This window comes from Trachemys scripta, chromosome 10, assembly GCF_013100865.1.
Source record: "Trachemys scripta elegans isolate TJP31775 chromosome 10, CAS_Tse_1.0, whole genome shotgun sequence".
NCBI lineage: Eukaryota > Metazoa > Chordata > Testudines > Emydidae > Trachemys > Trachemys scripta.
In genome coordinates, this window is record NC_048307.1 from 54,683,836 (window position 1) to 54,748,802 (window position 64,967).

A 64,967-nucleotide genomic window follows, 5' to 3' on the forward strand; every position below is an offset into this window, starting at 1 on the left:
GGCTCAGACCTCCCTCACCCCAACACACTAAGGATTTAGCATTCCCAATCTGGGACTTCTCTGAGAATCCCAGCAAAAAACGGGAAGCAAAAACTAGATACAGATATTTTTAAAATATGCTGCTTGTTAAATATGCTTCATGCACCAGGCACTAGTGAAGGATAATAAACACGCTTCTCTGAAGGCTACATTTTAGACTTCAATTATAGCTGCATGAGGTACTTAACAAGGTTGAATTTTCAACTTCAGCTCTGCATTACCTGACAAATGAGTCCTTGATTCTCAGTCTTAATGTTGCATTAATATTTATTGTAAAATGTATACACATACTGATCCATAGTCACTTGCTATCTCTCTAGAAGTTTGTGTATGAATAGGATTATGAAAATGAACATTTCTACTGCCTTCTAAAGCAACACAGCTTGGGAACCAAGTTGGCAATTGCTGTGGGGAGACTTCCCTCCTGGTTTGTCAGTCTCTCTCTCTCCCCTCCCTCCCACCACCCACCCCGCATTTTTAATGGTGAAGTATTCATGTGCAAATTTTTTAAAAAGCTATTTTTAATGTATTCTGGGACTTTCTCAAACATTGTAAATGGGTTTATTATACTCAAAACCAAATCCTGCTGTATTGCAATGAGATTCCAAAGGCTACATCTACAAACAGCTATTAGGAAAAAAAATCACATCACATAGTAAGTGCTCTAAAGCTACCATTATGATTGTTTGATGTAGAGAAAATGCAGCTCACCATTGGAACACAAAGGCAGTTTCAAAGGAAGAACTTCTGTTAAATTGGCAAATTTCTTTTAAAATCCAAAGACTTTGCCAATCAGTACTTCAAATCAAACAAATAAACAAACTTGATGATGCATTTCAGTGGTAAGCTGTAAGTACTAGTCTTAACTAATTTCCCAGCAGCTGGATCAGTCTGAAGTAGCAACAAAATGCTGAGATAGCAGCATCAATAACGGCAGGCAGATGTCAATTCTTATGGTTTCAAACTTTTATATAGTCTTAATTTGAAAAGAATTATGACATCTCTCAGTGATGGAATTAAAAGATAATGCCAAACTATTGGAAAGTCATAATCTCTATTTAAAAACAAAGATTTATAGCTAAGACTTCAACTTTCATTTTGAACCAGCATTCCCACCCACTTGCTTTACACTGTCCCATGCTATACTGACAGGAGACTTGGCTTTGTGTTATCTTGTAATGTGAATTTTACTTTCTATGGTGTAGTTTCTGAGCTCTGTCAAGAGGCAAAGAAAGAGGCATTGCAATCATTATATAACTTGGGCTGACCTGCTCAGTAAGTTTCTGGAATACAAAGCGTGTGGTAGTAAAATGTCAGCAACTTTATTTTGCTGCCAAGATGGTTGAAGCGGAGATGATCTTATTTGAGCTGATGGCCCATGGTGAAGGATACAAGATGTTGTAGATCTGTGTTTACAATAGGTAAAATTTTCAAAAGTGACTTAAGAATGTAGGAGTTTGAGTGTTGTTAAAAATCAATGGGCTTTTGGCTCCTGGGCCCTTCTGAAAAATTTACCCAGTATGGTAAGCAAGGGTTTGTAGCTGATATTCTATTGGAAGTATAGTAGTAATATTGCATGATGGCTAGGTGTAAAGATGTTGGCTACACTGAGTTAGCACCCACAGCCAAAGTTTAGTCAATTTGAAACCCCAATCAGGAAGCACCAGAGTTTTTAAAATGTTCCTTTTTAAATCTGGAATTTACTGGCTTCCAAACACTTCCAAAATTTTTAAAGTAACACTATAGGTAACTTGTATTCACAGCCTTAAACCCCTTCTTGATAGATTTTCTGGTCTGTGACTTGCCTTTGTTTTCAGCGAGCAAGGGAAAGAGATGGTATTTTCTGTGGCATTGTCTATTGCAGACTACATTCTAGACAGTAAATTAATAAATCACTGTCCCTTGTTTGCTGCGGTTGAACAAATGTCAGCAAACCTATCTGTGCCGACTGAGCATCACAGACTTTATAAGATTAGTGATGCGTTGACAAAATTTGAAATTTTTTGCTTTCGACGTTTTAAACTTTGTAAAGGTTTAGTTTTCATTAAGACTAGGTGAGTAAGACAGATTTGGAATTAATAGAGCCTTTTTTCGATAATTATCCAAAAAACTACCGCCACAAAGTATAAAAGCTCTCATTTGCCAAATGTTTTGGCCAGTTAATCTCCAATTTGCTGGAAAATTCTCTAGTGTGAAATAGCATAAGAGATTTAAATACAATTTCTAGGAAGCAAAAGGGGCAGGGAGAGAAGTGATTTAAACCGGGTCAATTTACGCTTTATGAAGTCACAACAGCAGATTCTTGTTCAAAAATATAACTTCTTCAATTTCAGATTAACATCTCTACATTCCTTGCGGATGGAACCTCAGCATTTATATTCTGCTGTTAGAAAATGGCTTAACTGCAGTCTGTCAAACACAAATTATTATTTGTAAAATCTTTGAAGATTAAAAGTATACGACTTCCTAATCTCCTTTAGAGAGGTGGCCAATAAGCAGGTGGCAGCTAGTATGTTTTATAAAGTTCCAGTGAGAACTCTAGTACTGAATTATCCACGTAGATGCAAGTCATTCTCTAGAGGTTTTTAGTTCTATCAATAGATCCTAGGAGCTTTCTGAAGAACTATGCTTCCATCTGTTATATCATAGTTTTTAAAAGATACTGAACCCATTTTCCTCAGAGGAGCACTCAAATTTAAGGATGAATTTCTCTCAGCATGAATAACAGGATAGGAATTTTGCCCCTTTTTAAAACTTAAGAATTCTAGATTGTGCTAAAAGGTTTCCATTGACATGAATCCTCAGTACAACATAAGCAAACAGCAATACACTTGCTAAAGCTGAGCAAAATTTTCAGTCAACACATTTTGCAAATTTGAGTTGAATTCAACAAAGTGCTTTGGCTAGGAAACAAACAAACAAAAATCTGGAAGCCAATGTAGTGTTTGGTTTTTTTAAATGAAACTTTTTTTTTTTTTTTTTTTTTTTTTACTAAAAACTGTTCTGAAATTTCCTTCACGTTTATTTAAAAAAGAACAACCTTAACTCAAAATCAAAAGAAAAAAAATTGGATTGAATTGCATGAAATATTTTGTTCTACCCAGAATTTTTTTTCAGAACTACCAGTGAGCTGAAAAATTAATTAGCACAGCTCTAGAAATTGCACCTAGAAAATAGTGTGTAGTATTTTGTAGTATATACTCTGTCAAGTTGCTTCCTTGTCTCTCATGGTTGAGAGACTGTATTATGGCCAAAAAGGGAATAGCTTCCACTCCAATGAAATAAAACTCTACTTCAAAATCTCACAATTCCATTAGAGTACTAATGGTTTTTTTGTACCAGTATTATGAGGCATCCTGATTATTCAGTACTGAAACTATTAGTGTGCACTAAGACAGCATTAATGTTGTCAGACAGCCTTACCATTACATACTGTATGGTTGGCCTTTATTTTCCATAAAATTTTGGATAAGTATCCAGAGTAAGCATTCATAGAAGAAATTTTGATGTTTCAGCCAATGCTGTTCTGCGGGTAATTGGGGGAAGGGAATGACTGAGGAGCTTCTACTGTATTCTGAAGCCCAAGAAGTGGGGTTAAACTGGTCTGAACGTTAGATGTTTTGAAGTGTGGTCATTTCACATTGAGATCCATTTTGTTAAAGGACAGAACATCTGGTACATCTGAGCCTTCATGCTTTTCAGGGCAGGGACCATGTGTCTGTACAATGCTTAGTAAAATGGGGGTACTCATTGGAGCGTCTGGGCACTACTGCAATATAATCATTAAATAACGTTCACCTCTCCAAAAACCATATGTGGAAAACATCTGACAGTTGAAAGTTTATGCATTGCTCAGATGCTGTAATGTTGCCTGAAGTACCGAGTCCCCAATATTTAATCCTAACTCTCTAGATTCTGAATTAGTTACAAAGGCAACACCTTCATCGGGAGTACAAGTCTTAAATGACCACCACTGCTCCTCACAGAAGTAACTGTACTATTTCTCTTCTGCCCCTTTACTTTCCTCAAACCATTGAAATTACTCTTTTCACCTACCTCTGAAGAATGTACTAAGCTCCTTCCTTTTCAAATGAAGCAATGTTCTTCCCTATTTTCTTAACTTTACAAGTTGTCATTGTCATGGAGTAATGTGAGAAATACTTGTATTTCTGAACATGTCACCTAGCACTTGTTGGAAACGATGTGAGTCTTGTATTTTTAATTGGCTAAAATAACAGGTTAAATGTGGAAAATTCAATAAATACTTTTTTGAAAAATACATGTCTAAAAGTTCTCCTGATTTAAGATCCTGATTGAATAACAACAAACAGTGTTAGCCTGGTGTTTTCACATCTGTCTGCAAAGCAAAAGTCCCTACAAAAGCCGCTATCTAAAGCAGTGATTCCGAGACTGAGGCTCCCGAGCTGCAAGTAGCTCTTCAGTGTGTCTTGTGCAGCTCTGCAGCACGTGATAGCAAAATATTGTGTAATTTAAACAATCAGGATACTTTTACTACAGTAACCAATTGTATTTGATAAAATACTTGGTCAGTCATTTTGGTGAGTGTGTGTGTATGTATATATATGTGTGTGTGTGTATGTGTATGTGTAATATATATATATATATATATAATATATAAATACACACACCCTACATATTTTCCCATCATACTATTTAAATATGAATGTACAGTAAATGAAAACTAATTCACACTACTGTGGCTCTTTTGGGAAATGTTAGTTGCTAATTTGGCTCCTGAACCACTGAGGTCTGAGTATCCCTGATCTAAAGCCAATGTATAGAGGGTGGAGATCAACATTCACTGGGGCTGCTTTTTAATGTTTTGAAGACATCTTGTTAGTATCACTGTAATCAGATTATAATCTGAGGATTTTCAGCCTGGCCTTTTTGGGAGAAGTGTGGGGTTTTTTTCAAAAGGTATTTGGAGGAAAGGGATAGAAATATGATGGAATGGGTTGTTTACGGTTATATCAAAAGAGGCTTGAAGAGGGAAATAAAATTAAGAATTTGGGTAGTTTCAGGTCTTGGGCAAAGCAAAAGTGGTGTAAGGATACGGGAGCAAAGCTGTGCAGGGCCTTAAAGGCCAGACAAGGAGCTTGACTTTGCCTTGTCTGCTACTGCCTCCAACTCTACAACAAAGTATGCATTTTTGGCAGCATTTTAGACTAACTGAACAGCGGGTAAGCCTAGAGCAAAAGCTTGCCAGTGTCAAAAATATTTAACCTTAAGTTGATTCCTTTTTATCACTTAAATTTTTACTAGCTAAAATGAAATGAGCACGTTTTAAATCTGCAACAGTCTTTTTCAGGCTAGAATATCCTGTTAGTGCACTTTAGTGTGAGTGTGAGAACTGGTTATCATGAATACATTGTGAGGGACAAATATAAATGTCTGATTGCACAGTGATGATAAAGTGCACTGGTGCTCACTGACAGGACCATGCACTACAGAGATTATTAGCAGGGACAGGGGAAGTGCAGAACTCTGAGCCTTCTTACACGAAAGCCCCTGTATCGACCATATTGAAAGAAAATGTGCATACATGTACTTATTCAAGTGGCTTCTCCATCTTTCAGCTGCACTTCCAAATCTTCCCTTTTTTCCCCCCTATAGTATTCAGTTTTGCAAAGCTTATAGAACAGTAACCCTTCAGCTTGAGTGGGGCTGAGCCACCTTCAGTTTTAGTGATACTGTGCCAGTGAGAATATAGTGTAAAATATCGTATCATAAAGTCTCCTATGGCCCTGGGCCTACCATGGGCCACCTTCTCTATTACTTGTTTTTAGAGGCCAGGTCTGTCTGATAAGCTCTTGCGCTTATGGGGCTATGTTCCTCCCTTCTTCTCCTCCCCCCGCTACATTTCAAGGCTCACTTGTACCCTGTTCAAGTTGGAAAGCGGGCAGCTGGCGGAAGGAGGGCAAAAGCCCGGTACCAACATTTACAGTTCGCCGCCGCACAGTCAGTTCTTTGCCTGCGATCTTCAACCGGGTTCTACTTGCCCCGCTCCTTCCTTCCCTGGGCTGCGCCCCGGCCCGCCCCTCCCCCAGTCCAGCAGGCCCCACAGGAGGAGCGCTGCGCCCCCACCGCCCTGCAGGGGCGGGCACGAGATAACGGGGGCGCTGGATGTCACAGGCGGCGCAGCCCGGCCGGTTGTGCCTCTTCTCCGTCCCCGCGGGTCCCCTGGGAAAGGAACCGGCCCTGCCCGCAGACTCAGGCTGGCCCTACGCTCGGTAACCCCTGGGCCGGGCTCGGGATCACGCACGTCCCTCTGCGCTGGGGCTTAGGCCGAGCTCCGCCCCGCCTGCTAGGACCCTCCCTGCGCCCCAAGGAGACGGCCCCGTGACCCATCCTCAGCAAGCCGCGGCCTCCGGAAAAGGCTGCTAGGGCCGTTGACCCGCGGCTTTCTCAAGCTTCCGGTTCCGGTTCACTTTCTCTGTTTCCGGGTTAGAGTGTGAGATCTTTCAGCTGTTGCGGACGGTTAGAGCGGGAGAGGCCGGGAGCCGCTGCCGCCCTGGGAGGGATTCACCCCCAGCAGGTGCGTCCCGCCGCCGGGCAGGAAGCGGCGGGTCTGTGAGATGGGGCTTGGCAGAGCCCCGCTCCTCCGCGGGCGGCGGGGGCCTGCGGTGCCGAGTCTCGTCCCCTGGGCGCGAGCAGCCCTGTCCCGGGTCCGGGCGGGGCCCTGGGCTTGTGGCCAAGCCGGAGAGTCCAGGGGAGAGCAAGGGGAATGAGAAGAGCTTTACAGATGTGGTCTCGGGACAGGTTGCCCAGGCTTGGGAAGAGACGTCTCAGGGGGAGGCGAGGGGGCTCGTAGACTTCAGGTATGTTAGGATGGGTCAGTTCTTCTCCATGTCGGCTGAAAGTGGGACAAGAAGTAACGGGCTCGATCTGGAGCAAGGGAGACTTATGTTAAATATTAGGGGAAAGCTTTCTCACGGTAAGAGTATTTAAGGTAGGGAGGGGCAAACTTTTTGGCCTGAGGGCCGCATCGGGTTTTGTAAATTATATGGAGGGCCGGTTAGGGGAAGGGGTTGTGGCCCGGCCGCCACCTCCTATCTGCCCCCCCCCCCCCCCCCCGAAACTCCTGCCCCATCCACACACCCCTGTCCCCTGACCGCCCCTGCCACCCAATCTAACCCCTCCTCTCATTCCTGATGGCCCTCGCCCCATCCAACTGCCCCTGGAACCTCTGCCCCGACTGCCCCCTGCCACCCCATCCAACCCCTCCTCCTTCCTGACTGCCCCCCCAGGACCCCTGCGCCCATTCAACCTCATGTTCCCTGCCTTGACCCCGACCACCATCCCAAACTTCCCTGCCCTTTATTCAGCACCCCCCCGCTCCCTGCCCCCTTACTGCGCTTCCTTGAGCACTAGTGGCTCCAGGCGCTACAGCCGCACCGGCCAGCTGGAGTCGCACCACGCTGCCACCACCACACAGCACAGAGCACCGGGTCAGGCCGGGCTCTGCAGATGCGCTGCCCCAGGAGCTCACAGTCCCGCCACCCAGAGCATTGCACCGGCTGCGGAGCGAGCGAGCTAGCTGAGGCTGCAGAGGAGGGGGGACAGCAGGGGAGGGGCCGGGGGCTAGCCTCCTGGGCCAGGAGCTCGGGGGCTGGGCAGGATGGTCCCGCGGGCCGTAGTCTGCACACCTCTGATTTAAGGTCTGGAGCAGGCTTCCAAGGGAGGTTCTGGAATCCCCGTCATCAGGGAACAGGTTGGATAAACACTTGTCAGGATGGGCTAGGTTTACTTGGTCCTGCCTCAACATAGGGGCTGCATTATCTGACCTCTCAAAGCCCCTTCTAGCCCCACGGTTTGATGACCTAAGTGCTGTGATTCTTGTGAAGAGGAAGGAATGTGCCTCCAACACCGCAACAATCCCTTGACATTAGTCCCTTTTGCCAGATTTTCTCTTCCCTTTTGTCCTGTGCAGTGTCCTGTGTGCTGGGCACTGAGCTTTGCCTAATGAGAGAAACAAAATATACAGGATATGTTAAGGTTGTAGCAAGTGCTTGTTGTTACCTTTGTAACCTACGTTAATGCTGTTAAAAGACTAGCTCTTTATATTGTTTATAAGGCTAAAAAATGGGATGAACGTAACCCAACAGCTACCTATTTGCTATTAGGAAGAATTTTGACTGTCCTGGTTGGTATTGGGGTGCTAAATTTTCCTCTGAAGAATCTGGTCTAGGCCAGTACTCTTTTCATGGGTAATGGGTATAAGATTTCAGTCTGTCTGATGCTGTTCACCGATTCTGTAAGACAATTTGTTTGTTTGTTTTTGAGTAAAGTTGTCTGTATTAAAAATATCCATCATTAATTCCAACAGTAAGCAAATAAAGTATTTCTTAAAATAAAAAAGCAGCATCTTGATATCTTTTGTAGGTAACTCGTACGTTTTTCTCAGAGCTGGGCTGGTGATCATGGTTGAGGCAAGGTGCTCAAAAACTTTTGTTATGTTAAATCAGCCATATCGGTTCTGTTGAAAATTTGAAGGTGGTGGTGAGAATTGTATATTTGAGCAAACAGGTATTGGAAAAAATCTGCAGAAAGGAACTGGTGAAATATAATTAAATACACCTCTACCTCGATATAACGCTGTCCTTGGGAGCCAAAAAATCTTACTGCGTTATAGGTGAAACTGCATTATATCGAACTTGCTTTGATCCACCGGAATGCGCAGCCCCCGCCCCTCCCCAGAGCACTGCTTTACCACATTATATTCAAATTCGTGTTATATCGGGTCGCGTTATATTGGGGTAGAGGCATACTTACCCAAAGTAAGAATTAATAATATTGAAAAACATTGTGAAAAGATATAGAGTAGCATTAAATTCCTTATTTGTCTGTTCAGTCATATTGTTTTTTCTTCCATCATGTAATGCAAAATTTGACAACTTACAGCTAATATTTTTTAAATAGCAAAGAATTAAGCTATATCCAATTTGACATCAAAGGCATTCTGCTTGGTATTAATTGTCTGGTCATTTTTTCCTCTATGTTGCTGCTTTTGATTATTTTTTTTCTGTTCAGAATTCCTCTACATAGTTCAGTAATTGTCGTATTGGATTTTCTAGGCCTTCAATGAAAGTGTGAGTCGTATTGGCTGTTTCATAGCTGTGGATGATCAGTAACACGTCTCTGGTCTTTATAAACCATGGCGTATCAACTGTATAGAAACACCACATTGGGCAACAGCCTTCAGGAGAGCTTGGATGAGCTCATACAGGTGGGAGACAAGTAGCTTAATGTGAAGTGTGATTGAGCAGTGAGCTAATAGTTGAACTAAATTTCCAAACTACTCAGCTAGACAGTGTTAAGTACTAAAAGCACTGAGCTTCAAATGCAGGTATGTTACTCATTTTTCTGTAGCTGATTGCTTGAAAAATCAAACTGTCATATGAAGTTAAAAATAAAAATTAAAACTGCCATTTAGCATTTCATTGAAATATGAACGCAAGTTTCTCACTTGAGTACTTGGGTTGAAGAAAAGCATCTTATGCAGATGAAGTGACCAACTTTTGTGTATCCTAGTAAATGAACGTGTGACCTACAACCTGAAACTACCTATTTGATGTTGCTATTCCAGTCATCCATAATGGATACTTAGCACAGGTGGTTTTCCCAGTATCTTTGACGTAACAAAAACCTCTAAAATAGCCAACTTGTTCCTTTTCCCTAACTAAAGAAACCTTTGTTAATAACTTTCATATAAAGAGTATGAAACCTAGTTGGGGTGATAAACAATTTCAGGATGCCTTTTTTAGGCTTCCTCATGAGTGCCAGCTAACTACCAAAAACCTCTTTTTTTCCTTCTCTTTGCATTTTAATTATTGGACTCTGAGACGCATCTGTCTCATCAAATCTCAGATTTCCAGTAGTTGCAATTGATTTTGCCAAGTAACTTTGGACTGTGCCGCAGGCTGACGTTGTCTCTGTCAAGTTTGGCTTGATGAGTCACTAATCAAGAGATCCTGGGTACAGAGAAGGGGTTGGCAAACTTTTTGGCCCAAGTGCCACATCGGGGTGGGAAAATTGCATGCAGGGCCATGAATATAGGGCTGGAGCAGAGGGTTGGGGTGCGGGAGGGAGTTCAGGGTGTGTGTGTGGGGGTGCAGTGTGCAGGAAGGAGCTTAGGGCAAGGGGTTGGGGGCAGAGGAGGGGTATATGAGGGGGCTCAGGGAAGGGGGTTGGGGTGCAGGAGGGATTGGGATGCGGGAGGGGGCTCGGCAGTAGTGCAGGGAGGGGCGTAGAGTGGGAGGGGGCTCAGGGCAGGGGGTGTGAGGTGCAGCGGGGGGCTCAAGGCAGGGGGTTGGGATGCAGGGTGCGGTGGGGTCTCAGGGCAGGGGGTTGGGTTGTAGGGTGCAGGAGAGGTTCAGGGTGAAGGCTCTGGCCCGGCCCTGCTTACCTGGAGCAGCTCTGGGGTGGCAGTGGCGTGCACTGGGGCCAGGGCAGGCTGTCTGCCTGCCCCAGCCCCACCACCGTTCTGGGAAGCAGCTGGCACCACGTCCCTGCAGCTCCTGGGGAGGGGGGCCGAGGGCTCTACGCGCTGCCCTTGCCTGTGGGTACCTCTCCCGAATCTCCCATTGGTCATGTTTCCCCGTTCCCAGCCAATGGGAACTTTGGGGGAGGTACCCACAGGCAAGGGCAGCGCGTGGAGCTCTCTGGCAGCTGAAGGGACGTGGTGCCAGCTGCTTCTGGGAGCGGTGCAGGACCTGCCGTGCCACGGGGGTGGCAATCCCGGGGGCTGCATCCAAAGCCCTGGGGGGTCAGATCCGGCCCGCGGGCTGTAGTTTGCCCACCCCTGGTCCAGAGTGAACTGACAACTTTGATGTGTTGAAATCCGATGTTAATCCCTAGTCTAGTATGTCTGTAGAGGAGGCTGCAGGCCATGGATGCAAAGACAATTCAAATGTGGGAATTACTGCATGTTTTCTGGAAAATTCTCTCTGCATGTTGGTCACATTTGTCTCCCCCACAAAGTTACAATGACTAACAAATTTCGCCTTACTCCATTTTCTTCATTAAATATAAAGTCATAAATGTATATTTCCAATAAAGCTACTGGAAAAACTAGTCTACATCTTGAGGCTTGTTACATGAAAGCTTTGCGCTGATAATCCATTTTCATGCATTTTTGAGTCAGTTATAAAGTCCTTTTTTTTTTTTTTAAACCATAGTCTCAGCAGATCACCCCTCAACTTGCCCTTCAAGTGCTACTTCAGTTTGACAAGGCTATAAATTCAGCATTGGCACAACGGGTCAGGAACAGAGTCAATTTCAGGGTAAGTGCACTAAATACTAAAGTCCCCATCTAACTGGTGCTCTCCATCAGTGTTCAGACACTGCATTGGGAACTATAAGGCTTGTTATCTCGGTCTGCTATGGATGGAAACAAGTCTTTTAAGGGTCCACTTTATTTCTAAAAATAATACTGTTGTGTTACTCCACATGTGCTATCTGTAGCAGGTTGAACTAGATTCCTGCTTGTTTACGTGGTCATAATAGATTGCCTACCTGCCTGCAGGCTGTTTGAGTTTCCTGTAGTTGTCACAATTCTGCCATGGAATCTTCCAAGAAATACAGCAGCCGGAAAGTTGACAGGGATTTAGAAGAAAGGTAGTGGAAAGTAAGATCCTGCCAGCTCTACATGAAATTAGTTGCTGGTATTCCAAAATGCTCTAAAGATAATTCATTCTTCCTAAATCACTAGTGTAAAACTGCAGTCAGAGGCAAAAATAGCTAGGAAAATATGCATAATAGGATAGGTGACTGCATAAAGTTTTAATCCTTTAAACACTTCTGAGAGGAGTGCTCAGTCACTCTCTTCCATGCATCCCTTCTTGCTTAATTTAATTGTTTTGCACATATGGCTTGAACAGTTAGCTAATGTTCCCTGTAATGGTACGGAATTCAGCTGCAAGGTCTGACTTATGAATGCCAAATAGAGATTTTGGGTTTCTATTGTGGGCATTTTCATTTCTGGTTGGGGTCAGTATTTGGGAGGCAGGCAGTTTGTAACTTCCTTGGACACAATGCACAGAAATGAGGTGAAATAAAGTAGTTCATTAACCATGAGTGATTCAGTGAATACCAGAATAGCCTGGTGTTTCAGCAGTGAAATTTACAAGAATATTTCACTCTCCTGTTGCCTGGGAAAACCAGTTAGCAGCAGCATATGCTACTCCTGGGGAAATTCTGTGCATACGCAGAATTTACCCTTCTCTTTTATCTCCCCCTCCCCCCCCCCCCCCCCCCCGCAGATTTCTTTGCTTCCCTGCAGAAAATGTCTCTCTGACAGGGAAGCGAGTATGTGACCCTTCCCAGCAATACGTTTTGGGTGCCCAGGGCAGCTGGCAGAAAGGTAAATCAGTGTGGACAGTATTGGGGAGGACAGTATTTCCTCTTCACCTGCATGACATCAGGGCCGGGTCAGACCTACCCCCAGATTTCTCCCCAAGACCCTCCTGCCAGGCCTTATCCCCCTACACTGAGACCCCCTCCCCCGATAAGCCCCACTCTCCCTGCACCTGGACCACCCCAACGAGCCACCTGCACCCCTATACCACTGAGCCCCAACTAGCTGCACCTGAATCCCCGCCCCACTCCCCCTACACTTGGACCATCCCGATGAGCAACCCGGATCCCCACTGAGCCCCATTCCTCCAACATCTGAATCCCCCATTGAGCCCCTGACACCCAGACTCCCCAGCTGAGCTCTGTCACACCCAGAAATGCGTCTCTACCCCCCCACCCCCAGCCCCAACCACCTTTACCTGGACCCCCCTGCAGAGTCCGATTACCAACAAGCCCCTGTGCATCCAGCCTTGGAATAAGGGTAACAGTTAATGTCTGATAATACTATAACATGACTCCTGCTCTCTTAAGTGCAGAAAACTCTAAACTCATCAGCTATCCAACCACTGTACTTTATCATTTTGATTAGGTCATGTTAAACTCATAGTACAAATTTTCTATCGTCTGCCAAATTAATAAAACTTCCTAGTTTTCATATTCTGCCTTTGAGATATTTTTGATATTCATTCTCCTTCTGTTTTGAATACTCTGGAGCAAAGAAATGTTCATATTTACTGAAATAGACTTTAGAAGTGAAACAATTTCTCAAATGTCAGTCTGAATTTGATTTTCAGAGAAGGTCCAGCATCATAAATTTAAATCCAGAAACACTGGTTGAATTAACACGTGGCTAGCATGTGTTTTAAATGAAGAATGAAAATAAAAATCTTTCACACACTGGGTCTAAATCAGCAAGTTGCCTCAAGTAAAAATCATCTGAGATGAGCTGTGAATTATGTGTTTTTTGACTTAGTAAATGATATAAAATATATAGGAATGTACAAAAAAGTAACAAACCCCTGTCATTTATTCAGAAAACAAAAATAATCATCAATCTCCATCTTGGGTCATGTAGCTCTACTTCTCTGTATGATTTCTCTCCCTCCCATCGTTCATCCTATCAGTGTTAACGCTTTTTACCAGTGGCTCTCAACCTTTCCAGACTACTGTTCCCCTTTCAAGAGTCTGATTTGTCTTGCGTACCTCACTTAAAAACTACTTGCTTACAAAATCAGACACAAAAATACAAAACGATCACAGCACACAATTACTGAAAAATTGCTTACTTTCTCATTTTTACCATATAATTCTAAAATAAGTACAATATTTATATTCCAATTGATTTACATTTCAGTGTATAGTATATAGCGCAGTAGAAACAAGTAATTGTATGAAATTTTAGTTTGTACTGACTTCGCTAGTGCTTTTTATGTAGCCTGTTATAAAACTAGGCAAATATCTAGATGAGTTATTGTACCCCCCTGGAAGACCTCTGGGTACCCCCAGGGATACGTGTACCCCTGGTAGAAACCACTAACTTATACTACTGTGGTATTCAGAAAGCCAACAGGAGAATATTGTGATTGTTTTTATCACACAGAACTTTTATCCTGTTTGAAGGAATCAATAAGTGAAAGGCTTATAAATGACCCATAATCTCCTCTTTACATAAATCTTGCTGATGAAGCCTGTGACCTAATTCTTCATGTACGTTGGAAAACTCATAACCGTTTCAGAAGGTTGGCTGTTTTGTACGATATTCTTCCTTACTTGCATAATGCTCTTGTATGAACCTGAGGATTTCTACCACTTGGGGGCACTCAAACTACACAATTTTCCTCAGATTTGCTTAAATCTGTGTTTTCCTCAGATTTTATAAGTTTGCATGTTCTCGCTCATAGCTTAATAACAGAAGCACATCCAGTCTGGTTATAACTACAAAAGCACCGACTTTAAATTAACGACTATGAGTAAACTTTTTAACTATTTTTGGAAGCAGACAAGATGACAATTTTTCAAAGGTTAAGAATTTTTTAGCTATAGCTACAAGAATAACTTTAGTCCTGTTACTGTACTGGAGATCTTTTGAAAATAATTTTTTATGTTACATCTTTCTTTTAAAGGGCTCTCTGAATACATACAGATTCTGTGATAATGTGTGGACTTTTGTACTGAATGATGTTGAATTTCGAGAGGTAACGGAACTCGTGAAAGTGGATAAAGTGAAAATTGTTGCATGTGACGGAAAAAGTAAGTATAGTACTGAACCATAGTATAAATATTAGGTTAACAGAGATAAGACTTGAATGATATTATGAAATACACTTTGTGCAGCCAGAGTTCTTAAATAGTCTGTGATTGGAGCTATCTTCTACCTCTGGGTACATCCTACATAACTCGGACTAAAACAGGAGTGCACAACCCTCCTGCACACATTCAGAAATATTGAAGCAAAGGTCTAATCCAAAGGATGAAAAGTGCTACTGTTTGTTCAGCAGCAATAAGTAACTAATAAGGGCATTGCTGTAAGCCTTTGAAACATCGGTTCCGTTCTTAGGAGACTGAGGGATCCCAGGGTTTGAGAAATGTTGTCTTTTTAATATTACAGACCAAGTCCTGTAATTTGCACTCCATGACTTAACTGCCACGTATGTACTGTCCATGGAAGGTCATTAGCTCATACATTCTCTCTACTTGTCTGGCTTGTTTAGCCAAATGTTCTATTGAAATGCTTTACCAAAGAATAACCTTTTATAGTTTCTAGCTGATGGATTTCAGTTGCTTAAGATTCCTTTCTTAATACATTAAAAGGAGGAAGTGAGACCAGAAAACCCTTTATAGTACATCTTTTAAAAAAAGTCTTGGTGCATGGAACTAATCCTTTAGGGCTTTCTGGCCTTGGCATGATTGTAGTGATGTTTTTAGACTGACTGATTCTCAACAATTGGTAAGTCATTCCATACATGTACCTTGTCTTTAATGTTGGGCATGCATGTCACCTTGATTCACCTGTTTATTTCTTAAGATGTATTTATTGTAGCAGTTAAAGGAAAAGCTAATTTTCCATGTCTGAATAATTTCCATTTATAATATCACAGTATAAGTACCGGATTTGAAGACCACAGTACCATAAAGTTGCTGACAATATCTTTAGTATTTTTCAGCAAGTAGTTAGCTTCTTAAAATAAGGACTCTCCTATCCATTGTAATCTTGTCTTGTAGTCAATAACTAGATTACTCATTTGTCCCATGGCACCGGGAACAAGAGAGAGGTAATAGTAGCAAATATAAGAAATAGTAGCAGTCAGCCGGCTGCCTCTTTCTTACAGAATGCACTGTTGCTTGCGTGTTTAAGTAATTCAGCTTTAGAAAGAACTCTTACGTCTATGATATTTTAAATCTGTGTTAAATGCACCATTGCCCAGACTAGACAAAAGCCTGTACATTGTCACTTATCAGACATCTGAGGACCTATCTCTTGAACAGACTACATGGCCTTCTAGCACTTGCATGCCCCAAGAGCATATCTTGTGAGCTGGCTGGAATCAAGTGTTTAAGTGTATTACTCTAATTTAGAGCAAACTTACTTCAGTTTTTAAAAATGGGGACTGTATGGGGACAGAGAATTTTTGTGTTCAAAGTTTTCATTACTGCTAACCAAGTAAAATAACATAATTACGCCATGCTTTCTTCCTGGCAATGAAGGAGGATACATATGGAAACAAAATTATGCAGGAGTGGCGCTGTTTCAGCTTTTATAATACAGACACTAAATCGTTGTATTTTGATGTCGGCAGGGAAACATTTACCAACATAGAGAATGTTAATTTTTTGTTAACTTGTACTCAACTTTGCAATGTTTTATCTGTATTTATTTATATACTTTCTCTTTGTTTTCTAGATACTGGTTCCAATACTGCAGAATGAATAGAAATGTTTTTTGTGCAACATTTTCTGTTAATATGCAGCACTTTCTGGAGAGGAGCATGGAAAAGGACTGTTCATAATTTATTCTAGTGATGCAGACATGAGTTAATCCATGCTAGAATGCATCTCAGAAAGGCAGTGAAAAGAAATATCTTTCTGTAGCATTACTTCAATTCACCTAAAAGGGCATGAAGAAAACAATGTTACTTTTTTAAATGACAAAACAAATATTGTTGCCTTTTTTTTGTTCAAAGTAATTTCTCTAATAAACTTTTATTTAAAATTTTCTAGAGAAGTGAGTGATAATTAGAAAGGTGTTGTTTAGTTAAAGCAACCTCCCTCACAAAATTACCCTAAGTCTTAGGCAAACTACTCTTGGAGTAGTGATGAGAAACACAATGTAGAGGCATACAGCTCTAGCTCACTAATACGAATGTGGTCCACATGACTGAAACAAACGGGGACACTTGGTGGTGGTTAGTGACTAAATAGTCTTGAAGTCTGACGTACTGTCACACTAGAAATGATTGCTATAAATGGGGTGGAGGCACATTAGCCATATGTTGTGCTGTGCCTGTTTCTGGAGTAAAATCTTTCCATTTGTAGCATTGTTGGTTTTGCACCCTATAAAAACCCTGCATTAACTCACATATTAGAAAATGAGTGTCATGGGCTTAACCAATGAAGTGAAAATGATTAAGCCCAGTCCCATGAAAACATTCTAAATTCTCAAATGTTAGGCATGTATAGAATTTCTCACTTATTTTATTCAAGCTCTGGTCTTTTATATTTGACTGAACACTTATCAAACTTCAGTACAGTGCTCTGCTGAAATTCTGTTCATGTTCAGCTATGAATTTAAAAAAATCCTGTTTAATACTCCATCGCAAGCTTTAAAATTACTCTTCCTGTGATTTGGATATGACAAACATAGGGATTTTTTTGTGTGTGAGGCAGGTCCTTTCGGAATCTGAAGTGTCACAATTGAAAAAGCTCTGGGAATAGTTGTGTAAGGTTATTCCCTCTACTAACTAACTCTGCTGGATCTGTAGGAAAATATTTTTAGAATTGGGTAATTATGGCTTGTTTAGAGGCATTAAAACTTCCAGAGAACACATCTCCCATTAAACCAACTACAGTATTTTTAAAATTCTTGGTTGAATTTTGAACCAAAACTACTTTTAGGCCTACACTTAATAGTAGATTCTTTTTGTATTTATAATACAATTATTATCCCTCCTTATTCACCTCTTGAGATCAGATGTAGCTTTTTGGATTAGGCCATATAAGAAAAGGACATGTGAAGACAGGTATAAAAAGTGGAATGACTTGCAATAGTGATCATAGTAAAAATGATATACCATGCTGATTGCCATAGCAATGTAATTTCATTGCCAAAGTGGTTTACTTCTTTGCATGCAGTGAATTCGTGTCAAAGATCAAGAAGAAACCAAAATGTACACATTGCACATCTGCAGTACTTTTGTTGGTAATTCACTTTTCAAAAGATTCATCCAAGAAACAGTTTCAAACACAGAACATCAGATACATCACTTTCCCCTTCTAAATCCATAAAGCCATGGTAACTCACAGCAGAGTTAAACATTTTAGATCCATTTAGTTAACATTTAATTAACATACACTGTAATTCCTGCATTGTCTATGTGTTGAGGTAATAATTAGAATCTCTCTACCAAATAACTAGGCTTTATTTTTTTAAGTGAGCATTCTGACTTTGATTTAAATCTACACTTTTTACAATCCAAACTTGGCAGTGCTGTGACTGGTGCATTAGAAATCAACATTTTCACTAAAGTGCCAACATGTGCTTGATTAGTTAATTATTCAGATTTAATTAAATAGAAAAGGATCACACATGGTGCACAGTAAATTTAGAGTGTAGAAATGCTTTTGGTTTGAATAATCTGATGTGTTAGAGGAGAAATAAATAAATAAATATATATAGAAATAACTAACCTGTGTCCTTTAAGAGTGCACAATGGTATTAACAATTTGGAAGAGAAAGTAAAAAATACTGTATCTAACTGAAAATGTAAGGGGAAATCTGTGGGCAGATTGTAATTACACAAATATGAATTTGGCCAACTTTTGGGGTTAACATCTAAGAGTTCTGTGGAATTTTATTAGCAATGCACCAGTCTCTTGATTTGGAGAGGCTGAAAATGACCTCAAGCAAGAGGAAAAGCTGTATTTTTTTTAATATATATTTGAATGATATTTCAACTCAGAGTTGGATTACCAATGTCACATAGCATTAATGGCTGGCTTGGTGACCTCCTCATTGACAGCTGGTTGAACTGTGTCAACTGGGATATTGTTCACATTTGCCACAATCACAACGGGATAAAAGCAAAACCAAAATTGAACGTTCTTGCTCTTGTGACTTGTATCATAGTTCCCAGCTGGGCCACTGGCCACAGTGAATCTTGTAGGTTCCTAATGAACAAGGAAGGGCACTTTCTTCTCCTGTTTTTTAAATTCACAAGGATGAGTTCATTTCTGTTTTGGGGAACCTGCTGTGTAACTTTCAGACAGTGTTAATTTTATTCTAAAACACACCAGCTCCCTGTGCCCATCCTCACCACTCCTTTGTCTCCAGGCCAAAGTAAATATTTCATTTCAAATAAACGAAAGATGATTGAAGTTCTTAAATGACTTGAAGTTTTTGGTAAATTGAAATGCCCTTTCCCCTGTATATTGTATTCAGGACAAGCTTATAGTGTGATGTGGACTGTGGCAGCCATAGAATAAATTTCACAGGTCAATTAGCTGGGAACTGCAGAAAGATCCAATAACGGCATGTTAAGGAGATAATAATTTACACAGTAATAAATATTTTTTCGTATCAGTGTAATAACTGGTTTTAGCAATGATTTTCTGAGTGCACAGGTTAAATGGAATGTAAGAATGTTAGTGTAACTTTGTGTCCTAAGATTTCATGAAGACAAAACGTTTTTCATTCTCAACTCCCACCCAACTGAAAATAAAAGAAATCAATATCTGAGAACAGCCTGGACTGAAACATGTCCTTGCTTTGGGATGTCATCATTCTCATCTAATCTTTAGTTGCTTATTTCTCTAATCAGAAATGCATTAATCGGGCTCTATATATTGATGGGGGAAAGCAAATATACTGGGCTTTCTCTGGAAAGGCTCCTTAGTGGCAGAACTGGTAGGGCCACTACAACTGGCCACATGCTCTTTCCACCACCTCCTTCAGGGGGCAAAATTTTCAGCCCTGGCTTTTGATTTTTTTTCAGACTCATTTGTGAATACCTGCCTGGTCACTCCTATAAAAAACAGCCTTTCCTGTGTTTCAAATGGATATATACACCCATTTTTTTTGCAAATGCAAACAGTTGCACACACCCTTGGGTATGTAAAATCAGAAGCTGTCTGAGAACTTTGGCTCCATTCCTAGGGCCATTTCAAAGAACATGTCTGGCATGCTGAAGTTGTAGGAAAATGCCATCTCATAAATCAAGGTGTGTGTGGGGCGGGGGGAAAAGCACAATGGAGATTTGTTTTAAAACAATCTCTACATCACGGGCTATCCGGTTGTATTAGGTGCTGTGAGATGATGGCAGGATTAGTATATTAATGTCAAACAAACTCCCACATTTGAAGAGCATGAATCAAACATGGTTTTAGATAATATGTGGTGGTAAAAATGCTAAAATACATGTTAATAACAAACTAGGATCATTTTTTGATATACTACTTGATTTAGCCACCTTAATATTCTGGCTGTTATGGTAAAACAACCAACCCCACCAGTCCCATCCATCTTCAGTGTGACTTGAGCTACTTTACCATTCAATGTCATGACGTAAGTTATTTTCTTTGCAAACATGTCAGGCCACCCCTGTTCCTGCAACATCAGGTGTAATGGAAGCTGCCTTTTGGCTCCTCTGTTCCTGTAGCATGGTGGCTTTTTGGAAGGCTATTGTTGCAGCTTCTATGGCATCAGCCCAGCCAGCAGTGGCAGGAAGTCAAAAGGCACAAGTTGCCCAGACCTTGCACTCCAAGGACCGGTGCATTTAGAAAGAAGCAAGAAGAAAATAAAAAGGAAGTGAAGAAAGCGAGAGAAAGACTAACCCCGATGAAGGGGTTCTGAGAGCCTGTGTCTAGACCCTGCCTGATTTTTAATACTTGCAGTAATAAGAAAGGTGCACAATCCAAGCTGTTTGTGCAGCCTGGGGAATTCATGGTAACTAACTCATTTTAATGATACCAAAACAGATAATTTTGGGGATAAGACAGTACAAACAAGAGAAAAGCTGTTTGATCAGCTACTCACTTGATCAGGCTGTGACAAAGTGCAGGGAGTGAGCAGGGGAGCCTGTGCTCTGATCACTTGGAGGCTAATTCATGCCCCAGGAGAAGCTGGTTGGGTGGTAATGATCCATTCAGGCTAGTGGGGGTAAGAACTCAATTGACCCCCATCAGCCCAGGGCTGCTAAAAGAGGCACAGGAAGGTAGCCCAAAGTGGGAGAAGAGAGGAACATGGCTAGTCACACAGAGGGCGGAGAGTAGGGAGATTTCTGCTCTCTCTCAGGTCCCGCTAAGAGGACCTAAAGCTTGGCAAAGAGGCAGGAGCACAGGGAACTGTGGTGATATTGGTGGAGGGAAAGAGAAATAAAGTGTCACTGAGAGCACACTTGGTGGAGTCGCTGTGGTTTCTTCAGGGAAGGGAATGGTGTGGTGGTGGGCCTAGACAGTGAGTTATATGGGCCTGTGGTGCCCTTGTTCCACCAATGTTTGAGCTTATATTTTTATCAGAGTGTTCTGTCCATAGGATGGACTGGGGCAACTGCCCTGGGCCTCTGCTTTGGGGGGGCCCCACGCTTCAGGGGGATGTGGGGTCCAGGGCAGCCTGGGGTATTAGCGGGGGGCCTGGCACCAGCAGCAGTGAGCGACCTGGCCCCAGCCTGCCCCCTCTGCCCTGCCCCTGCTCTGCCCACATTCTTCCCCTTCCCCCAAACCCCCACCCCTGCCCCGCCTCTTTCTGGCTTCCGCCCCTTCCCCTGAGCGATGCCAGTGGGGTGGGCTGGGGGCAAGTCACTTGCTGCTGCCGGCACCAGGTCCCCTGCCAACCCCCCAGGCTGCCCTGGACCTCCACATCCCCCTGAAGTGCAGGGCCCCTTCCAAAGCGCGGGGTCCAGGTCATTCCTATGGATGGGATGGCTCTGCTTGGACCCATTCTGGGCACCACTAAAAATTATACAAATCTAGTGCCCATGGCGGTGGGCCCCCATTACACAGGCCCTTTATTCACTTGTATATTCAAAGAAAGAAGGCTGTGACTACTGCTAAAATGCTCTTTTGTTACTTATGGGATGATCACCTGGGAACGCCTGATATGTCCTTCTCTGGAGGTGGAATGGACGTATACCCCTCTCAGGAGCATTTCCCTTTGCCATGGCTCACGGCGGGTTGGAGGCATTTCTTCAATGGTATAAGAGCAGGTAATTTCACAGGCAATCAGATACTGATTCAGCCATGGAGCCCAAGGCCTTCGTGACCTCTTCTCTAGTGATTTTCCAGGTATACAGGAGAAAAATTGCACAAAATAAAGGAGAAAAACCCAATGAATTTTAGCATTTGCAATTTATGGAACCAAAAATAGTACAGGGGTACATTAATAATTAAATTAGATCCAGCTGTTAAATTATATTAATAATTAAATTATATCAAGGAAGTGCCTGTAAAAGCTCCATGAAATGAAATTAAGTGCAGATTGAATACAACCACTATTGCTTTACTGGAGTTGGACCTATTACTCTATCAAGTCTCATTTATTTAACTGGGTATTAAAAACATAAAATTCTCTTACTAATTCTGAATGAGGAGAACAAGAAGGAATTAACATCAAGTGAGCGCTTGCCTGCCTTGTTTTTCGCTCGGCCTATTCTAAGCAATTCAACCAAAATAATCAATTTTGAAAGAAATTAATGGCCAACGACGAATAAAAAATAACTAGCAGAAACCAAAAGAGCAGGTTTCAAGTTACAGGTGGTTCTGAAATATCAACACCTCACCCCGAATCTTTGTTGGTTGCAGCAGCTATCATGATGTATTTATTAGCTCAAATTAAAAGTGAGTAGATAAAGATTTTTTTCATTACAGCTGGGCAAATACTGGAAGGGTTGGGGAGAAATTCCTGAACATCTATTTGCATAAAAATCATGAATTCACCTCCATGGTCTCTGCCTGCGTACCTATTTGTTTGCGTCCCATGAATACTCTCATGAGTGCACTTTTGCATATGGAAGGACAAAGTGTGACTCCTCGCATGGATAACTGTACACAAATGTTCACAATGCCACTGTGGCAGTTCCTTGTGGGGATAGCAGGATATGCCTCAGATGACTGGTGACACAGTGTGACTAGCAAATGGCAACTAGTTAAGGAAGTAGTAGTGACAAGATATCCAAAGGCTGAAATATGTTCACAAGTTATGTCTACAATAATTACAAATTACTATTTTTTTCCAGTAAATATCAAAGTCTGTTTTCAGATCATTTGGGAATTGGAAAAGGGGTTAAAATTTGTTGACTACATTGTTTGCTGCAAATGGAAACCCTATTCCTCTGAACTTACTTCCGTTCAAGGGCAGGCGATTGCCTGCCCACAGCTCTTTGTGGGATCAGGACTTTAGATTTTGACCTCTATGGTGGCCAAAAAAAAGTTTCATTATTAGACTCTGTCCTGCTTTGTTTCACATTTAGAGCTTACACAAAAGCAATAGCTATTAACAAACAGGTTCTGGTTCTGTTCCCAGGCCAAACAAGGAAGTGTTCCACCACGCAACATAAAAGATGTTAATCTGGGCTACTTTTGCCTGGATTTTTTGCCAATATGGGAAGGCAAGTAACTGGTTCTAATTGGCTAAGGCTGGCAGTTCACTTTCATCCCCCTCAGATGATCTATTACTTATTGTGTTTCCACCAGCTGCCAAACATTCTCTCGCTGTTTTTTTTTGTTTTTTGTTTTGTTTTGTTTTTTTAAGATTTATTCTCACAGCACTTTTAATCCTTAAGAAACTGGCTAATCCCCATGTGAATGATACCTGGGGAAGAATAGTTCTCATGGGGACTGAGTGGCCTTTTAGGCACCTTGTAATGAGGAACGTGGGGGAGTGGTTCTGGCCTCTGGGAGCTGGAGCCAGGGCCAGATGCTAGCATGAAACAAATACTGAAACTTTCTGCCTGCCTCTTTCTGGGAACCCTCCTCCCCGCCTCCTCCAGATCATAATTTGCCTCTCTTCTCTACCCATTCCCAGCCACTCCCTCAGGCTACGAACCTGCCTGGGGTGGTAGGAGCTGAGTCTGGGACAGAGAAGAACTGTCATAGAGCATAGACTGAGGGTCCAGCTGTGATCAGAGGTGTGATACAGACAATGAATTGATATACTGACTACTCATCCTCAGCGTCTTAGAGCTTTAAAAACAGACGCACGGCAGCTAAAATTGAAGGAAGAGAAGACTGCTGCGTGCTGTAGTAAAATAAACTAGTTCAACCTTTGAACTCTTTGCCAACACAGGCAAAACTTTATATGTGATGACATAGTTAAAATACAGCGGTAGCCCTTTAAAACTCAGCTAGTCCCACGTATTTTGTGAGACCCATGAAATCACATGCACATGCCACTCTCCTTTTAAAGCTAATTTGGCTTTTAATGGAAGTTCATTCAGGAGAAGGTATCCAGCACTCGGAAAAATTTGTTGGTCCCTGCACACTCCCTGCTGTGTTTCCTGGGAAACCCATACTTTTTTCAGTTGTCTGAAAGTGCCAACCCCTTCTAGCTCCTGAGTCGCCTGTGTGCGCTAATAGGCTCTGCCACCTGGATTATTTTTCAGACATAAGCTATGAGTTACTGTCGATATCATAATATTTATGGCAGATACCATTCCACTGCACTGTTCAAATGGGGACAGAGCTGTCCATCACATAACACTTCTGCTGAACATATATATTGTATCAAGTCCTAACAAACTGCCTTACAATAGCAGGCCAACCTGTCATAGAAAATGGTTTGCAATGGCATGTTCCTATACGGCATTTATGTTGCTGCCAGATGCAATGTGTCACAGTGAAAGAAACTGTAAGGGTGATGTCTTGGGGCCCTCTGGGGAAGAGGGACTGGCTTGTGTAGTCTTTTGCTCTTGTGCTAAGAGACTGTAAAATGCTACCAAGTTAGCATTCTCCATTCCCAGTGGAGGCAGTGTTTGCCAGCCACTTTGCACAGGTATACAAATTTTATTAAGATGTTTAAAAAAAAAAGTGAACAGTACAGAGTTTAAGCATAGAAGTTTCTGGTTATCAGGGAATAACATACAGATTATCAAGGGTGCGAAATTTGGTTTAAGATTGGGTGGCATAAGGAATACATAATCTGCAATATCCCCAATTGGGGGTAAAAGGTTGATGGCTCAAAGTACAGACATTGAGATATGAGCGTATGAAGTTCATATAATGGCTATGTTCAGGTATGGAGTATAATGAGTGGATATGACGATAAGGATGGATTGACCCTCATTTGGTGAGATTTAACGTTCAGGGAGTTTATGGTTCCAGTTCATCTGATCCAATGGAGAAAGTCTCTTGGTACTGTTGGTGGCTGGTGATGTGTTCGATGTAGATGTCCCTGGACCATCAGATGGTGTCTGAGACCATGAGGCGCCACATGAGCCGTGCGTAGCGTTGACCGATTCCACAAGTCCGCAGCACACGCTCATTGCAGGGGTCCCAGGCGCCCAGGGCTCCAATGATCAGGGCGTCCATCTGTAGCCCAAAGTAGCCCTTTGCTCTTAGGGTACACACAGTACAAGGCACTGGAGCATTGTGCCCAGGATACTGAAATTTGAAAAGGGGGTTTTCTTTAAGTTTCTTTGTTGTCTTGCTTGTGTATGAAAACTGTTAAGGTGTTCTAACACTCTTGGGCACACCCCTAACTTCCCTGGAATGGCTTGGATATTCTTAGGTGATCCATCTCCTAGTAACAGCTGCTTTTCAATAACATTTCTCTTCTTTTTTCTCCCTCTGCTTTTGTGGCCTTCCTTTCTGACTTTCTTTCTCTTCCCTTTGTAACCCTCCCTTGTCTCAATGGCATTTTACTTACCACCCATCAAATGGGGAACACAGTACAATACAAGCTGTGCCAGTCTATTGATCAAGACAGACAAATTGGCTGGCACAGGAAAAGTAGAAAATTTGTCAATGATAGAGCATGGACCTGTGGGCAATTTCCCCATTGATATGAATGAGATGAAGACCCATGTGAAGAAATGCTATACTTGGTGGAGTTAACAATAAACTCAGTGCTGTGTGCAAAATCAGTGTATCTTATCTGCAACTTACACTAAGTATAAGAGGTCCTAGACAGTCGGCCATTTATCCTGCATCTCGATATCATTTCACTTACCAGTTACGCTCCAGCAGCCTTAGGTAATTACATGTGCACAGGTAAATTGATTCTATAGAAACAATAATAAACACTTTAAATTTTCATACCACATTCCATCCAAGGATGGCCTGTCAAATACAATTCTCAAAGCAGCATCGGTGAAACTGACTTAGTATTATGCAAAGAAACAGAAGCTGGGACCAGCTTGTCACAGAGAATGTGATGTTGTTATTCTTTTTTAAAGCAAAAGTCATTTTCTTCATTGTATATTAAAACAAAACTTGCTTCCATCATTCTCCATCCCATTGAGGATATGCCACTTGCTGTTATTTAGATTTTTCTCTATCAAAATGGGTCTGCAGATGACAATACATTAAATTATTGAACCCCACCCCCACCTAACAATAGCTGCTGATACAGCCTGCATGACTTAATGGGCCCTTATGTTTCTGGCAGGGCATGTTCATGAAATTTCTCCTCCAGATAAGTGAACTCAAGTGTCCAGCACATATGGGAGAGTTTTTTCCCCCCAAAGCTCTATTATTAGTAGAGTCCCACAGGAGGTTTCCCCTTGTGTTGCTGAAAGAAGTCAATGATTTCTGCAAAGTCCAGGCAGAAGGGCTATGAGTATTTTAGAAATTTATAGCGGGTCAGTGATGTGATTGATAGGATTGGTGTGACAGGGTAAAAGTCCACTCACAGGTTCTGGTGAGGAAAAGGTTAAAATTCCCCTGTTGAAGAGCTAAGCACCTCTGCAGTCTGCTAATGTTGATGGGTGGCTGTGCAGGTGTTCCTTGTAAGAAGGCTAGCCAGTCTTGTTAGCAGCAGGCAGCTGTTTCCCTGGAGAGGTGTGGGGTATATAAGTCTGCAGGAAGGATACATGCTGGCTTGATGTTAGATAATGAGTAGGTAGATAACTTACTGTAGTGGGACAAGAACCCACTCCCCTTATTTTGGGACAGTAGCAGAAATATGTCTTTTCTTTGTGGCAGGTCTTAGAAGGGTAAGATATTTTATGCTTTTTCTTCTTGTTTTCAAAGCATCTGCATTCTACAAATGTTTAAAGGAAGTGTGTAGTATTCTGCTATGATCCTAGCTTGCTTGAGCAATCTTGCCAGCTCTTCTCTCACAGCTAGGAAATGCTGCCATAGTCAGATGATAAAGGAGATAATCACACAATCTCCCCACGTTTGCTTCAACACTAATTCTACAGATTTTTCCCAGTGGTCTATTGTGTTTCTTGCCCCTGGTTCTGTTTGTGGTTTTAGTTAATTTAGTTTCCTCTTAATATATTTTAACTTGACCCTCCTTTTCTCTTTATAATATTTCTCTCTCACTCATGTATGCACATGTAAAAGTAGGATCTTGGAAAACAAAGACACCTGTGCTGACCAATCTCTGAGTAGAGAAAGAAGGGATGACTGTGGAAGCTTTGCCATTCCCTACAGGTGTCTGTGGTCACTGTTCATTGCACTGACTATAGGTCACATCAAGTACCTTTTTGTGATGATGAATGAGAACAAACTGGCTTCCTCAGATTTTTCACATTATTGGCCAGATAGTTAATTTACATCATTCTTGGGCAGTAGATTTTGTAAGCAGTTGATTGTTAGCATGTGATATTCAAAATGCAAAGTGTTTGTTGCAGTTTGTAGATATCAACTGCTTGTTGATTGGATGAGTAACTGACAAGGTTTCTGGCGTTAATACTTCCATATATAAACTATTTAATTTCCATCAGTAACGTTCTGGACAGTCTGAGGTTTGAACCCATTTATGGAGGTAGGGGTAGGTTACATGTGTGAACTACTGGACTGGGACTCAGGAGACCTGGTTTCTAGTCCTGGCATTGCCACTGGCTTGTTGGGTGACCTAGGGTAAGTCACAGCATGTCTTTGTGCCTCATTTTCCCCAAGTGTAAAGGGATAGAATGATTCTGACCTTCTGTGGATCCAGATAAGAGCTGAGTACTATTCTATTTGTAATCATTGTCCTTAACTAATCTAGAGTGGAACTGCTGGTTTGGTAGGTATGCCTTGGTTCATAAATCTGATCTTTCTAATTTTTTTTGAATGGAGCTATTAAGAACACTGTCAGAATATTGGTCTTTCCTCATCTCTGGCGTTAACTCTTGTCCTTCCATAAGAAACTAACTCAACGCTGAAAAGATTACATGTGTATGACCTAAAAAGAAATTAGCAGCAAGATACTTTTTGGACTCAAATATTTTTGAATTAAATGGTGAGTAATGGCCAAACAGGAACTAGATACTCTTTCCTCCTGTATCTCCATGAGAACCTTGGATATGGTGACAGAGGGTCCTGTGGAACCTTTGAGACTAACAGAAGTATTGGGAGCATAAGCTTTCGTGGGTGAGAACCTCACTTCTTCAGATGCAAGTAATGGAAATCTCCAGAGGCAGGTATAAATCACTATGGAGATACTTCATGGAGCAGCTGGTATGGGAACCCACAAGGGGAGAGGCAACTCTAGATTTAGTCCTGAGTGGAGTGCTGGAGCTGGTTCAAGAGGTAACTGTAACAGGGCCGCTTGGAAATAGTGACCATAATACAATATCATTCAACATCCCTGTGGTGGGAAGACCATCTCAACAGCCCAACACTGTGGCATTTAATTTCAAAAGGGGGAACTATGCAAAAATGAGGGGGTTAGTTAAACAGAACTTAAAAAGTACAGTGACTAAAGTGAAATCCCTGCAAGCTGCATGGGCGCTTTTTAAAGACACCATAATAGAGGCCCAACTTCAATGTATACCTCAAATTAAGAAACACAGTAAAAGAACTAAAAAAGAGCCACTGTGGCTTAACAACCATGTAAAAGAAGCAGTGAGAGATAAAGACTTCCTTTAAAAAGTGGAAGTCAAATCCTAGTGAGGCAAATAGAAAGGAGCATAAACACTGCCAGATTAAGTGCAAGAATGTAATAAGAAAAGCCAAAGAGGAGTTTGAAGAACGGCTAGCCAAAAACTCCAAAGATAATAACAAAATGTTTTTTTTAAGTACATCAGAAGCAGGAAGCCTGCTAAACAACCAGTGGGGCCCTTTGATGATCGAGATATAAAATGAGCACTTAAAGACAGGGCCGGCTCCAGGCATCAGGCACCCAAGCACATGCTTGGGGCGGCACCTGGTAAGGGGTGGCGGGGGGAGCGCGGCGCGGCATTCCGCGGGGGAGGGCGCTCCGGTGGCGCGGTGCTGGGGGGGTGGGCTCTGGCTGCGCGGGGGGGGGCGGCGCTTTTTTTGCTGCTTGGGGCAGCAAAAAAGCTAGAGCCGGCCCTGCTTAAAGACGATACAGTCATTGCGGAGAAACTAAATGGATTCTTTGCTTCAGTCTTCATGGCTGAGGATGTTAGGGAGATTCCCAAACCTGAGCCGGCTTTTGTAGGTGACAAATCTGAGGAACTGTCACAGACTGAAGTGTCACTAGAGGTGGTTTTGGAATGAATTGATAAACTTAACATTAACAAGTCACCGGGACCAGATGGCATTCACCCAAGAGTTCTGAAAGAACTCAAATGTGAAATTGCCGAACTATTAACTAAGGTTTGTAACCTGTCCTTAAATCAGCTTCTGTACCCAATGATTGGAAGTTAGCTAACGTAATGCCAATATTTTAAAAGGGCTCTAGAGATGATCCCAGCAATTACAGACTGGTAAGTCTAACGTCAGTACCGGGCAAATTAGTTGAAACAATAGTTAAGAATAAAATTGTCAGACACATAGGAAAACATAAACTGTTGAGCAATAGTCAACATGGTTTCTGTAAAGGGAAATCATGTCTTACTAATCTATTAGAGTTCTTTGAAAGGGTCAACAAACATGTGGACAAGGGGGATCCAGTGGACATAGTGTACTTAGATTCCAGAAAGCCTTTGACAAGGTCCCTCACCAGAGGCTCTTACGTAAATTAAGCTGTCAGGGGATAAAAGGGAAGGTCCTTTCATGGATTGCGAACTGGTTAAAAGACAGGGAACAAAGGGTAGGAATTCATGGTAAATTCTCAGAATGGAGAGGGGTAACTAGTGGTGTTCCACAAGAGTCAGTCCTTGGACCAATCCTATTCAATTTATTCATAAATTATCTGGAGAAAGGGATAAACAGTGAGGTGGCAAAGTTTGCAGATGATACTAAACTGCTCAAGATAGTTAAGACCAAAGCAGACTGTGACAAACTTCAAAAAGATCTCACAAAACTAAGTGATTGGGCAACAAAATGGCAAATTACATTTATCCACATTAAATTTCAAGTAATGCACATTGGAAAAAATAACCCCAACTATACATACAATATGATGGGGGGCTAATTTAGCTACAACAAGTCAGGAAAAAGATCTTGGAGTCATCATGGATAGTTCTCTGAAGATGTCCATGCAGTGTGCAGAGGCGGTCAAAAAAGCAAACAGGATGTTAGGGATCATTTAAAAAGGGGACAGAGAATAAGATTGAGAATATATTATTGCCCTTATATAAATCAATAGTATGCCCACATCTCGAATACTGCGTACAGATGGGGTCTCCTCATCTCAAAAAAGATATACTGGCACTAGAAAAGGTTCAGAAAAGGGCAACTAAAATGATTAGGGGTTTGGAACGGGTCCCATATGAGGAGAGATTAAAGAGGCTAGGACTCTTCAGCTTGGAAAAGAGGAGACTAAGGGGCGATATGATAGAGGTATATAAAATCATGAATGATGTGGAGAAAGTGGGTAAGGAAAAGTTATTTACTTATTCCCATAATACAAGAACTAGGGGTCACCAAATGAAATTAATAGGCAGCAGGTTTAAAACCAATACAAGGAAGTTCTTCTTCACGCAGCACAGTCAACTTGTGGAACTCCTTACCTGAGGAGGTTGTGAAGGCTAGGACTATAACAGCATTTAAAAGAGAACTGGATACATTCATGGTGGTTAAGTTCATTAATGGCTATTAGCCAGGCTGGGTAAGGAATGGTGTCCCTAGCCTCTGTTTGTGAGAGGATGGAGATGGATGGCAGGAGAGAGATCACTTGATCATTGCCTGTTAGGTCCACTCCCTCTGGGGCACCTGCCATTAGCCACTGTCGGTAGACAGGATACTGGGCTAGATGGACCTTTGGTCTGACCCGGTACAGCCGTTCTTATGTTCTTAGTCCTTGCTATTAAGTACTTCTGGGCTTAAGGTATTTCTCTGAGACCTTCTGAGTAAACAGATTTCCTATTTCAACAGCTCAGGGTCTAGGTTCTGATCCAAAGCCTGTTGAAGCTAAGTGGTATGTGCTGCTTATGCTGTCCTGTAATATGACGTAATGGATATAAAACTCTGAAAAGACTGTGTCACAGGTAATTCCCCACTCTGGCACTTTGAGTGCAGAAGGTGGGGGCCCGCAAGGATTCTAAAAATTAATACTGGCCACTCCAGGCTTGTATTAAACTCCCAAGGTTGCAGCTTTTCTCTGACCTTGGATTGGTAGATGCTGCCACCACCCAAGTGCAGAACTCCTTTGAGAGCCCAGGAAGGCGCACTTGGGAATTCCTTCTGGTGGGGTACCTTCAAACCCTTTCACGCCCCCCCCCTCTGGGAAGAGCTGAGAAGGGGAGAGGCGGGGGAGGAAATCAGCTGTTGCCACCAGCTAATTAAACATGTGAACAAACCTCTTCAGACACAAAAATCCAATTCTGTTTTAAAGAGTTTTTTTTATTATTTTTAAAAAAGCAAGAACATACATCTGGGAACTCAGGCTATTGCTAGATTTTTAAGCGCAACTACAAGGATTAAGCATCAAGAATAGCTTTCTTGAGGTCCATCTTAAAGGTTATAAGCAAAACAAAAGCACCTGGGTTAGCACAGAGAAATCCACAGGCCACAAAGAAATAAAAGGGATAAACCTAATTGCATCTTCTTAGACATTTCCTAATCTATTTACATATCTGAGGTTTTAAATTAGTAGTTTCTAGGTATGATACTGATTTTTTTTTTTTTTTTTTCATACCTGGCCCAAGCTTCTTACAGCATAGCTCTGCCCTGTCTGCCTCTCCCCAGCAGAACATCAACAGACAAAAGGGGACTCATTTTTCAATTGTAAAAAGTTCTAGCCTTCCCATTGGCTTTGGCCAGGTGCCCTGTCAGGACTGAGATCCCCACTTTGAACTTTAGGGTACAAATGTAGGGGCCTGCGTGAANGTACTGTACACAGGACAGCTATTACCCTTCCCTTTATAGTTATGACATGCCCACTCACTTCCTTTTACCTATGCATAGCAGTGAGACTTTTTAACTCTTTACAGGTAGAGCAATTAGAGAAAAGCTACTAAGAGGGATTTTATAGCTGCTGGCTGGCTAGGGGCTCATAAAAGGGAGTTACCCCCCACCCCCTTCACTTATCACAGCATGAGATTAGAGTGGCTGAATTAGTTACAAGAGATGAAGTCACCTGACTGAGTTATGGAGATAACCCTGTGTGAATCTCTATAGAATCTCACCAAACATGCTCAAAAATAAGATTATGGGAATCCTAGCTTAGAAGTGAATAAAGTCTTAATTTTTATCATGCCTGATGACTAGAGTGAATTTTCAAAGAGGAGCAAAAATACTGCCAGGCTGAAGAAGACTCCTTAGGGTACATCTACACTACAAAAATAACCCCCTGTGGCAGCGACTCTGAGCTCAGGTCAACTGACTTGGGCTCACACTCCAGGGCTAAAAAAGTAGTGTAGCTGTTCCTACCTGGGCTGGGCTCTGAAACCCAGAAAGTGGGGGGTGTCTTTGATCCTGGGCTCCAGCCCAAGCCCCAACATCTATGCTGCTATTTTTAACCCCATAGTGTGAGCCCAAGTCAGTTGACCCAGGATCTGAGACTTGCTGCAGCAGGGTGTATTTTGGTCCTTGCAGTGTAAATGTACCTTTGAAGGCCACACAACCTAGAAGGAGAGTCCAGAACTCCTGAGCTCTATTTCCACCTCTGCTACTGACTGACCAGTATACTTTGCACAAAGGGCTGATCCAGAGCCCACTGTGGTAGTGCTAGGTTTTGCACAGGTAGGGTCAGTTTGTAATTTTGGGAAGAGTTCAGTTTATCACAAGTGTCTAGCCCTGAGGTTTAGGCCTGGATCTATTTCTGCTTCCTTGCAGTTAAGACTGGTGCATTAACCAAGTTGACTTAATTCTCAATGTTTCATTAGGTTTATAATTAAATATTCCAATCCTACAGCATACCTGATTGCTACATTTAATACATTTCATGGTCTAGCTCCTTGGTAAGACCAAAACTAAGGCTAATCACCATGTCACTGTGTTAATATGGGAGGTCTATTTATCCATTTCCTCAGGGTAGATTAAGCTAAACCTCTTCCTCAGTTTTTGGCTGTGTTATGCTGGCATAGAAAGGGGTGAGGAAGAAAAAAATGCCTCTACCAAATCACTCTAGACCAGCTGAAGCTCCAAAGAAAGTGCATGGGTTCAAGCAAGATTGCGCTGTAAATGTTTTATGCCCCGCATAAAATAGAGAATTATTACACTTTATCAGTGTCAGTTGGGTGGCTTATCTGAACTTCTGTGGCCTAAAAGAGCTCAGGAGTGCACATGAACTTTAGCATTTCCTGGTACAAATCAGGACAGACATGAGACAAAAGCAACTTCACAGTATTTTAGTGTTTCTGCCTCCAGATGAAACCAACGATGGCAAGGAGCACAGGCAGAGATGGGGGGTGGGGGTGGCAATGGACAAGAGCAAAAGCAAATTCGATCTTTCCCAAACTTCAGAAAAGGTTTGCTTTGAACCTGGGACAAAAGCTTGTGTGTGTTAGTTTCTCCAAACCAGTATGCTTATTTCTTCTAACTACTCCATAAAATTCTGGTCTGGATTAAGTCTAACATGTGCCTTAAACAATAAAAATTAATGTTCTCTGGGGACAATATATATAACTCTTAAGGGGGGAGGCAAAAGTGACAATGGCGAAATGTATATAGAATGATTACAAATGGATTATAAATTACTCTAACAGATCTGGAAGTGTATGGGACACTTGAATGCTATAGAATCATGGAATACTCAAAGCCTATTGTATTGAGATATGACAGACTAGGGAATATTCAGACTATCATGTTAATATATGTATCTTTATGGGCTTCCTAGTGATTGTATTCCTGGCCAAAGGGGTAAGGTAAAGAATGCTTCCTGCAGATAAGGCATATCCTCAATACTGAAATGAGGCAGGTAACAAGTCTCTTGAAGCTTCACCCTCGGGAGGCAGAGTACAGACTGGTCTAACCTGGTTCAGAGGACCTGACCTGCATAAAGTTATTCCTGGCCTGCCTGCGTAACTGTCAGAGAACACACATGGCTCGCTTGTGGCTCCAGTTTTAGAGTAGATGAACCCTAAATTTCCACTTTTCCCAAAGCCTGAAGGGACAGATGCTCATTTCTTGCATATCCTTTGGATAGGGTTGAGGTGACAACTTAATTAGCAAATATCTTGGCAATTGAATAATCATAGTTTCTACTGCGGATTGATAAGTGAGATACTAGTGGTCAGCCTGATTCCTCCAAAACTATCTGCAGGAAAGCTGAGGGAGGTGTCCAACAAATAAATCAGATTTTTAAAATTTGTTTCTAGCTTTTTACTTATTTTACAGTCTTATCCAGTTCAGCTATTTATCTTGTGTTTCTCTAGATTCCTAATTGTTAGTAGATTTTATGTAGAGATTTTACTCCAAAATAAATAAATCAAGTTTAAAATGGTCATATGTCTTGAAAAAGAGAGCCCAGGGTCTCATTAGCATCCTTCTGTGAGAACACCACAAGCTCACATACGAAATTCATAAGGCAATAGTCCCTGCTATATTTGCAACCATTACCACCCTCAGATACAGTGAACCTTCACAAGTTAAGAAACCTGAAATGCTTTAACCAGGCTATGCATGTCTGGCAGTTTGCACTCTGAAGTCAATAGGGCATGTGCCCCATAGTCATTCTAGATGCTTTTTAAAAATTTCACTCTTAGGCTTTTAAAACCAGGTTTAGACACTTAACTTTAGGATTCTTATTTTGAAAATTTGCCCTCTGAGAATGAAAAACTCACAATACGTTTGCTAACCCACTGAAAATATCCACAAATTTTCATTGTTGATACTGAGGCAATTTTGTATGTAAGTGACAAATTTTATGCCACTAAAGTTTTTAATAGAAATACAGTTTTAGCCACTGATGGAGCAAACCTTTATGCCCATGCCTAACTTGAAGCACATGAGTAGTCCCATTGAAGTGAATGGGTTTAGTTGTGAAAGTAATAGGGTGACCAGATGTCCTGATTTTATAGGGACAGTCCTGATACTTGGGGCTTTGTCTTATGTAGGCGCTTATTATCCTCCACCCCCTGTCCTGATTTTTTCACACTTGCTGTCTGGTCACCCTACTGAGTAAAGTCCCCTACTTGATTAGGTTTTTGTGGGATCAGGGCCCTAATGGTTAATGTTTTGTGTTGCTTATAGCAATTTTGTAACATTCAGATTCCCTACCAGTTGTGGCATTTTAAAAAACAGCATTTTATAATGGAGTTCATGATACGGTTTAATCTGAAGTTGCAATTGCCTACATTTTTTATTTAGTTTTAAATCAGGCTGCGATTATGGAAATCAATTATTTAAAAAGACAATCAAGTGGTTGAAATAATGATTTCAACCACTTGATTGTCTTTTTAAATAATTGATTTAAATCAGGTTGTGATTATGAAAAACTAAATCGAAAATGTAGGCAATTGCAACTTCAGTCACCCTCATTTATATCCCTCCAGCCTACTGTCATGGAATTGCCTCAGACATCAGTAGGGCAGTAGTGGCTGTCAGCCGGCAGCCACAGTATTATAGTGCTGCACTAGTGAAATATATACATATAGGATAATAGTACAGAGAAGAATGAGCTAAGGTTCAAGGTGACACAGGGAAAAGCAGCTGGGCCCACGGAAGCTGGCTGGATTAGCTAGCAAAGCTCTCGGGGTAGGTTCAATATAAAAACACGTGTGTCCCCCTCAAGCCCCCATCCATTACAAGAGAAGTTATAGAGAGGGAAGGGATGAGTTGAGTAATGGTTGGTTATTTGACTAAGATTGGGGGGCAAACTCCCTGCTTTTCATGGAAATCTTGGCTGTCTTAATTCTAACTTGGACTTGGGGTTCTCTTTGACCATAACTTTCACTTATAGCACCTTTTATCCAAGAATCTCACTGAATTTAGCCTCATACCACCACTGGAGTTAAGGGTTATTGTCCTAGTTTTGCAGATGATGAAACTGAGGCACAGAAGTTAAATGGCTTTGGTCACACAGCAGGTCAGCATAACCTGGATCTCCAGTCTCCCAGTCCTATGTATTCTCAACGATTAAGCCATAAAGGCTACAAAATAGCCAAGGAGCTGAGTTTTTATATTTTCATTATTTTTTTTTAACTCTAAGGAAGAAAATTAAATATACAAAACATAGCTTCTGGTTAGCTTTTTGTTAGTGGCATGTTTAAAACAAACAAAGCCAAACGGGTTGAGGTAGTAAAAGACACAGTCGGGGTCAATCAAGTTAGGTAGTAGTAAGGATGATGTTTGGAAAGCCACTTCTGCCACGTAGGCACAGCATGAGGCAAAGAAAATGAACTATATAAAGTCATTTGTGCTCTTGTATAAACTGATCTGAACCTTTAATCTTCCACTCTGGTTTTCTTTCTACTCTACAGAGGAAAACACTGGCAGTGTTTTCAAGATTCATTTGCCTACCCCTTATTTTTAAATATAAGCAACTGACAAGACAGAACCAGGAAAAGAGAAGCTAGGAAACCAATTTACTTAATCACACAGGGTTGACATTTGTGGTTAACCATACAAAAGGAAATACAAGGAAACTAATTCACCTCTATCTTTGTAGTGTGTATGTGAAAGATTAGTAAAACGTAGAATGAAAAGGGAGGGAAACAGCAGAAAGTAAAGAGAAGCAGGAACAAAGGAAATGTTGATTCATAGTAAGCCAACTGCCTGCTTTTTAACCAAAGCACAAACGCTATGTTCAAACAACATTAAGGTTTATAATATTCCTTAAGAGATTTTATCTTTAAGGCTGCTGTTGTGTGCTAATGTACCAGGAAATCATGTCTACAGATAAAGTAGTTCTTCCAAACTTTCACCACAAAGCAGAAAAAAGTTATGCTGCAATTTTTTTGAGTCGTCCCCCCCCCCCAAAAAAAGTGTGGGGCTCTTTCCCCAAGACCAGTGGGGATGAAATGTGATGCTTATGTACAACTTCCAGATCAATCACTTTATCGCAGAAACAGAGGACTGTACCAGCACTCCACATCTGAATACTCCTGAACTGCAGTTCCCATTATATACATTTATGGGTCCAAACAGCATCATTTAAATCCATAGATTTCTACAGTTAACATTTTCTGTGGAAAATCCTTACTCTAGATAGCATGTCCTGGTACTGAGTACTAACTACCTGCAGACCGGATTTGAGAATAAGCAGGTCCTGAATATTACACTCTCAAGCCACATAGTGAGAATAATACGGTTCCCACAGAAGAGAACCTTCACTAGGAAAATGACTGCGCCTGGATAACCAGGTTAAATCTTATTTCCCCCTCTATACTAGAAGTCTCCTTATTTTATAGCATAAACTACAAAAGCACCATTACTTTAGAATGCAACCTCAACGGTAGAATGGAGGAAGCAAATTAAACAGACATTCCAAGTGATTAGCAAATTCCTTTGTTTCCTTCAAATGAAAAGGCTTTTATTAGAAATCCATCCTGAGCAATCACGCCAAGGACAGGGCGATCACTTACTGGAGGTTTTCTGTTCAAGGTGGAGCAGAATCTGACTCAGTACTTAAATCAGGAGGCTGTATCTTTCACCGTAATTCAGACAGCATATATTAAAAGATTTTTACCATAGGAAAAATACTGTCGATAGTTTCAAGTCGGTCAATTCAGTGACAAGTACTCTTTGCAGAGCAAAATCCCCCGCTTGCTTAGAGTCCGAGTTAAAACCAGGTGTTGTGTAAATGTTGCATAGCATTTTTTCCGAAGTTCTTTACAAGTCGCTCTCTAGATTCGTGTTTTCCCCGTGCCGGGCCGGACGTGCTCTCAGAGATCTTTCCCGTACACTGACTTGTAACGTAGATATTCCTCCAGACACTGGATTGCGGTTTCATCTACATTTGGGTCAAACTTGTTGGCTAGCAGATGATGGTTTTGGAGCATCCAGTGAAGATCACCTACCCCATACACACAGACGGCCCGTTGGTGGGCACCCGTACACGGAGGGTAGGGTGCCCCTTTGCTGACATCGCCCTCCAGGTAGGACCACTTCACCAATCTAGCAACAGCATTGACATCAGAGACCTCATACTTATGGTTATAAGGCACCGATCCTGGCATGCCCGGCATCCGGTGGAGGGTGGCCCAAATATATTCATCTGGGCTGTAAGTATCTTTTGACCACTCCAGCAGCAGCTGCGCCGTCGGGTTTTCAAAGAGGGCTTGAACAAAGTCCCTTGTGACCACAACATAGGCATTGCCTGTGAACATGGGTGAGCCATGGGGCGGGAGGCTCTTCTCCGTGGAGGTTCGGATCACCGAGTTCTCCACGTGGTGGTGGTACTTCCAGCGAGCCGCCTTGATCGACGAGGGTTTCTCAGATTCCATATTGTTTTTCCCATTTAGAAACTTCAGGGTTCGGACAATCTCGGCGTTAGTTTTGATGGGGAAATCGGTGCCGCAAGTGTTTAAGAGATACCTCCAGGGCACGTTGCTCTTGAGTAGCTCCTCCATGCAGTTCAGGTCCGCTTGGACCCGGGACCAGGATGCGTACACTACTCTCTCCAGTTTAGTGGCCACAAAGACATTTTCGAAGCAGGAGGCGATCCCTCGGACTGCCTCCTTGAATTCGTCCGGGGATTTCAGATCTACGTGGACACAGTATATATTCTGGGGCGTGTAGATGGACCTTAACAATCTTTCGAACATCTCAATCTTTTCATGCACTACCATGGAATATGCAATAGGAAAATCTTCCTCCTCTTTGCTTAGTGGGAACTCAACAAACCTCCTGCGCGCTTTAAAGTGAGTGCAGTCCTTAGTCAAGTTCACGTAATCTTTTGGGGCTAAAGGCTCCGATTTGGTTTTCGTCTCTAGCCTGCTCAAAAGAGCCTCCTCTACTGCTTCCACATCCCCTCTGATGATCCGAGAGCAGTTGATCTGGCCGCTAGGAGACAACTTCAGAGACTGGTAGAGATGATCCTTGCAACTCTCGCTCTTCAGATGCACCGTCTCTTTCCCAAGATCACTGAAGTTGCATTCCCAGGAGGAGTATTTCAGCACCACCGTGGCAAACAGCATCAGAAATCCCATGAACAACAGGCGCTGAATCTGACACAGACACTTTCTCTCCCGAAACATCTTGGGAGCGGGGGCAAAAGTTTCTTCCCAGTGATAAATCCACTTCCTAAATCAAGTTCCTCTTAATCAGCAGGATTTGGGGTTACAACATCTGCCTCCCGGCTGGTAACGAACAATTCGATCTGCGTGAGTGAATTAATCCTGGGTAGCAGGTGCATTAAGAGCAACGGTTCCACACCCTTGTCTTCCTTTTCTGTAGTTATCTGAGCTCTGTTCAGCCAGGGCGGGGCAGAAGTTTAGTCACCAGCTTGATTGTTTCCCCCTCCCACCCTGAGGTGTGGAAATACTTAGCACTGAAGGCAAGGTGAAATAAAAATCGGAAGTTTCTACCCTCCCACTCCCCTTTACGTGGCATTATCTTTATTAGGTCCTGGAATGTCTGGTACATCCAGTAGTTGGACTGGTTGCTTTGTTTGTCTCCTGCGGGAAAAAATCAGAGGAATACACAACCTTTACCTTTAATTGTTAGCTCCCTGCGGAGGTGCGACCCGCACCCCCATGATCCACAAGATGCCCACTTCCTACAAAGGTCAAAGTAATACAGCCTACAAACCCCTAGCCTATAGGAAGCGCTGCAAATACACAGTAAGGAACAGCCCTGCATTGACAAGGTGACGGACCAGAGGATCGAAGCGGTCTTCATCTCTGTCTGACTTCCTAGAAAGGGAAGTAAATCCACAGACAAGCGTATCCTCCACGCATTCCGTTTCTAGCTAAGTGTATGGCTATCTAGGCTGTTAGCGTCGTTAAAATAAAGCAAGAAATAATCCTTCGAAAAGTAACTCTGCCCTGTGGAGCTGACAGTAGCAGCGAAGTGAGGTTGATTTAAAACCCTTTGATCGGCATGAATACTACTTCTGACGACATCTTGGCACCCTTCCAACATGGCTAAGCAGAATGTGGCTTTCCTGACTTCTCTCTTCTCTGCTCACCTATATCCAGGGGTGAAAGTAACTTAAAGGACTTACTAGTAGGCCGGAGTCCTGGGTGGGGGCGTGGCCTCAACTGGAAGAAGACTGGGATTTAAAGGGCTGGGGCAGGAGCACGGGGCCATGTGAATCCCCTCCCGAGCCCCCTGTGGGAGCTCCAGCAGCACTTTAAAGGGCTGGAGCCCTGGGTCCTTTAAATCACCGCTGTGGAAGCCTGTCCAGTCTGGCATGGCGTCCTGGCTCGTGCTGGTATGCCATACCGGACCATACCGGCTTACTTTCACCTCTCCCTATATCTGAATCAAGAGTGAGGCAGCAAATATAGATCCCCCTCTTGCTTCTCCTACTGTCTCCCTCCCTCCTGCTCCCTCCCTGTTTGCCTACCCGACTTGTTTGCTTACATTTCACTGCTACCTTCAGTAGGACTCCTGACTCTTAAAACGGGGGCAAAGGGTGGGGGTGCACTTCACTTCCCGGGCATCTTCTCGTCCTATGTCCCCCTCTCCTGGCTTGGTTTGAGTGATGAGTCCATCTGTGACTGCCAAGTTGTCCTCACTTACAAATAGTATTTGCACCCTGTGAGCCAGATCCTGGTCCCATTGAAGCCAATGACCAGAGCTCCCACTGACTTCAATAGGACCAGGATTTGGCCAACAGGGTGTCAATTGCATTGCACCTATTTAAATAAAAGACAAGTGACTCCATGACTCACTGCAAATAGCAGTTTATTTCAGTATCTCCTAGCTCTCAGCTTTGCTGCTGCAGAAAAACCAGCTTCTCCTTGGGGAAGGCAGGAGCGCCTTTGTTTCTTTAGTGTCTTTCAGAACTCTGCTGTTGGTCTTCAATGGGATCTTTAATTCTGATGGATAAAATAAAGCCAACTCACCTTTGGGGAGGTGGGGATTTGGAATCTATGTGTGCACAAAGCCTTAACTTAGAGCAGAACTTGCCCCCAGATCTGAAAAGCAGTGTCAGTTTCCATAGTACTTTCAGGGCTGATTTAACATCTAAATTTGAATGAAGATGGGACAGGAAGGAACTGGACCCTTTAAACAGTAAAGCTACTTGGAAAAGGTAAGTGAACAGTTTGCATTTCTCCTTCCACTTATCAATGACAAATCTTAAAGGGGTAGAATATAGATGAGCTATTTCCTAGCCTATTCTTGGTTGCATTTTAATGTTTTTTGTCCCCAAACCTGCAAAAGGAACCAGGCAAGCAGAACTTTGCACCTGACTTCACTTAGTTCTGTATGGGCACTGTAGGGTTTGACTGCCCAGTTCTTTTTGCAGGAGCTGAGCCTTAATAACTATCTCTTTCTAACATTTCAAAATATTAAAATCCGCTGATTCTGATGTCAGCTTATTCGGGATGATAAATAAGTGGCCATATTTCTTTCTGACAGTAAGCCTAGAAATTCAGCCTGGCACTGCAGAAAGCACTGGTGTGCTGCAAATATCTTCTCCATGGGATCCTCCCAAACTACCCCCAATTCAATTGATAATTACCTGGAGTGAACATTCCTGGAGAGAAGACAGACAGGGACTGGGAAATATTTTTCTCACTGGAGGAAAATGTTTTCCCATGCTAAGGAAGGAGATACTAGGCAAATAGACTTGTACAAGGAATACTTATACTTATGACTTGTTCTGATAAATACTTAGACTGCAGGAGAGCATTCAGCTTTTGTATTTCAAGGGAGGATGAAGAAATATAGGCCTAGCATTCCCCTATTCGGAGACACTCTTGTGAAAAATATCTGCTGCTGGGCGCAACCTGGTATATTCCAAGACAGGCAATTTTCTCTCTTTAGGAGAGTTTTATGCTCCCTGGAGGTAAGTTGTTTCTGGTGGAGATGGTTTAGTTGTAATTGGAGAGAATATGAGCTCCATTAGAGACTACCACTCTGCTTTCAGTTTGGTGGCATCTAATTTAGGCTAATAGCTCCCGGGAGCTCCCTGTAGTGCTGCTGTTCTGGAGTATTCGATGGAGGTGCTAGAAGTCTTCTAAATGCCATCTCTCTTCTTCCACACCTTGATCCTCTAACTTAAATTACAGCATCCAAAGACTTGAATATGCATTCTCTTCCATACAGACTTCCCTTGTGCATTAGGAAAATAAGATTGCAATTGCACAGTTTTAGTCCTTTCTAGTTCAGGTTGCAAAGTGCATTGTAGGTGTGTCACACCTGGAAATGGTCCTGTGGAAAATCATAAAGCACTCTTGCAGTTAACAACAGCAATAATGTATACAAATAATGGCCCTGTAATAGCTCCCACATGCATAAAATGCAGAAGAAATTGTAGGTCTGTACACTAACTTTTCAAAGTGCAAAGCTTTCCAAATTTGTCTTCTAATTCCTGCCTAATTTTCTAAGAACTACAGCATTATAATAATATTTCAAATGCCAGAGATATAAATGCCCCCAAACAGCCAACTACTCCCTAAGGAGAGTTTGATCACTAATCTGGAGCAGGTGGGAGCAGACTTGGATCAATTTTGAAAACGTTTATACCTTAGGGTGTCCAGACAGCAAATGTGAAAAATCGGGAGGGGAGGGTAATAGGAGCCTATATCAGGCTCTGTCCCTATAAAATCGGGACATCTGGTCACCCTATTATACCCCCATCATCAACCCATGCTCCTTGGCAGGCAAGAAAGGCTACAGCCCGATGGCTTTTGTTTACATAGTGATTCTGGCATGTAGACTTTCTGTATGAGATGCCTGAGGCCAGTTCCCAGCTGCTTGTGTACACCTCATACAGGAATTCAGGTGGGGGAGGGTGGGGGAGTAGAAACAATTTCCTGCCTCGACACAAGTTCATTCGTTCTTGTTGCGGGGCAGGGCAGGGGCAGGGGCAGCTTTCCTGGCTGGCTCAGCCAGCCGGGGGATCGGGCTGGCTGGGGCCCCTTCTGATTCTGGGCCTGGCACCATGGCACCAGTGGTGCCATGGTAAACCTGGTACTGACTCTAGGTGATGTTTTTGTGTATTTCAGCCCCATTACTAGCTATCTCATTACCAATGCCTTCAGCAGACTACACATCTGTCTTAATTCTTATATTCCTTTAGCCATATTAAGAAGCTAAACACTTCAGTCTACCAAAGTAGATAGAGGGCCTGATTCTTCACTTCCTTAGGAGTTGTGTAGCCATTTTGACCTATGGAAAATAACATTTTTTTTTTTGTGAAGTTACCCTTTGAAAAAGTATTAACACTTGTCATTGTCATCCTTTCTATAGAAAAATCTCTGGAGGATCTATCATCCAGATCCTAGAAAGAATCGGGAGCAACATGCAAATTTTCTATTTTTCCCTGTCCTCTGTGATTCACCTTTTGAAAAAACCTGCCTGAATCCCTTAGCAGCTGGTACCAATCATATGAGTAATAACCCTTCTTAATTTAAATTTGCTTATCGTTGCTATGCCAGCTGCCAATTTATTTTTCTAGATGGTATTGTGACTTTAAGCCATGTTCGGCTAGAAACAGTTCAACTCTGTATTTTGGCATGTCTTGAGGGAGATGTTTAGAATGATCACAAATGTTTCCCGTTATTGTCTGTAATCCGAAAAGAAATTCTGATTACCCCATTTTTGTTAATGAAGAAAATAACCTTAATTTCTTGCTGAAATAAGCAAGTATACCTAATTTACTCGCTGTCTCTTAAAGCCAATGTTTTATTTTACCTTTCAACAGTACCCCACACTGAAATCACAGCTAATTATTGTTTCTGTGTTCCATTGACTTCAGACTGGTAGGTGAGTAAAGGCCAATGAACACTATGAAATCACACGGACAGCAGGAACAATGTGTTGCTTATCAATGCCATTTGACACTGTGCCAGATGTCAAACAGACTAAGGATCAGGTAGATGTTGAACTGGATGTGCTTGCTGGTTATTTCATAATGGATATAGCTCCAGGCCTTTTTTGGGCCTATGATATGAAACTACTAAACTAATCCATCTATGGGTCCAGAAATACACCAGTAGTAAGCAAACGTTTTGAAATGCAAATCGGGCAATTTATATAAACAACCTACCTTGTGACCCAAAAAAACCCAAACAAAAAACAGTTCTTCTCTGGCCAGCTTTCCCACTCTGAGCCACTTCACCTGGTCTTTGAGTCCTACCACCCAGCTTACTCAAAGAGGAAACTAGCAGGTAGCTCAGGACAGCAAAAGGCTGCATGTACACTCGCACGTTGCATCAGCACTACGTGCTCGTGATAAAAGTGGTAGTATAGACAAGGCTGTGTATCCAGCATTGTGTCCCAACACTTCACTTTGCCCAAGCAGATGTAGGTCAGACATACTGGAAAGTGTATTGCTTACTATTGCATTCCCCTGCAGTCACCAGTGGCAGCAGATAATTTGCATTTCAAAAATTTCATCTGAACCTGAAAAGAAAACCGTGAATTTAAATCATAAAGCAGGATATGCAATGCAGTGCGTATATGTGTGTACACAGACACCTTTTCAAAGGGGCCTCCAAACCTGCACTCCCAAATTTTATGACATGCCTATTTGTATAAATAAATTCCCATAATTACATGAACAGAACTGGTAAGTGAATGTATTTTGCATGTGTAGATCACTGATAGCACCCATAAATGTTTCTCTGCAAATAGATGTTCACTAAAGCTGAATGAGTTCAATTTTAGTAAATATTAAATGTTTTATAGTTTTAAAATAAAAGCACACATGAAACATATATTTGTCTGGGAGAACGTAATTCTCCTGATGGTCAGGGACAATACATTCATATGCACATTGTCCATCAGTTTTCTAACTCAGGGGAGCCAAAACATCCCGTAAGATGGGGTACCAGATAACTAGAGTTGCACATGCTATCTATATACCTTCACATACAGAACATTCCTCAGAAAACAAAAGGCAATATGCTATTAGACAGACAAGTCACTCAGTTACAGTAAATGAGGAAAATTCAGAGATAAAAAAGGAATATTAAAGTTTAGATGAAACTTGGGGTGTAATATCATTGTCTATATTTCTCTTTGGAGTTTGTAGTAAACTGTCTATGAACTGCTTGAATGGTTAATTACCTTATATTAATGAATGCAGCTAGTTGCTGGTGTGTGCCTAGGAAACAGAGATTTACTTTAAAGCAACAATATATCTTACCTATTCTTCATCTAAGGAATACCTGCTGTGATTGTTTGCTGACACAAGCTTTATCAGCTTGCTAGAGAACTATAAAGGAAGCTTCAGGCCTGATCCTGTTTATCCAGGGGCTTAAACTTTGTCAGGGGAAGTTCAAACCACAAAACTGGACTCCAGGCCTATGCTGGGATTTCCCTGCAAATTCTCATGGAAGAACTTAAACTCTACATATGGACTGCCTATTGGACTATAACTTTTTTTTAAATTGTTTCCAGAAGGACTTTTATAAATCAGCATCCTCACCATCTCTACTATGAAACTGGTCTAAACTTTATTCATATCTATATGTATGATCTTTTAACCACAGTAACTGTTTTCTCTTAAAATAAAGCTTAGATTAGTTAATAAGAATTGGGCATACGTGTGTATTAGGGTAAAATCTAAAATATTGATTGATCTGGTGGGTAACATGTCTGATCTCTTGGGACTGGTAGAACTTTAAATATGGTGAGTAAGATTTTAAGTAATCCTCACTTTATTTGACTTGGCTGTCTGGGTGGGAGCCCAAGGCTGGATTGCTTAAGGGGAAGTGTATTTTGGGTGTCTTGGTAACCATAAGGTATTACAGAAGCTGTTTTGTTACTGGCTTGGTAAATCTAATTATAAGGATAAACCACCAGTTTTGGGAATTGTGTGCCCCATTATTTGCAGTTTGCCCTGATTGAGCATTCTCAGTGGAGCCCCTCCAGTGACCATGGTCACATAAATGTACTATTTTTGAAGGTAGGTGTCCAGTCTGTCCAATGTGAATCATACTCCTGAAGGGAAAAGTGTAGAAATCTGGAGGTTTTATGCAAATAAGTCAATACACAAATTGGCCTATTTGATAACTAGGCTGTATATTTACATAACTGACAGCAACTGTCCAGAATACTTGGATTCAAATGTGTCACCCTGAAACTTCCAGTGTTGCATATTGATAATGGGAAAAACTTGCCTACCCCTTCCTGCCTTGGCCAGGTTTCCTCCTCCTATTCCTTCCTTCATTCCTTGTCTGGCTTCCCCCATTCTGTCCCCCTCTGTAGCATGGGTAGGGAGTCACTCCCTCTTTGTCCAGTAGTTGTCCCCATTTCTGTCTTCCCTTCTCCAAGGACTCGTGCCTCGGTGGAGGTTCCATTACAGCCAGGATGGACATCCGGCAATGTAGAAGGCCCAGCCCAGAGCACCAGTTAGCAGCAGCTTTCCTTCAATCACACAGCTGAGGCCTAGTGTGCCATCCCCAGACACTGAGTATATACCTAGAGTGGCACTGTAACCATAACTCTTACTGTATATAGGGTGCTATTTTATGGCATGTCTTTGGTTGGAGTCATCCACTAGTCCACTGATATTTGAGAAGAGGTGTGTTCTTTCTGATACCCATTCATTAGGTGATAATTTGAACTCGGTGAATAATAAACTTATTCACAAATTGTTCAGTACAAAAAATGCCAAAAGTCTCAATTCTGTTTGGACAAATGGGAAAATATTTCACAAATTGTCATTCCCTTTTCACTTGCATCAATATGTCATCAATTGCTTGTTTAAAAATTGAAATTCTGGTCAATTCTACAGTTGTCTGAACAATCGGGGGGAGGAGAAGTGAGATTAGCACAACTTCATACTACTTTCATTTAAACAAAATGTGGGATATTTTGACAAGCTCTTTATTTGCAACAAGATTACTTACCAGCTCTAGGTATGATGCTCTGTAATAAGGGCAGGGGTGGCTCTAGCTTTTTTGCTGCCCCAAGCACGGCAGTCAGGCAGCCTTTGGAGGCATGCCTGCGTGAGGTCCGCAGGTCCTGCGGTTTCGGGGTACCCTCCGCCATTAATGGTGGTTTGGAATCTTGATGACTCCCATTAACCAGGACAATTGTCTGCAGATGGCTGTGTTTACCTGTAAGTCTTCCTGTATACATGTGTGCTGGCAAGTGAGCAATGAAGTCTTGCAGTGACATGTGATCATGTCACCTGAACTGGAATCCATCTTTAACCTGGTGTCTTTCCATTGAGAAGGAGGAGGTGGGAACCCGGAGAAGGCCAAAGGATTCCCCCCTTATGCAAAAGATATATATATATATATAAGGGGTGGAACAGAATAAAGGGAGAGAGGAGCCATCATGAAGAATCCCCTAGCTACTACCTGAGCTGGAACAAGAGCTATACCAGGGGAAAGAATTGTGCCCAGGCCTGGAAGGTGTCCAGTCTGAGGAAAAAAACTTACTGAAGCATCTCTGAGGGTGAGATTATCTGTATTCAGTTTGATTAGACATAGATTTGCGCGTTTTATTTTAGTTTGCTTTGTGACTTACTTTGTTCTGTCTGTTACTACTTGGAACCACTTAAATCCTACTTTCTGTATTTAATAAAATCACTTTTTACTTATTAATTGACCCAGAGTATGTATTAATACCTGGGGGAGCAAACAGCCGTACACATCTCTCTATCAGTGTTATAGAGGGTGAACAATTTATAAGTGAGCAATTTATAAGCTTTATACAGGGCAAAATGGATTTATTTGGATTTAGACCCCATTGGGAGTTGGGTATCTGAGTGTTAGACAGGAACACTTCTGTTAGCTGCTTTTAGGTAAACCTTCAGCTTTGGGGCAAATAATTCCAACCCTGGGTCTGTGTTGGAGCAGACGGGAGTGTCTGGCTCAGCAAGACAGGGTGCTGGGGTCCCGAGCTGGCAGGGAAAGCAGGGGCAGAAGTAGTCTTGGCACATCGGGTGGCAGCTCCCAAAGGGGGTTCTGTGATCCAACCCGTCACAAGCACATTCCCATTTTTTGTGCCAAGGTCAGTAATAAAAAGATTAAATAAGATATTGGTCCCAAAACCAATCCCTGAGGAACTCCACTAGTAACCTCCTTGCAGCCTGACAGTTCATCTTTCAATATGACCCGTTGTAGTCTCCCCTTTAACCAGTTCCTTATCCACCATTCAATTTTCATATTGATCCCCATCTTTTCCAATTTAGCTAATAATTCCCCATTTGGAACCGTATCAAATGCCTTACTGAAATTGAGGTAAATTAGATCCACAGCATTTCCTTTGTCTAAAAAAATCTGTTCCCTTCTCAAAGGAGGAGATCAGATTGATTTGGCAGATCTACCTTTTGTAAAACCATGTTGTATTTTGTCCCAATTACCATTGACCTCAATGTCCTTAACTACTTTCTCCTTCAAAATTTTTTCCAAGACCTTGAATACTACAGATGTCAAACTAACAGGCCTACGTTTTGTCCCCCTTTCTTAAAAATAGGAACTGTGTTAGCAATTCTCCAGTCGTACGGTACAACCCTGAGTTTACTGATTCATTAAAAATTCTTGCTAATGGGCTTGCGATTTCATGAGCCAGTTCCTTTAATATTCTTGGATGAAGATTATCTGAGCCCCCCGATTTAGTCCCATTAAGCTGTTCGAGTTTGGCTTCTACATCGGATGTGGTAATATCTACCTCCATATCCTCATTCCCATTTGTCATCCTACCATTATCCCTAAGCTCCTCATTAAAGACTGAGGCAAAGTATTTATTTAGATATTGGGCAATGCCTAGACTATCCTATCTTAAGTTTAAAGTCAGGTGTGGCTATTTGGCAAATTGGGGTTATAGAGATGTGAAATACACAACTGAATTTCCATTTCTTACCATAATTTTATTCAGTTCCATTTTCACATCAAGTCACAACATTTTTATACAATTTGTGTGAAATATCACTTTCTAAATTGATTATTCTTTGTACAGCCTTTCTGTGAAAGGGCCAAATCCTATAACACCTATGGCTACATCCTATTGACATAAATAAGTCTGTTTTCTGTGAGTTGTTTCAGCATGAGTTCTCCTCCAGATGCCTCTTCCAAAGAACATGGTGTCATCTTTGGCTCCCTGTGTGGCATCAACAGGCTATATAATACTTGCTACACTTGGGGCAGAGTTGAACCTCCAATGAACTCGAATGGAAAGACTCTCATTAACTTCAATACTCATTGAGTATTGGATGGGCCATCCAACTTCTGAAACTGATCAGTCTTGTAATTTATTCCCTCTCAGCCTGGAGTCCGAGAAAGTTTTTTATTTGCACTTCGCAATGTGCTCATCAGGGCTGTCAAATCTGATTTCTTTATATGGAAACCTGTCCACTGGGAATTGTAATGAGACTTACTTCATATGGGTTGTTTTTTAAAAGTCATTAGAGAAAAAAGAGCTAGATGCTACTTGTGTGGACCAGATTCAATACCACTGGCCTAGAGATAAAACCTTCAAGCTCTGTTACCAGTCCCAAGCCCCTATTCAATTTCTACTTTATCATTTTTATTCTTCCCTAGTAAAATTTAAAGCATTCTAAAATATTTATTTAGACTGCTTTAAAGTATTATGAGTGCTAAAAGGATTTGATCTACAGCCAAAGTACACATTAGAATGAACCTAACTAAGAAATGCAACTGAGGCATGAGTCCAAGAGGAAAAACATAAGAGACATTTCTGTATTTGAACTGCAATGAAACTAATCCACCATCTCGAGGCTGTAATTGTTTCTTTTAAAAAAAAATCAGGAATGAAGAAATCACTACAATTGTCAGCTCATAAGAAAATACCCTTTAAAAAACATTACAAACTTCCTATAGAAAGAATAAATATAACCCTACTGAAGGTGTGACCTAATTATGATTTCATCAGTATGAATGGCTACAACTTGCTACTCTTTTAAAGGAAAGCACGCAATGAGATGATGCAAGATGTCTCTAATCTGCATCTTCTTTGAGTTCAACCCAAGCCTCAATCAATGCCGCTCCCTTTGTTTTCTTTGCCCATTCCTGACTCCATGCTGCATTCCTCCACGATTCAAGTCTCATGACTAATATTCACCTGCCTCAGATTCTCCTTCAGACTACACAGGGCCCAGTTCTAAACTCATGTTTGGATAAAACTGAATAGTACTTATTTTGTTGAGTGGAAAGGGTATTTGCCATTGTGATTAGGGAAATTAGTACCTGGTCCTCTGAAAAACTACCCCTTTCCTGCAAGATCTGTGCATAATGTACAATGCTAGTCCCAGTGACTGTTGCTTGAGTGGAACCTGGGCACGCTGTTGGATGGTAAGCAACTGGTGGTCTTTCCTGCCACTGATGTCCCCATTTTATTTGTTTAACTCGGACAAAAGGAAAAATCCTGACTAAAAGCAAGAGTGATATTTACACAAGACCTTAGGGAAAAAAACAGAGCACTTCCTGAGAAGATCAGGCATTGCTACCTTCTTTTCTTACTCTGAGCAATATTTACAAACTTGCCAAATTAAGCCCATCACTAACATTGAAATAAATTAATCAGATGGTGTCTTCTGACTCCAAAGCTCTAGCTGAGAGTTTTAGAAATATTTTCCTAGAGCTGGCCAGGAGACAAGGCTGTTTTTGCAGCAACTTTCAAAACTTGTTCTCTATTGGCTTCAACAAAACAGCATACTTTTGTTCTGAGCAGCTCTGTTTCCTCTTCTCCCAGTATCTAATGAACAAGGGTTGCTTACTTGCTTTGTAGGATCATCATTTCAGAAAAATTCTGGGGGAGCAAAGTTGTCAGTAAATAGAACATATGTGATTATATTACCCGGTAACGTGGGGGCAAATGATCAAAGATATAATGGAGCAATGTAAACTTGGAGGGAGGAAGCCAAGGTCAGAGGGGCAACTGCCCCCATTCCTTGACTTGACTTCCAGGACCATCCAGGAATCCTTAGAGGCATGGGGGAGGAATGCATCTCCACCTCACATCAGTGGAAGGCAATGAGACCCCCAACAAGCAAGTGTGCGATTAACAGGCAAACAAAGCAGCATTTAGAAACAGAGCAAACAGGCAGCATGGAAGGACTCAGACCACCAGGAAAGCTGGATTTCCAAACAAAATCCTTGTACAAGCATGTAAGCAGTGGAAGCCAGAACTGAGTCTGTATAAAGAGCTGATCATGGAGAATAAAGATTATTTTTTTTTTTTTAAAAAAAGCTCTATCTCCATCTTTTATGGTGGGAGGAGAGGAGGACAAGAAGTGAGTGAGACACTAGTGTCAGAAATAACCCAAAATATTGGAACAGCTGCTAACGCTGTTTGAGCACTGTGACCTCAGACAATATGCAAATCTAGAGAGCATTTTTTTTTAACCTGAAACCAAGAAGCAGAAGAAGCAATAGATACTTGAATTTACAGAGCTAAGGACTCTGGCATCACATGTCTCCAGAGACATTTAAAGATTCCCTAATTAAAGGCAGGATCATTTGTAGAACATACAATTCCAGTTCGCAAGGGAGTGTAAGAGAAACAGATCTAACCCTAAAGAAATGCCTACAGCTGAACTGTCCAGGAAAAGGATCAAAACAGTGACTGCCTCTCATGCAGAACAAGTACCTGTTCTCAAACTAAAGAAACCCAGGAAACGGGAAAGACTGACTAAGAATGTAGGCATTGTCCAGTGTTTGTACTATGGAAAGCAAAATGAAAGGTAGAAAGAAAACCCCCCAACCTATGGGCAGGGGGTGTGAGAAACATGACGTGGTTATGTGCCAATGCTGCAGCCACCCCTGGAATAAAAAAGCAGCCGTACACAATGACTGAGGATGTAGACTTCCAGTGAAGAGAAGGATTTCTGCAGTGTGATTCTAACAGCTCCAAAGACTCTCACTGTAGAAGCACTGCAGAAGAAAACTGCCAGCAACTATCATAGGAACCGACTTCTTGTGGCGCTGGTGGGTGCTCGACCCCACACCTCTGCCCCAGGCCCCGCCCTGACTCCACCCCTGCCCCGCCCCCTCCTGCCCTCATTCCAACCCCTTCCCCAAAGTCCCCGCCCCCTGCCTGCCCCTATTCCAACTCCTTCCCCAAATCTCTGCCTCGGCCCTGCCTCTTCCCTGTGTCCTCCCCTGAGCATGCCACATTCCCGCTCCTCCCCCCTCCCTCCCAGAGCTTGCTACAGCTGTTTGGTGGCTGCAAGCACTGAGAGGTAGGCAGAGGAGCGGGGACACAGCACACTCAGGGGAGAAGGCAGAGGTGAGGTGGGGGTGGGGTGGGGAGCTTGGCTGCTGGTGGGTGCAGAGCACCCACTAATTTTTCCCCGTGTGTGCTCCAGCCCCGGAGCAATCACCGAGTCGGCGCCTATGGCAACTATGTGATTCAATCAACAACCAGTTTGATTCCAGATGGATTGTGGAGCAAGATGCAATATAATCAGGGACTCTGACAAGCAGCAATATGAGATGGAAGAAATGTATATCTCCAGCTCTTCAATAAAACCATTCTGAGGTCAGTGGGCAAACACAGGCTGTTGATAAGAAACCCATTAATCAAGAGATTGTTGCTCAGTTATAGTGTTGACACACAGGAGTACTACCCATTGTTGAGGAGCAGGGCATGCGAGCCATGGATTTAATCATAATACAACAGCAGAATATCTTCAACGTGAATGAAGAGAACACACTCCTGGAGGCAGTGTCCAGCACTCCAACAGACTACAAGGACATGGATATCTAGAGGGCAAGCTGAAGTTAGAAAAACCTCCTCCACATGCAGCTGTGTTATGATAGTCTCACAAGGGTTCCATTAGCCTTGGAGCCACTGAAGAAAGGAACTGGCAAATTTAAAAAGAGGCATTACTACACCCACTGAAACTAGTGCACAGTGGATCAGCAGTCTAATAGTGGTGGGAGAACCATCAGGTAAACTGACAATCTGGATTGACCCAAAACCCTTGACAGAGTAATGAAAAGTCAAATCAATACCCATTACCAGCGGTTGAGCACGTACTGTCTGACTTATACAAGGCAAAAGTGTGCACTGTTTGTGAAATCAATAGATTCATTGAGCTAGATAAACCACCTGATAATCTTTTCCCCATACCTTTTGGAAGGTACTGTTTGAAACCAGTGCTTATGGGGATTAGCATGGCCCAAGAGGTGATCCAGTATAAATAGCCATTAGAGGAAGCTCCTGGCAGCAAAATGGCATCCTTATTGTAGGAGGAAGAGATCTCAAGGAAGAGGCAATCCAGGGCTATGATACCAAGTTGCAACAACTCCTAAACAGGTGCTAGAAGTGGAATATTAGGCTGAATGCAGACCAGACGAAGGTGATGAGAACTGAGGTTCCTTTACATTGGACATCTGACCTCTGAGGGACTCTGGCTATCCCTTGAGAAACTGAGATCCATTAAAGAAATGGCCACACTGAAGGATATGAAGGGAGGCCACTGACTTATAGGGATGGCCAACTAGCTTTCCAGCTTCTGCGTGCATCTATCAGAATCCTGTCAGACAGTAACACAGCACGATTGCTGTTCCTGGGTTCTCTGACCATTCCCATGGTACATTTCAGAGTAAATAGAACCATGTGAGGTACTACAATTTTGTGGAGCAGCTACAGCTATCATGTGATTCCTCACAAGGAGGCCTGCAAGCAGTGCTGATTCAAACTCTGCAGCCCAATGGATTCCCTAGTAGAGCACTGACATAGAAATGTGATATGCTCAGATAGAAAAGGAGCTGCTGGCTGTGTTCTTTGGTATGGAACAGTTCACCTTTGGGCACAAAGTGGATGTGTAGTCTGATCATAAGCCATTAGAAAGCATCATGAAGTCAGTAAGTACACCCACACAAATATAATGCATGTTATTGAGACTGCAGTGCTATGATATGAGGATAAGGTACTGCCCAGGGAAATCGGTACTGGTGGGAGATATATTGAGCAGGGCATATCTCTCACAGTATAATGCAGATGGCTATGTGGAAAAAGAGAAATTGTAGCATGTTGATAGACTACCTTTACTGGTCTAATGGAGCATTTTGGGCAATCCCACAAAGCATTGAACAGGATGGGAAGCTAGAGGCAGAAAATTATTCATATTCTAGGGCTGGTCAGATTGCAAGGAGCAAATGCGACAGGAGGTTACCCCCAATTGCCAAGTGAGAGATGAGCAATGTTTGCAAAATTAGATTTTTGTTGAAAGGAAACTGAACAGTAACCCCAGCAGATTTAAGAGTTGAAATCATGAGATGGATACATGCTTCATACCTGGGGATAGAAGCATACCTGAGATGAGTCAGGAGTGTATCTATTGGCCAGGCATGAATGTCATCTAAGAGCAAACATGGAACAGTATGAGGTGTGCAAAGAGTAAAATGATCAACAGAAGGAGACTCTATAGCCTCATGAAATCCTCACCCTGATGAAAGATTGGAACAGACCTCTTCACTTTGAATGATAGGAACTACATGGTCACAGTAGATTACTGCTCTACTCTCTCTGGAAGGTGGACTATCTGAAGGATCCAATCAAGAACTGAGCTCAAGAAACTGAAGGTGCATTTTTCAAGGCCTGGCATACCTGACATGCTATGTTCAGACAATGGGCCACAGTATACTCCAGCAGAAATCAAACAATGCAGTGACAAGTGTGTATTTGAACATATTTGTCCCCGGCTACCCACAAATAAAAGGAAGGTGGTGCTAGCAATAAAGACAGGCAAGAGATTAATGGAAAAAGCAAAACAGATGGGAAGGGACCCCTACCTGGAAAGGATGGACCATTGCAATACACCCTCCTAGAGACTAGAGAATAGCTCAGAATAGGGGCTTAAAGGTTGGGAAAACCAAATTTCTGCTTCCCATGAAGAGTCCCAGAGTCTGCTGCAACCCAATGGAGGAAGAATGGACAGCACACAAACAGTTAAGAAAATACCCAAGCAAAGAAGGCAGCAGCTACAGCAAAGGAGCGGAGAACCTGAGGCCACTATGAACAGGTGAGCAGGTCTGGGTCCAGCCATCAAATAGGCACATAAAGCAAAAGACAAAAGACCAACCTGCAGTGGGACGCAGACTCTATGAGCTAGCTATAGACTCAGAACACCAGTGGAGACAAAACTGAAGACAACTGCAGAGTAGTACAGACAGCACATTCAGACAGAAGGACCCAAGGTGAGGACCAGGAACAGATAGGGCCTCAGCCATTGTCTTGCCTGACATAGTCAGCAGACATGAGGTATAGGAACAATACAGAGAACCAAAAGGGAAGCATCCTGAAGAATGAGGCATCAACTGGTTGGAAGCAAGTCCCTCACAAACAGCAGCAGCACAAACAAGAAATGGGAGACCTGTTCAAAGATCAGCATATTTGAAGGATTGAGTCCTAATAGGTCACAATGGGATGGAAGTAGAGGTCCTGTTCCTAGTGTGGGCCAGGTAACTGGTAATCTTTGGCCCTAGAAGAAGCCTGCACAAGAGACATAATTCTTACAAGGAAAGCTGTAGAAGCCTGCTTGGAACTGGAGAGAGCAGCACAGGTTACAGAGGGAAGAGCTGAGGGTGGCACCAGGAAGTCATTCTGCAGTTGCAGCATTTCTGTAAGTAGTTCTCTTTATGAAGATCCAATTTGGTTTTACATCTGTGGAGTCTTATGTTGTTGTTACCCAGCATGTGGTACATGAATGATTGTGGGACTATGAGCAAAGGTACCCTTGAAACAGGTGACCATGCTGATACTGGTAGTTCGTTCAGCTGCTGACCATAAGATGGTGGTGGTTTGCCTGCAAACTCTAGTACAGACATATCACATATGAGTCTTCAATTTAAAGCAGAGGGAGCTGTTGGCAGGATGTTCTTCAGGAGGGGCATTCAGATTCAAGTTTCCTCTTGTTACAAAATAGCTTAAATCTGTTGACCTTAAGCAATGCTGTAAAGACGTGTGTTTGTTTTTTGCCTTGGTTTTGTGCAGGGAGGGCTGTAGTGAGTGTGGGGATTTGCATGGGGCCATGGCTTTGTTTGGTGGCTTTTCTCCAGCTGGTTCAGTCTGCTCTGCGGAAGCTGATGGAGTTTATTCTTGTCATTAAGCATGTGAGTATGATTCTATGCTTAAGGTGCTGAAGGCACCTAGACCCTTTGACAGGCACTTTGATACATATTATAAATCAAATACAAATTATGGGGAACCCCCAAGAATCACCTCCCTGACTCTCCCCAAAACACTGATGTCTGCTCCAGGAATAGTGGTTAGATGGGGAACAGAAGCTGTTTATATTGGTGGGTGAAACTGGAAAAATCATTCTGCAGCCCCACCCAAAAATGCTGAGGCTGGTTCCTGCTCTTGGCTAGGATTCAAACCATAGAGGTGTCACGGAACCACAAGATCTGTGCTATGTCCCAGCTTTTAAACAGTCCCTAGAGGAACCCCTTCAGTGTGCCAGACCTCCAAGGGGTCCCACTCTTCCTTAATGGTAGGCCACATGGTCACAATGCCTCTGAGACTGAGCCTCTGGGCTCCAGTACTACTGCCTCACACCGTGAGCAAGTCCAACTGAGAGAGACTCTTTTCGGGGACCAATGTACCTCAGCAAGTATTTGCAGTGACACCAGGCAGCCTTTTCAAAACAGAGTAGGGGTTTAATTCAGCTGGATCGCAGCATCGGGAAGTCCTGAGGTTAGCATAGTCCATCCTGGCCAAGCCAGCTTTCCGTCTGGCCAAGCTGCCATGGAATCCATTTTTGGCCCTCTCTCTCTGTCTTGGTCAATCCCAGGTGAGAGCTGCTCAGTCTCTCAAAAGCCAACTTATACCCTTCCTATTACCTCTCGGTTCACTGTCTTCCCAGCCATGCTGAGTTCATATGCTCCACCTGCCAGAGTTTCCTGTTAGATGTTAATTGTTCAGTCTTTGGGGCTGCTATTGTCCTTCTGGATTCTCCATTGATATGGGTCGGCTTCAGCCAGTCCTTTAAGGACCTATTTATTCCACCCCAGGCGGTTCATGTCTCTTGCTCTGCCCCTGCAGCTTTAACCCTTCTGCAGCCACTGGGTAGCAAAGAAAAGTAGAGAGGAAAACTGAGGCACACAGAGGAATCCTAAAAATATTACAGAAAATTCCCACTTTGTCACAAGAGGTAATAAAAAAAGAAAACATTACTTTTTTTTACCAAACATTAGTTAACCAGAGTTTCTTTTAATATAGCTTATACATAAGAATACTTTATGTACCTATCCCGTATCTGAATATGGCACATTTGTATTGTTTCCTGTCTTATATTTATATTTTTTATTACTTAGACAAGTTAGATGTCTTCAAATCACCAGGGCCTGATGAAATGCATCCTAGAATACTCAAGGTACTGACCGAGGAGATATCTGAGCCATTAGCAATTATCTTTGAAAAGTCATGGAAGGCAGGATACATTCCAGAAGACTGGAAAGGGGCAAATATAGTGCCCATTTATAAAAAGGGGAAAAAAGGACAACCTGGGGAATTACAGAGCAATCAGCTTAACTTCTGTATCCAGAAAGATAATGGAGCAAATAATTAAGCAATCAGTTTGAAAACACCTATAAGATAAGGTGATAAATAACAGTCAACATTTGTCAAGAACAAATAGTGTCAAACCAACCTGATAGCTTTCTTTGACAGGGTAACAAGCCTTGTAGATAGGGGGAAGTGGTAGATGTGGTATATCTTGACTTTAGTAAGGCTTTTGATACTGTCTCGCATGACCTTCTCATAAAAAAACTAGGGAAATACAACCTAGATGGAGCTACTATAAGGTGGGTGCATAACTGGTTGGAAAATTGTTCCCAGAGAGTTATCAGTGGTTCACAGTCATACTGGAAGGGCATAAGAGTGGGGTCCTGCAGGGATCGTTCTGGGTCTGGTTCTGTTCAATATCTTCATCAGTGATTTAAATAATGGCACGGAGAGTACACTTATAAAATTTGCGGATGATATCAAGCTAGGAGGGGTTGCAAGTGCTTTGGCGGATAGAATTAAAATTCAAAATGATCTGGAGAAATGGTCTGAAGTAAATAGGATGAAATTCAATAAGGACAAATGCGAAGTACTTCACTTAGGAAGGAACAATCAGTTGCACACATACAAAATGTGAAATGACTATCTAGGAAGGAGTACTGCGGAAAGGGATCTGGAGTTCATGGTGGATCACAAGCTAAATATGAGCCAACAGTGTAATGCTGTTGCAAAAAAGGCAAACATCATTCTGGGATGTATTAGCAGGAGTATTGTAAGCAAGACATGAGAAGTAATTCTTCTGCTCTACTTTGCACTGATTAGGCCTCAACTGGAGTATTGTGTCCAGTTCTGGGCACCACATTTCAGGAAACGTGGACAAATTGGAGAAAGTCCAGAGAAGAGCAACAAAAATTATTAAAGATCTAGAAAGCATGACCTATGAGGGAAGATTGAAAAAATTGGGTCTGTTTAGTTTGGAGAAAAGAAGACTGAGAGGGGACATCACAGTTTTCAAGTACATAAAAGGTTTTACAAGGAGGAGGGAGAAAACTTGTTGTTCTTAACCTCTGAGGATAGGACAAGAAGCAATGGGCTTAAATTGCAGCAAGGGCGGTTTAGGTTGGACGTTAGGAAAAACTTTCTAACTGTCAGTGTGGTTAAGTACTGGAATAAATTGCCTAGGGAGTCTGTGGAATCTCCATCTTTGGGGATTTTTAAGAGCAGGTTGGACAAACACCTGTCAGGGATGGCCTAGATCAGTGTTTCCCAAACTTGGGACGACACTTGTGTAGGAAAAGCCCCTGGCGGGCCGGGCCGGTTTGTTTACCTGCTGCATCCGCAGGTCCGGCCGATTGCGGCTCCCACTGGCCACAGTTCGCTGCTCCAGGCCAATGGGAGCCGCTGGAAGCGGCAACCAGTACGTCCCTCGGCCCACGTCGCTTCCAGCAGCTCCCATTGGCCTGGAGCAGCGAACCACGGCCAGTGGGAGCCGCGATCGGCCGGACTTGCGGACGCGGCAGGTAAACAAACTGACCCGGCCCACCAGGGGCTTTCCATACACAAGCATCGTCCCAAGTTTGGGAAACATTGGTCTAGATAATACTTTCTCCTGCCGTGAGTGCAGGGGTCTGGACTAGATGACCTCTCAAGGTCCCTTCCAGTCCTATGATTCTATGCATGTGTATTTCCATAACAGGATTATTTTAGCAGAAGCTAAATGAGTAAAATATAAATGGCTATTTTCTTCCTACTTTTTTAAAAAAACTGCTCACCTTTGTGGTTTTCATTCTGCTTTCTTGTCAGATCAAAAGTCAGATCTCAGATGCAACAGGTGTCCAGAAAATTTTTTATTTTTCCTTGTTTGATCATTTTATTACTAGTGAGAGAGCCTGTATGAAGAGTTCTGTCTGTGTACTGGTTATAAAACACTGGGACTTTTTTTCCCAACTTGCTTCGCCCTGCAGTCATATTCAGAGAACAAACATTTACTTTTATTTTTGTGAATCATTTGACATCTGCTGTAAATGAAAGTGTTTTCTGGCATGTAAGAGAGCACCTGGTTCTCATTTCCCCCAGGTTGACACCCTGGGATGAACTGTTGAAGTTCACCATATGAATTCTGCTAGGTTGTGGCTGTGTTCTCAATATAAAATGGCATCAAGGCTCGGAGTGCAATACCTCCCAGCCTGCCAAATAGGAGATACAATGAGCCTCAACAAGGAACTCAAACTTAAGTGGAAATTATAAATGGTGCAGTATTAGTTTCTTTAGGAGTGTCTTCCCATCATGACTGAGCACTGTTGGGGTCAGTTGCTTCACAATGCAGGCACAATGCTCATTATTCAAGTCCTTTCTTTACTCCAGTGGGAGTCTTGTTAGATGGGTAGGAGGACTTCAGAACTGAGTGCAAAGAGAGTGAGTGCCTGGTTTGTGTAGCGTGACCGTAAACGGGGGTTTGGAATAGAGCAAACAGTGTACTCAATGGATATAACCTCTCTTTTCAAGCAGATCCACAGTCCTCAAATGTATTCAAAATCTGAGTTTATACAAAGAATTATTAGGTTCTTTAATACTGTGTGTCAACCAAGACCATTTGCATGAAGTATTTGATACTTTATGTACAACACAACAGTGGTGGTAATGCATAATTAGTCTTGTTAGTCATAGGACCTACTTTCCATTTCCTGAGCTGTTCGCTGTTATAGTGATAGATTCTGCCTAGGTCTTACATGGGTGCACAGTTAGGGAACAGGGCACAAGGAGCCTTATTCTCCTTATGCTACTGGCATAAGGACTAGACAGAATTGCAGAGAAGGACAAGCAGAAGGTGGAGCTATTGCTTGACCACCACTTACATTCTGGCAACAGGTTGTGAAGCCTTCCTGGGTCTGAAGCCCTCCCCCATCAGTAACTGGCTGAGTGGGGCAAGAGGTAGCATACAACCAGCCACACAATGCATAGATTGCTGGGCATGAAGCTCCTGCCAGCAGACAGTGGGGGCATCCAGGAACTGCTTACAATTAATTCTCTCTTCTTTGTCTTTACTTCAAACCCAGTCCCTTGGGGAGTGACCCTGCACCCTTGTAATGGGAGCTCCATTGTTCGATAAAGAACATGATCCCTGCCATTTTGTCTTGAGGGAGGAGGGCTGGAGTGGGGGAGAATTGCTATTGGCAGAATATTGCTGGGAGTGGTAAAAGCATCATTACCTGATTACCACCCTCTCGATGCTTGCCTGTCTGAATCCTAGGCCAAAAGGGAGAGGTGAAAGCAGCCTTTCCCCGGACACACTACACAACACTTCCCCCAAGTTTCAATTGGTCCCACACTAGTTGTGGTGGGCCCTCTGTGCAATTTCCCTTGTAAACCAAACACCCATGAGGAATGCATTTCTCATCAGGCTCAGGCCGGGACAGTTCCTCTGCCTTTTTCCTCCATCTGTTCCACAGAGCTCTGGAGCTGTTCAGGGTGGTTGTGGCTCTCAGTGAATGGCATTGGTTTAACATCACTGAAGACTGCTGTTGCTGTTGAGGGCTTCAGCTCCTTCTCAGGTTTGTCATCATCCTCAGTTGGCCGTTCAAGAACACGTCCCGAGGCACTTGAGCTGTCTAAGGTGAAGTGGGGATTCCTACTCGTGTTGCTGGCAGGCACCCAATGGAGATCTTCATAGAGGGGAAATATATGTTGGGCATGATTGGATTGGGAGTTCTTATCATTTGCCCAGCTTCTGAGCTTTCATCTTCTCCCAGCACTGGTGACCAATCCCCTCCCTAACAAGCTTCTGTGAGACCTTGTTGCAAGCCTTCTGGTTTTGGGTCTTGGAACTGAAATCATAAATGCTGCTGACATCACGTCACAACTAAGTGAGCAGTCTGGTGCCAGTTGCAGGCCAGACAGCCGCACACTAGAAAGGTCACCTCCGCTTGCCATCTGGCTGAACACAAGTGTAATAGTAACACAGACAGAGAGCTATGTGCAAGACAGGGCTCAATCGTTGAGGTGTACTGGGCAGGGGAAAAAGTTCCTGGTGCCAGGTAGGAGTAGCTAGGCACAGCAAGTGCTCCAGGGTGGGGATTTTGTCCACATGCTTGGGGGAGACTTTGCACTCAAGTTAACTTGAGCTGAGTTCTCACTGCATTACTGTACTAGCTCAAGCTTCCTTCCAGGCTAGATTGAGCTTAAAGGGCTATTTAACTTGAGCTAACTGTGCTGTGAAGACCCCCTCAGTCATAATTTGGTCATCCTTCCCCCTTGCTCCAGGAGGAAGTAAGCTCTGCCAGCCCTGGTGCACATTACTTCCCTCTCTGGGGTTCAGCTGTACTGACTGGCACATTGAGATAGCAGAGCCAAGATTCCACTCACTCTGCTACTCTCCCCCTCTGGCTCAGTTGGGTGGGCAGGCAGGAATCTAGTACTTAATGCCCACTGTAGATTGAGCCCTGAGTGAATGCTCTTGGAAATATTCTTTGTGAAATCCACCTACTGCTAGAATGCAAGAAGGGGCACACACGATGCACAGTAAGTTCGGAAAGACACTTTTTGTTAAGTTTATTGTGGCTCATTGGTGATTCAATGCTCTGTCAGCAACTCTTGTCAGGCCTGACAAACTTACTACATGTCACATGTTGGTCACAACCCCGATCTAAAAAGTGTCATGTAAGGTATAGTATACAGTCTGATAACACACAGGTCCTGAAAAATCATTGTGTGGTGTAAGTATAGGCTGTGTACAAAGTTATGAAATGTATTAGAATTTTTATCCTTAATCTGTTTTGGCAAGTAATGCATAAACCCAATCTGCCTTAAATAAAGAATGTGTTTGCTTGTCTGACCAACTTGGTTATCAGGCAGATAATAAAAGAACAGTGACATGCCAGGTAAACACAGCAATCAGGAGAGAAAGTAGGGGAAAGATGACCTTTAACAATTTCCTTAGGGCATGGAGACTGGACCCCCAGAAAACTTTTCTGCCACTGAAGCAGGGTCAATGAACTTTGGGAAGATATTCGCGGGGAGGGGAAGGAAGATATTTTGTCACTCTTCACCCAAAGAGACAAAGGAACAAAGCACTCAATCTGTGAAGGGCCCTGGCCAGAATGCCTAGTCAGCCATGCTCAAAAAAAGACTTGGTGAGGTACACTTGTTTGGACAAGACTCAAACCCAATCTAACAAATTAGTCTTTAGAAGAATATTTTTACTTCTGTTTGCTTGTAACACTTTCTATCTCTATTCCTCAGACATGGTATCACATAATCCTATGACTTTTTGTTAAATGTTTGTTTTTACTGTAAACCAAGTCAGGGCCCATATTGAAGAGAAGGGTGTGTTAACCCCACATAAGATAGCAGGCTGCAGTGTATTATCTCTTTAAAGGAGCAACAAACTTAACTCCTGTAAGTGTTCAGGGAGAGGGCTAGATACTACAGGGCAAATGGTTTTGCAGAAATTTGGGATTGGGAGCGTGTTGGAGGTCACGCTGCAAAAAGTAACTGGGCAGTGGAAGCCAGGGTGTGACCTACATGCTTGTCTGCTGTGTGTTGGTGCCACAACAGCATAGCATTTAAGACACCTACAGTTGCAGGGCAAGTTGGAGACACAACCATTTACTGGTCTGCCTTGAACCCCAGAGCATCATACTTACAACAAAGGAAATTTTTAACTACAAAATTAATGTAACCATATTCTTTTAAATATCTTATATCATGTCCATATACTGGAATATTTGAGCCACAGGCTAGAAAAATCATGGAGGGTACCTTGAAAACTATAATATTACTGAAAGTTTAGGTTTTCTGGTTCAGAAACAACCAACCAACCAGTATTGATGCTTTTTACTCATTGTGAACTTGGGGCAGAGATTTGTCGCTTTTGCTGACATTTGAAACTCCTTTGCTTGAAGCTCATACTTCCAGGGGCACGGTCTCTCCTTCCACCTCAGCGCCCATTGTATTGTTGAAACCCAGTCGATGTATGGAGAAAACTAAACAGTGTAAATTACATGCTGTGATGGTGTGCTGCATGAGGCACAGTTTAGACCTTATACAGCCAGCTCTGTGTTCAGTGTGGTGATGCATGTGTAGGGTAGCACCAGGGGCACAATAATAATTCTTTTGAACTGTGCACGTAATTCTCTCAAGCCATTCTTAAACTAGTGCTGTGTGTGATTGAAATGTCCAACACTGACAGCGTGACTATACCTTGGGGGAAGTCCTGTCTTTATTTATTTTATTTTTTTTTAAAAAAGGTACTGCTCAAAGAAACCAAATACTGTAATAGCGGGCTTAAGTACACAATGTGGTGGCTGCTTTTCACTGGAAAAGTAACATGATAGAACAGTGCAAATGGACGAAAAGTTCACAGCCATAAACATACACAGCCAGGAAGAGTGAATTTGATCTTCCCATGTTTTCATAACCAGAGTACTGCAGTTAATCTATTGAAAGGACTTTTAAAGAACCAGGGGTTACTAAAATACAAAGCAATTCTTGCTGTGTGTGACTGTCTCTGAACAAAAAAAAAAAGCATAAGAAATGAGGAACAAGGCTGCTGTGCAAAGGGGTATTTTCAGCTTTAAGGATTTTTTTGAGGGAGAACAATAGTAACCTATCAATTATCTGTCCAGTTTGTCTATTGCATGTGTGTGTAAAGTGTCTGTCAGTGTGATATCAAAACACAGAACAGTTAGAATAGCAAAACTGAGCCCAAATATCCTCCCCTGCCATTCAGCCTTCCAGGACAGGATTTTCCTATTATCTCCTCTTCTCCTGGATATCCAGGGCGGGCCTAGTCAGTCAAGTCTGAACATGCTCAGGGTCAGGGGTAGTCTGGTCTTTTTCTATAAAGTTCTACAGCTGGGGTGCTGCTACTAAGAATACCCTGTCAATGAGGTCTACATAAATGATGAGCAGTCTCTTATTCTCAGGCCCTAGGTGCTTTGCCAATGACTTTGTTCATCAGAGCAGGTCACCTTGTTTGAATGTGCTTAGGACTTTTTCAGAGATTTCATGAGATTTTTACAAATAGAAATGAATCCTGCCAATGCTTTTTGCTTAAGGCAGAAATGTAGAGTAGGGGTTAGCACACCAGGGCTGCTGACTCAAGCCACTAAACCCCACTTTGAAGATGCTGAATTCCTGCCATTGAATAGGGTTACCATACGTCCGGTTTTTCCTGGACATGTCCGGTTTTTCGGCACTCAAACCCCCGTCTGGGGGGAATTGCCAAAAAGCCGAACATGTCTGGGAAAATGCTGGCCGGGCACTTCCCCTCCCGCGGCTGCTCTGCTCCTCCCCTGACTCTCGGCTCTTAAACAGAGCCGAAGAGTCAGGGAAGGAGCAGAGCAGCCGCGGGAGGGGAAGTGCCCGGCCGGCATTTTCCCGGACATGTTCGGCTTTTTGGCAATTCCCCCCGGACG

The 64,967-nt window shown here is 42.6% G+C and overlaps 2 protein-coding genes across 2 annotated transcripts; one reads left to right on the forward strand and one right to left on the reverse strand.

The window, feature by feature from the left end:
• The first annotated feature begins 6,437 nt into the window (after positions 1–6,437).
• On the forward strand, positions 6,438–16,628 carry GTF2A2 (general transcription factor IIA subunit 2). Its single transcript, XM_034784630.1, has 5 exons — positions 6,438–6,595; positions 9,135–9,286; positions 11,238–11,342; positions 14,538–14,664; positions 16,316–16,628. Exons 2-5 carry the CDS (start codon positions 9,215–9,217, stop codon positions 16,339–16,341), a joined length of 330 nt encoding a protein of 109 aa, XP_034640521.1. The 5' UTR covers positions 6,438–6,595; positions 9,135–9,214; the 3' UTR covers positions 16,342–16,628.
• A 20,622-nt stretch (positions 16,629–37,250) lies between these two features.
• Positions 37,251–39,356, reverse strand: GCNT3 (glucosaminyl (N-acetyl) transferase 3, mucin type). The gene has a single exon (XM_034784307.1). The coding sequence runs from the start codon at positions 39,201–39,203 to the stop codon at positions 37,890–37,892; it is 1,314 nt and encodes a 437-aa protein (XP_034640198.1). The 5' UTR covers positions 39,204–39,356; the 3' UTR covers positions 37,251–37,889.
• Between the last annotated feature and the right edge of the window lie 25,611 nt (positions 39,357–64,967).

Excerpts from the sequence above, each read along its gene's own strand:
- GTF2A2 (XM_034784630.1), top strand. The coding sequence starts at position 9,215 with ATGGCGTATCAACTGTATAGAAACACCACATTGGGCAACAGCCTTCAG. Across the intron at positions 11,343-14,537 it reads GGAACAGAGTCAATTTCAGG|GGCTCTCTGAATACATACAG; the intron begins GTAAGTGCACTA and ends TTTCTTTTAAAG. Across the intron at positions 14,665-16,315 it reads TGTTGCATGTGACGGAAAAA|ATACTGGTTCCAATACTGCA; the intron begins GTAAGTATAGTA and ends TTTGTTTTCTAG.
- GCNT3 (XM_034784307.1), bottom strand. The coding sequence starts at position 39,203 with ATGTTTCGGGAGAGAAAGTGTCTGTGTCAGATTCAGCGCCTGTTGTTC.